Source organism: Cupressus sempervirens, chromosome 9 (genome assembly GCF_028749045.1).
Source record: "Cupressus sempervirens isolate cs-2001-9-10 chromosome 9, ASM2874904v1, whole genome shotgun sequence".
Lineage (NCBI taxonomy): Eukaryota > Viridiplantae > Streptophyta > Pinopsida > Cupressales > Cupressaceae > Cupressus > Cupressus sempervirens.
In genome coordinates, this window is record NC_143126.1 from 695748361 (window position 1) to 695818934 (window position 70574).

The following is a 70574-nucleotide window of genomic DNA, read 5'->3' on the forward strand; positions in this document are numbered from 1 at the left end:
TAAATGTAGAACAAATTGTCATTTTTTTAAATACTGCATGTTGTCACAAGAACCCGCTAAATTGCAAAAATTCCATCTATGTTTTGAGTCAAAACAAGTTCGAATATATAAAACTTCAAGCTTTGAAAGGACCAATTATCAATTGCATTTTTTCAATAGTTTTCTGACCTTGATGCATCCATGATGTCTTCAGCTCTGTCCAACACTTCAAATTTTTGAAATATGGTTCCCAAGTCTCAAGTTATCAAAGGTTAATGAAGCATCCCAAAAATACGTGTTTCATCTTAAAATCTTAACCTCTCCATCAAAAAGGTTCAGATAAGTTTCCACAATACGTTTTTAAAGATAAATCATTAACCATTAACCTTATCTAAAAGGTTAAGGTTCGAGCTCCAAAACACGTGTTTCATCTTGAAATTTTAACCTCTCCATCAAAAAGGTTAAGATAAGTTTCCAAAACACATATTTCCTTCGGCATCATTAACCTTAAATCATTAACATATTTTGGAGGTCATTATTAACCTCATTGTCCAAAGGTTTAAAATTCCATATGTGATTCAAATGGAGTAATGTTTTTGCAAAGAAAGAGAATCTAGTTTGAAAGGATCACTTCGGCTATCATCTTTCAAAAAATGAAGATAATACCTTTGAATTGAAGAGCATAGCCAAACGTCAAAATTCCATTGAAAAACTTTATCTTCCACCCAGCTTTCACATTTGGAGATCAACGGCATATGAGTGACAACAAGGAGGAAGCATGTGAATTGTTTGACATCGTCCCCATTAGTGAAACCAAAGGCATGATAGGTGGTTTATATTGATTAAGAAATTCAAAAAAATCTCAACCAACAGCATGGGCATAGTGATGGAATAACGTTGTGGAAAGGAAAAGTCATAGATATGATGCTCAAGTATTGGTTTGAAAAGACAATAAAGAAAACCATCTATCACTTCCCACCCACCAATGTGCAAGTTTGGTTGTGGATACATGTTAATGGAGATATGGGAAATGCACGTGAGTTGTTTGAAAAAATGCCCACGCAATGACGATTTTGAGCACTGATAGAGGAAGGACTGCGCCTGCAATTTGTTTGACAGAATGCCTCCTAAAGCTAGCATCAGGGATAGCCCAGAAGCCATCAAATTCATGGCATGTGGGGTACATAAGTTTGTGAAAAATCAATAGTGTGTAATTAATGCTATTATAATTCCACCTTTGCCTATGACATATTCGACAAAATGCCTTGGCGAGATATCTTCTCACGAGAAACCTTGATTGGAGAGTCTGTCAGGAATAAGCTTGGGTTTGATGCTTTGAAAATCTTCAAGAAGATGCCTCATAGAAATATTGTATTTTTCATAATGTGAATGCTAGAAGCATATGGAGGATGTCATCATATGTCAAGTAATCCATTTTCATAGGAGATGTAATGATTGTTGGATATGCACAAAATAGAATGGTTAAATAAGGCATTCAGATCAGCACGTGTTTGACATAATTCTTAAAAAACCTATCATGACATTAAGCTTCTTGAAATTCCTAAGAAACCATAATGAGCCTTGATCTCATCGGTTGGAAGCACTAGAAAATACATGTCCCCAAATGTTCAAGAACTGTGGATGTAAAGGATATGCTTGATAAAATCACTTCCAAATATACACTTGAAGGGAACATGGTGATTGATTGGTTCATAGTCGTCTTTTGACTCATCACCTTTTCAACATAATTCTCCTTAGTATGCCATGTCATTTGAGTCAGTGATCATAATATGAGTATAGAAGAGATATGAGAGAAATCTATATGCCTTCTATCAAATGCATTTAACAAGCCCATGACTTGTGATTCCAAATGCACAACCCCATGAACTATAGAAAAATGTCAACCACCTACTATGAAGCCACCCAAATAGGCAAAGCATGTGGATTTATAATAAAAATAGGTTTGAATAAAAGTGTTACAGCCAAAAGCCACTTTGAGCCTATTATATGAGAGAGAAGTGAGTATGATCCTAAGAAGTGAGGTCGTCGTTGGAATGAGGATGATGGAAATGGGAGATTCACATAGATTCTTGAATTAACTAGAAATTGGTACTAGAATGAAAAGTGATAAGGAAATGACAATGAATCAAAGGGCTCTCATAAAAGAGATGTCATTAATGGATGTTTCCATAAGTGAACTAGGGATTGATAATCTCGAGAGATGGTTTCAAACTCTCTTTAATGCTTATTAAAGTCACATTACTAAAGTTGCCTTTCCAACATGAAATTACTCAAACAATTTGAAGAACGTATCAAGGAAGCCAATGGAAAGCTATCTTAGTGAAGTCAAAAAATTTCATATCTTTTAGGTGGATCTTATAAATCACAACTTTTGTCATTTAAGGTTAATATTGTAGAGGTTAATTAACCTCACCCAGATCATGTATTTGGGAAGTAGTTATTAACCACGAAGGAGTAGTTCTTAACCTCAATGTTTATATAAGGAATCATTTTGGCTTTGTAAAAGGGGGTGGGCAGGGTGGGGTGTGTACTTTGGAATATGAGAACACTAATGTTAGAATCTTGGTGATAAGAGAATATTTGGAAAGTGTATACAAATTTTGTGTTTGTAATAAAAAATTCCTCTTAGGTTCTTGGTGTAAGAAAATAAAGGAACGTGTACTTTGAGGTCTCTTCTTTTAAAATCTAAATTGTTAAAAATGTTGATTCTCTTTGCAATAAGCATTTTCATGATATTATGTAGATGTTTATGAATCTTTGGATCAGTATTGTGCTAGTGGTAATTCTCAAGTGTAGATCTTGATTGTTGTTATTAGCATTTTAAGTTAGTCCAAGAAAGTTGTGAAGTCGTATGGTGCATTTTTAAATTCATTTATATTGAAAAATCAAATACACCCATCATACTAGGGAGTTGCACCTCTCAAACGTAGAGGATTTGGTAATGATCAGTTTCAATATCTCCAAGTGTTGGCACAATTGTCACTGTTTACAAGGCGAACATGGTTAGTTTTAGAAATAACTATCATAGTGAAAAATTTGTTTACCAACACTGTAGAAACACAAACATCCGTCCAGTTGCCTATGGCATTCCATTGGCATACAAAGCATGCTAAAACTCCTTCCGCGAACCCTCTCTAATCACCTTTCATTATAACAACATTCTTCTTTACACCCTTAGTATCACTAATGCAGCCAAACATCATGATCCCTTCATTAAATAAACTATCAGTTGCATTTTTTTGTACATGCAACAATAAGTCGATAAAAATGATATACATGTCGTGCCCTTTGAATTGTTAAATAATAAATAGACTAATATCAACTTATACATAAAATTATATGATTCATTATTAATGACTATTTTCTATTTATAAAAAATAATATTTTATTTTATTTTTTCACATAAATGTTTAACTAAAATAGTAAAAAATTATTAACATTTAAAAAAATAAGATAGACTTCAATATAACTTATATAAATATGTTAGTTGTAAGAAGAAAAACATTCATTTGTTGTATATTACTTATTGTATACATTTTTAAAATATATGTTTTTATTAGAATTAGAGGTTTGGTAAATATATTAGAAATGAAAATAAGATTACAAAACAAGAGTATAATTAGTAAGTATTTTTAATATTGATAAGTAGGAAATAATTTCCATAGTTAGTCAAAGGATTTAACTATGTGATTTTTGAGTCAAACTCATTGACCAATGTTTCATGAGTAGTGATTCAACATGAATCCATCTCTCATGAGAATAAATGGAACACTTAGCACTCATTGGATCTAGGTGATGCTCACAGGGGTGAAGCACCAAGACTTCCCGGGAGGTCACCCATCCTAGTACTACTCCAGCGTGAGCACGCTTAACTATAGAGTTTCCTCCATGGTTAAACCCAAAGCTTGCAACTCCATTTGCAAAACCTTCACCAAGTGTTGTGCCTTATGAACCATTCATTAGAAAGCCCCTTAAGCTCATCAATTGATAAGTAGGAGATAATTTCCACAGTGAGTCAAATTGTGATATTGCTATCAGGATTTAACTATGTGATTCTCGAGTCAAACTCATCGACCCATGTTTCATGAGTAGTGATTCAACATGAATCCATCTCTCATGAGAATAAATGGAACACTTAGCACTCATTGGATCTAGGTGATGCTCACAAGGCTGAAGCACCGGGACTTCCCAGGAGGTCACCCATCCCAGTACTACTCTAGCTAGAGTGCGCTTAACTATGAAGTTTCCTCTATGGTTAAACCCAAAGCTTGCAACCCCATTTGCAAAACCTTCACCAAGTGTTGTGCCTTATGAACCATTCATTAGAAAGGCCCTTAAGCTCATCAATTGATAAGTAGGATATAATTTCCATAGTTAGTCAAATTGTGATATTGCTATCATGAGAGATGGATTTATGTTGAATCACCACTCATGAAACATGGGTCAATGAGTTTGACTCAAAAATCACACAGTTAAATCTTGATAGCAATATCACAATTTGACTAGCTGTGGAAATTATCTCTTACTTATAAATTGATGAGCTTAAGGGGCTTTCTAATTAATGGTTCATAAGGAAAACACTTGGTGAAGGTCTTACAAATGGGGTTGCAAGTTTTAGGTTTAACATTGGAGGAAACTTCGTAGTTAAGTGCGCTCAGGCTGGAGTAGTACTGGGATGGGTGACCTCCTAGGAAGTCTCGGTGCTTCACTGCTATGAGCATCACCTAGATCCAATGAGTGCTAAGTGTTCCATTATTCTCATGAGAGATGGATTCATGTTGAATCACTACTCATGAAACATGGGTCAATGAGTTTGACTCAAAAATCACACAATTAAATCCTAATAGAAATATCACAAATTGACTAATTATAGAAATTATCTCCTACTTATCAATTGATGAGGTTAGGGGCTTTCTAATGAATGGTTCATAAGGCACAACACTTGGTGAAGGTTTTGCAAATGGGGTTGCAAGCTTTGGGTTTAACCATGGAGGAAACTTCGTAGTTAAGCACGCTCAGGCTATAGTAGTATTGGGATGGGTGATCTCCCGGGAAGTCCTAGTGCTTCACCCCTGTGAGCATCACCTAGATCCAGTGAGTGCTAAGTGTTCCATTTATTCTCATGAGAGATGGATTCATGTTGAATCACTACTCATGAAACATGGGTCAATGAGTTTGACTCAAAAATCACACAGTTAAATCCTGATAGCAATATCATGATATTTTTAATATATTTAAATAACTTGTTTATAATTGATTCTTTATCAAATTTTATCTTCTATTAAAAAAATTAACTTGTAAAATCTTTTATATGGAGAGTTCTACTAAAGTTTTGGTAATATATATATATATACATATATATATATATATATATACATATATATATATATATATATATATATATATATATATATATATATATGTATATACATATATATATATATATATGTATATATATATATATATATGTATATATATATATATATATGTATATATATATATATATATGTATATATATATATATATATATAAAGTATAATTTTATTTTAATAAAAAAATTATTTATACTTTTGATTCATGAAAAGCAATATTTCTTATCTCCTCAATTAATTCATTTAGATTGTTCACTTTGAAATTAATTAAAATAATAATGAGAATATATATATATTCCCCTACCAAAATATTTTTATATTTTTCAGTTATCCTAAAATAATTCTCATAAAATGGTTTTTGTGTTTGCAATGTTTATTTTTCTCTTTAATTTTCATGGCAAAAGTTAAATTGAAAAAACATTGTAAAATACTTACAACAAATGGCAAACCTAACTCTTGGTGAAACCACACATTTTTGAAGTTAACGATTTATTTTTTATAAATAAAAGCTAAATAAAATCCATAAAACTAGGAGCAAAAAAGAAATTGGAAACAAAATTAGAAATATAGAGGATAGTGTGACATTTTAAAAGTGGAAAAAAATAGAAAGTTTTATTGTGAGCAAACATATGAGAAAAATATTTAAAATGGAGAAGGGCTGACAATTTTCTGCCAAAATTTTACAAAAACTAGGAGCAAAGCTCCCACATATAAGTCTATCGGCTTAAATATAAATATAGATGAAAGCTTTAACCTTTGAAGTTATAAACTGCATTACCAATGTTAGCTAGGGATAATGTAGTTTTAGCTAGAATATCATTATCTCCATTACCTTCTTGGAAAATATGGGAAACTTAAATATAACTTAAACCTTCTAACATCTCCTTAATAGCATCAATAAGATTTTTTAGACTTCAAGCCTGTTTCTCTCTAGAAATAATTCCATTAGTCACAATTTTTGAATCCCCTTTTAAATGAACTTTTTTCTACTTTTAAAGATTTGCATAGCTTCACTTCCATAAGAGTTGTTTTTGCCTTGACCAAGTTGTGGGTTCTCTCATGTAATTTCATGGTTACTGTAGCTATAGTTTCACCTTCTACATTTGGCACTATAGCACCAGCCCTCGAGGGCCTAGGGTTACCACTGGTTGCCCCATCAAAATTTACTTTGAACCACCCATCCATTGGGGGAACCATTTAAATTTAGACCTATCATGTTTTCCATGTATCTTTGCATCTGTCATCTTGTATCTGAAGATTAATTTTGGCCATTTATGTTGCACTTCCCTGTCCCAAGATGAAAAAGAGGTGGACGGCTTAATAGAAATATTAGCAACATTTGTTGTGTCTCAATGATAGCCCTAATCAATCTCAACATACTCAATTTAAAGATTCGGCCATACCCTAGAAAATCCTCCTATTTCTCTCTTTCCACATTTTTCAGATAACAATTGAAGGCGTTATTATCCATAAGTTTGAAAAGGTGGAATCCTTTTAAAGAATGGGTCATTTTGAGATACTATTCGAAAGGGGATGTATGAGCAAATCCACATTTCACCAAGAAATGATCCCAAATAAATACTATGAATACACTAAAAATAGAACAAATTGTCATTTTTAATATGGGAAACGAGCTAGATTACCCCAAAAAATGATAACACATGTACTAATAGTTGATTCTCTTTTAACTTTCTTAGTTTTTGGTTGGTCTATTTGTGCAAACACTCTTCAAGTTCTGCGGAGAGAATAAATGAGGGAAAGCTAAGGGCCCATTTGGTTGTTAGAATAAGAATAGGAAAATTGGAATAAGAAATGTATTCTCTATTTGGTACCCCAAATCGAAATAGGGAATAGACATACAAATTCCAATTTTGCCCCTAAAATGAGCATATATCCATTCCAAAAAATAGTTATTATTGGAATAGGCCATTCTTATTCCCGATTTGATTTTTTTTTTTAAATAAAATAAAATAATTTTATTTTTAATAATTTTTTATTACATCTATTTGTTTAAAAAAATAAATAAATAATATTTCTCATTAACTTCAATGGATAAAATAAAAATGAAAATAAATTAACCTTTTTACCATTATTGAAAAAATTAACCAAAAAATAATAAATTAAAACATAAAATTTTTAGGGAAATGCTTTTAAAAATACAAAACTTAACTATATTCCTATTTCATTTTTGTACAACCAAACAATGGATCAACATATTTCCAATTGAATTCCAAGTGAACCAAACAGAATTGAAATTGCCCTTTTCTATTCTCAATCCCCATTTCCATTCTCATTCCATTTTTCTATTCTAATTTTCAATTCCTATGCGAGCTAACTTGAGCTTGAACCCTAGTGTATTCTTCTCCAATAATATTTTGAGTGGGAAAAACATTTTTTTTAAAAGTTTGCGAGGATATTACAAATGCCAACAAAATGAAACTAAATCTTTCCTATAATAAGGAAAAGAATACGTCATCGCCAACTGAAAGTGGGCCCCGTAAATTTATTTTCATGTGTCAGCTCAAATATTATTTTATGAAAAGGTATTTATTTGTAGACGACCTTTAGGGGTCGCGCTCTGTTGGGAATATTCTCAGCTATCTCTATTTCTCCTGCAAATCTCTGTGATAATTATCCCCTTCGAATTGTTCTTTTGCTTAAATATAATCTTTTATATACAAATAAATATAAAGCAGAGAATTATTTGTCTTTTGAATTATTTTTAAATATTACTATATTTTATAAATAAAATTTCTGTAGAAGAAGTCAGAAATATATTAATAAATTTTTCTATATAATTTTTTAATAAAAGTTAGAGTACAATTTGGTTCTAGGGCAAGGTTCAATTATGTTCATAGTAAGTGTAACTATTTATTGTTGTTTATTCTAAGAAATAAGATTTAATTTGCTCTAGTGTTATGGTTTGTATTAGGATTTTATTTTCAGTATACATTAATATAGATAACAACTATTGTGATTCTAAAAAATTATCCAACATAAGAATAGATTTTAGAAAGTCAAAAATTGTATATAAGCTTCATGATGATAGATTAGATTCTATCAGTTTAAGTTATGTAATGGGATATATTTATGGTTATGATTTATAATAATACAAATAGTATCAATAAAAACTGATGTATAATAATTGAGATAGAAAAAGTTGAGTAAAATTTGGAATGTTAACTACTCTAAACCTTAGAGTAGATAGGTTAGATGATGAGGGTTTAGGGTTCCCACTTAGATCAAAAGTGAATCCTAAGCAATGACTCAATTTGGTTTTCAATCCAATCTAATTTAGACTAAGGATTGAGTTTAATTTTAGGGTTATATTTCAATTTGATTTACTATCTGCCGTAGAATTTTGACTTAGGCTTTGAATTCAATTTTCTATAAGATTAGTGTTCAATTAAGTGTACCTTCATCCAAGATACATATTAATGTATGACACATAATATTATGGCTAAGGACCTTGCTTAAGATTTATAATTTATACACCTAAGCATTTAGCATATTTTTATTACTACAAACATTTTGCAAATCTAAAATTATTAACAATACATTACATTTGCAAACGTTATCATTGTTCTTGTTTTGAAAAAATATTATCATGACTCATATTTTCAGATTTTCTATAAATGATAAGTTTATTTTAAGAAAAATTATATTTATCAAAGTACCTTGTCATCTATTTCCAAACTTGTACCCATATCCCCATCCCCTGCAACCTAGCTTATGGGCAATGGGCATCTTGTATAATAATGGCCACAATGCTAACTTTTCAAGATGGAGGGTGGGTGTGAAATGGTATAGGCTTCTTGATGACAATCCCGAGTGCACAGCAACAAAAATGATAATCGATCCTTTGCGTGGGACAAAGAATACAAAAAGGGCTCAATGAGTGGCATCATCTAAATCATGACAAGGATGCAGATAGATAGGATTCACAATGTTTGGATGGTTTATGTTCATATACTTATTCCAATGGCCATTCCTTCACAACCTCAAACTAGATCTACATAATAGCACAATTCTCCTATTTTATGATTTAGACCTTTTCGTTGTAAATACACCAATGCAATTGAGGCCTAATCGATCAACTCACACAGTTGCCAAGCAGACACACTACTCCTTGTAAAAATTTTCGCCATTATAATTGATGCAAGAGCATCCTAGGTTGCATTGCTATCCTGCATGTTTGTCTAGTTCCTTAGTTGCTATTGAGTTGCAATGCCTTGCATTGTTGAGTTCTCTTTGGTTGCCAAATTCGCAGTTGTTGCTGAGTTATCTTTGGTTATTGAGTTTGTAGTTGATGCCGAGTTCTCTTTGGTTGCCGAGTTCACAGTTGTTGTCAAGTTCATAGTTGATGTCGAGTTCTCTTTGGTTGTCGAGTTTGTGTATGTGTCGAGCTTGCTAAGTGCCAATATATTTTTGGGTCTTCTTTGACCAAGTTGTCTATGTCTGGTCCAGTTTGGGTCGACCTTGCTTATTTAATTTCGTAATGTATATTTGTTGAGAGCCGACTTGTGGCTTGGTTTGCATTTAATGTAAGGGTTTATTTTAGTTGGTATTTTGTAACAAGTCAACTTGTGGTCGTACAAGTATATAAGGTGTCTTGGGTACAATCTTACGAAATGGTAGATGAGAGTAGATGAGGAAGAGCAAAAGTAAAGTTGGAATGCGAAGTTTATCATTGAAGATTGAATTTTGAATTGTAATGTTAGTCGTAACCCAGAAGGCCTTACGATTGGGCATGTATGTTGAGGTTTTGATGAATCTATAAAGCATTTTGTCTCTTCTATCTCCTTTGGTTGTACTTTGTGTTGTGTTCCGTTGTGTTTACTCTCACAAGCGGCTTTGATAGTTGGGTGTGCCTTTGGCCCTAGTTATCAAATCTCTCCCCGCATCAATAATATATTTAGACGTGGCTCTATAAACATCACATATACTAGCTATAAAAAATAGAAATTGTTTACATCATTGCACAAAGCTCAAAAAGCCTTCCCTATGTCGATGAGGCACATGACTCCAACTTAGATTGGTTGGAGCAACTCGTGATGGTTTAAGCCTACAATTTTGGGAATCCATTGTGGCATTAGATGGTGATCGTATGGTTATTTTGTTCAGAATTACTCTATCAACCAAAACCACTGGCCATATCTTTTTTCCAAATTTTTCACCCCATGGAATCAATTTGTGAACCTATGGATTCACCTAGAATGTATAGTGTTTATTGTCAATATTTTGTTAAATTTTAGCGTTAAAAGCACTTGCATTGTTTCTAAGGTTAATGGATCTAAGTCTACTTTATAGCAAAATCTACCTCCTTGTTGTAAAAAGAATAAACCAATTTCTACTTTTTAAATGAAGCTTCTATATCATCTGTAAAATATGCACATTGTTGAGAGCCAAAATTTGTCGAATGTCTTTTGCTCTAAACTTGTTCAAAGCATAATTCACCCCATTCCTATAATGTGCCTTCCATTCAACAAAACATCTAATGGAGTTGTACAAAACCATTTACTTTAACACCATACCATTAACATATACCATAAATTGTGATAATTAAAAGCTGAAAATAATTAGCTTTAAAATACTCTGTTGGCATTGCATAAAACCCTTTGTTCTACTAATAGTGCATTAAAGCACAAAATTCTCTCAACTGTTCAGATAAAAGAGCAAAGGAGAATCTAGAGCGGCATTTAAGAAGGGAAACAAGCGCCATGACACGCCCAACAATCTTTTCTGATAGCAAGTTTGGATCACATCTACCCAAAAACATGAACACTGGAAAATAGTGCCTTAACACTGAATAGCATGATAATCTACTAACAACGCTTTAAAATACAAAATTCTCTCACTGGTTCATATAAAGAAGCAAAGTAGAATTTAGAGCAGCATTTAGAAAGCTAATCAAATGCCATGGCACTCCCTACTATCTTTTCCAACAACAGGTATTTCATGAGTTGTAGTTTACACAAACCCATCTCTCATGACAATGAATATAACACTCAACACTAATTGGATCTAGGTGATGCTCACAAAGGTGAGGCATAGGGACTTCCCAAGACATCCTAGTATTACTCCAACTCGAGGTCAGGGGGCTTTCTAATGAGTGGTTCATAGGCACAACACTCAGTGAAGGTTTTGCAAATAGGATTGCAAGCATAGTGGGTTCAACCATGGAGGAAACTCCATAGTTAAGCGTGCTCAAGTTGGAGTAGTACTGAGATGGGTGACCTCTTGGGAAGCATTGATGCTTCACCTCTATGAGCATCACCTATATCCAATGAGTGCTAAGTGTTCTATTGATTGTCTTGAGAGATGGGTTTGTGTAAACCACTACTCATGAAATACGGGTCAAAAAGTTTGACTCAAAAACTACACAGTTGAACCCTGATAGCAATAAATAAAGCATAAATATGTGCCCCACAAATAAAAAAGAAGTAAATGTGATAAGTTCTACAAGAGAAATTGGAGTATTGGGATAGGAACGAAGAAAAATGTTTACATAGGGAACAAAAATTTCATGGAGAGAGAAATCTTATCCTAACAAAGAAATAAATGTTTTTATTATGGGTAAGTCATACAACAGAGATCGGGATCTTAGAGTGGGAAGGAAGAAAAAATAATATATCAGCAAGTTTAATCCCTCATGCAATCAACTTCAATAAGAAAGAAAAAAGGGAGCAGTATTTTGCAAAGATAGGGTGTCGGAAAGGCCAAGAGAGCCATGGGAAAAAAGAGTTTATTCATTTTGCAATTTTGGAAACGTGAAAACTAAATAACATTTTACCGTTGAATTTGTTGCTTAAGAACAGCAACAGCAGGGACAAATTTATGAATATTTTAGTGGCTAGCTCCTGGCATATAACTTATACAGCAAGCAGTACACTGAGAAGTTAAGGGCACTCATCAACAACTTGCATTAATAAAGAACTGATTTGCTGTATACAGCAGGCTATCCCATACACTATGTTTAGGCTTTTCACATGTAGACAATTGCAATGCTCAAAATTGAATAGTTAAACAGAAACTATAAAGCTTACTAAAGCAAACATTCCTATCATTCAAATATATTCTAAAATTCTATTCACGTGTTGTTTTTTAGATGCTTTATCAGAACATGGACACAGAAGAACAGCATACAGACCTGTGGGGCTAAGGGATAAAAAATTACTTTGAGGTAGATAGTTCTTTTCCCCTTCATGAGAAAATGGCTAGATCCAAAAGACAACAACGCTTCATGTTTATCCTTGTGGTACAGTGCAGCTTAAAAAAAGGGTACTTAAGCTTTGGATCAATGGAAATGCAACTTCAAAATAATCTACAAATATTCTGGAAATGGAAAATGTGCAAGGTATCTTGACCTAGCTTTGATTGAAAAAGTGTTACATTTGAAGCCGGTACAGGTAAACGAATTATAAAAACATTTCATGATTCTTATTTGTTCATTAACATTCCATCTTGGGATAAGATGAGTACTTGTGTTGAAAGAGTTTAGAATTGTGTAGAAGTTTGCCAGAGGTATAGCATTACTATAATACTATTTCTGTATTGAAAATTGAATGTCAGATAGAAATTCAAATGTTCGCGGCTTCACTACAATCACCAAGTGCTTCACATATTACCATTTATGTGATGTAAAACACAAAGTTTTGATATGGAGTTTCAAAATAAATACGTCGATTTATCAAGAGAGAGAAAACTGAAAAACGTAATATTCACCACAGTTGGCAAATCACGGTTTCCAAGGGTCTATTTTAATATGGATTCGTCATAATAAACAACGAGAAGGAAAAAACGGTAAAGTTGAGATGGATACAAATTTAAATGACATCGCTTCATTACAATTACCAAGAGCTTCTTATATTACCATTTACATGATGTAAAACACAATGTTTTAATATGGAGTTTTCAAAATAAATACGTAGATTTATTAAGAGAAAGAAAAGTAAACACCCTGATGATATTCACCACAGTTGGCAACTCGGATTCCAAACGTCTGTTTTCATATGAATTTGTCCTAATTAACAATGGAAAAATGAAGAAACAGAAACGTGATCAGATATGAAATGAATACAACGTCAGCACATCCTAGTCCATCCTAACCATATTCACCAGTGTTGGCAACTAAGGAGTCTCCCAAGAGCATTTAATATATTATAATATTATATTATATTCGTAGAAATATAAGCTTTAGAATTGCTAATAATTAAGGCTAATTTTATATTCTAAAATAATAATCTCCTGCATTCACTACTCCAGAAATAAAACATGCTCGAGTTTTTCAACTTTTGGCATTACAGATTAAACTATTAACAAATATATACATAAACTAAAGATAATAGATAATGAAATGTAAAAACCACAATATCACAAATTACAAGACAGAACCTACCTTATTGTTCGGATAAGTAGACAATCATAAAAATTGTAAACAATAGCATTTCATTAGGCATTTCTTTTAACAATTAAATATCCATGCAATCTACCTAAAAATATATTCTTTTTCCCTGCAACCGATATGCATTTCAAAGCTCTCTCCAGGATCTATTACTATTGAAGACCAAATCAATTTTATGATATTAGTGTGTAAAGTCAATTCAGAAAGAACTGATGAACTCTGTCCATATACATCCCGCATCATAGGAGGATAACTCAAAAATATACAAATGGCAATTTCCCGCAAACTTTGTAAATAGAGATGAAGCCTTGGATCAAAACCCATTATATTTCCTAATAAAGACAAATGATGTGTGCAATAATATAGGCACCAACAAATATCATCCTATCTTGTTTGCAACAGACTGATATAAAACACGAAGCTGTGTGTTCCATTTGTCTATGGCATTGTATTTCTTTAATCCTTTTGATCTGAAAAAACAAGTTAAAAAAAATGTAGGTAAGTCCTATTCCTGACGACAAGTAGAGACACTGATTTTCCAAATAATGAAAATGTAATTCTCAAAGTACCAACATTACCTATCGCCACCAAGTTCCAAGAGTTGATTAACCTGATCAATATGACCCTGTATACGGTTATCAAGGATTAGAGACACCAGAAGTTGCTCCACGTCTTTTTCTGGAATGTTAAGCTCCTGAAATTTATCATACACAATCAATGATTCTATAATCTAAGAGCTCTATGTATTTCAGGCTCAGAAAGCATCCAAAAAGATCAACTAGTCTATTATAGAAATTTTTAATAGGATAATTTGTGAAAAAATGGAAAATGGGAGCAGGGAAATCGTCTTATAATATCCATTCCTCTTCTTACCGCATGAAATGTAACAAATTATTGCAACTGCTAAGGAAGCGTATGTGGTTTGTACTTTGCCAAAAAAAGAAAAGGGGAGATTTTTTGGATTTGCACACATCCATGTATATGATAGATTGAACCCTAACTTTGGTGTATAACTTCTGCAAATGTGTTAGGACAGAGCCCAGAGACTTGCCTTTGAAACAAAGGGTATCCGAATTCTCGTGTAGGGCTTGATGAGTTTCAGTAGTACTTGTGTCCTGATATTCTTCAGGAGATCTTCAATATAGTTGCGAATGAATGGATCATCCATTATTGTTGTTTGATTATCCTGTACAAAATTTAAGAAAGTTATACACATTTTTTTTTTTGAACTTGTTTCCTCGATGCTGCAAATGAGCTGATACCAAGCAGTGACAAACCTTTAATATTTTTTCAAACTCAAATATTTCATTTCTCTGGTACGCAGCAACAAGATTGGTCATTGCCAAAATCTCTGGATCATTTTTGTATCTGTAAAACGAACAATATTCCTTTCATTGACAACAGACACTGGAAAGAACATAATCTCATTCAATGAACAAGAGTTACGAAACCATAAACTTTTCAACCAATTGCAACTTACGGCTTTGCTTCCTGAGCATCAAACGGATTTACTTGAGATTCCATCAGCATGTTTGCCAAAACTAGATATCTGCAGGGAAACAATACATATTCTTTATCTAAGTAGGACATGGCACTACAAGACAATAGGAAAAATATTAGTTTCATTTCTTGGCTAAAAAACTTTTTTGAGCTTATGGCACTCTACTTGAGACATTGAATTCTCCGGTGATTCCCAGCTTCGTCATAGTTCTTAAAAGCTTCAAAGAAGTCTGTAGCTGCCTCAGCCCAGTGCCGTTCAACCATGTGCATTTTACCCCCACATTCATGAATAATACCCATAATTCGTGGATGAGGTATAGCAGATTTGATAGCAAGTGCTTTGGTGTACAATTGCTGCAATGAAAGAAAAATGTCAACAGGAAAAAGCATGATAGGCTCTCCATGCTACAGTTATAATCAAATAACATTTCAAATGCCCTTCTAGTCTTTACTCAACTTTGGGCTTGTTTATACAATAACCTAAATTTCACATGTAAAAATAAAAACACCAGTAGCAAATTTCAACTATACTATTTTAAATATTAAGTAAGCCTTTATAGGCAATAAACTATATTCACATATTTCAAAGGCCAACAGAAAGTGAACAAGAAGAAATATGAACCCTCATAACAGCTTAAGCCAATCTTATACAAGCACACCTTATGGACTCTTTATTCCCAAACAGCAACGATCAGTCACAAATTTAACAGTGTGAATACATCATCACGACAATAAGGTCATTAAAAATGAATAGCTGAAGAACGTGTTGAAAGAAGATTATAATCAAATTTGTTACAAACATGAAATAGGGGAAACAGTATTGCTGAGACTAAACATTAAAGAGCCAAAATAACAAATTTAAACAAAGTTGTGTCCACAAGCCGATTATAAAATGGATTAAAAAAACCAGGAAATTATCATACAATTCAAAACAACAAAAACAATCAAATGACAAATGATTTGAGACAATCCATAGTTTGTATACAGGATAACAGGGACTATAGATAATCATGGCAACAATAAAAGCAAATGCATCAAGATTTATTTTTACACAAGATTGTCAAGAAAAGAACTCAAACAAAAGAGAGTTACCATAAGTTTCTTGTTGTTCTTAGTTCTAGTGTACATCTGAATCTCAATTGCATAAACCTCCAACAACTGAGTGCCTTTTTTATGGTCATCTGATCCATCTGCTTTCTGACATGATCTATGAAGCTCTTTCAAAACCTACGAAATATTAAAAAACAGCACAGGTTAGCTCATAAGTTACTCTAATTGCTTCCATTATTCATTCCAACTGCTTCCATCATTCACTCAAGCATCACTCATCCATCCAATGATAATTGTATATAGAAAAACTATGAAAAGGTACATCAGGACAAAGAGCATCGACAACAATCAGGTGTTGATGTCGGTACCTTATTCATTCGGCCATATTCTCCCCTGTCAAACCACAGTTTGCAAAGCTTGAGATTTGTTTTGAACCAAAGCCTCTGTAACACACATCAGTAACTTGTTAAGAGGAAATAAATGGATTGCAGAAATAATTTAAATGAAACATAAAAATTACTTTCCATTACCTCATTTTTCGCCTCTTCAAGTGCCTTCAATGTAGTTTGCAAAAAATCTTGAAGGAGGTCCAGATTCTGACTAGTTGATCCAGAAATAAAATCCATTATATTGTTTATACACTTCTCACTGTAGTTTCTTGTTACCGCAGATTTGATATATGTTAACATCTCCCGATAAGCATTCATCATTTCTTTATAATTTCCCAAACGGTAATGAAGCTTAACGGTTTGTTTCAAAGCCTTAAATCCCCTGATTTTTCAAAAAATGAATTATTATTTGATTTTTCTTCATCAACAACAAGGCATTCTATATAGGAGATTAGTCATAATTAGTGTTGAGCATGTAATCCCTATGCTGCTATTGTGTCCATAGCTCAATGCTAATCACTGGGCATAAAAATGAATCGCCCGTTATGATAGAAATGTAAAGCAGAAAAATAAAACTTGCCACTGATCTTTCTGAGGTTCCATTCTGACAACTTCAGCAAAACCAGATAATGCAGCTTGAGGATCAGACTCCACCAAACCTACGAAGCAGAAGATTTACAATTCAGATATCCTGCTCTAAAGATAAGGTAATTTAGAAAAGCATACATGCAATATTAACACTTTTATACATGACTCTCTAATTCATAGAGAAAGAACTCGTACACTAAGCCTCTACATCTACAGATTTCAATCTCAGTGTGAATAAGTTTATCACCTGACTAATTCTTTAGTGTGAACATATTTGGTCCCAAAATATTATTTCTAGAAGCTAGTTATTAACAGGACTATATAGCTCATTTACTTCTTGTGTCCTAGGTGATTTAATAATTATTTTGCATTGGTGTCTCATAACATAGGATTATGACACATAATATTTTGTTAGACTCAATTTAAATTGACACCCATTTTCTTTTTATATAAATAATTTCAAATCATCAACATATTTTGAAAAATAAAAAAATTACAGCCAAAATCAGATATAGCACCCCTCTGTGAACTGCAGTACACCCTGTATACTTTCTAATGTAACCAGTCACATCGGTTTGATGTGTCCTATGGACCATGTGGGTAAAGGTGAACTGGACCTTCTGACCTCGTGCTTTACCAAGGAAATTATCATCAGTCGAGTCTGGCACCCAACGCTTTTATTTTTCGATTTATTCATAATTTATCAATTATTCAAAAGCTATGTTATTTTATTTTTATTAATATTAAAAATCTACACGATATTAAAAAAGCATAAGAATGTAAGGCAAGGAGGATCTGAAAAGCTAGGGCTAGAGGCTTTCCTAGCTATCCAACCACCTCGCTGAGTAAACACAACGAAAGCAAACAACAACGAGAACAACACCAAGGAGGGAGGGAGAGAGAGAGAGAGAGAAGCAGATACTTTATTGATTCATCAAATTATCAACACACATGCCCAGCTGTAAGGCCTCTTGGGTTATGGCCAATACAAAGATTTTATGAAATCCCACACTGAGAACTTTCACAAGCCCTTAACTCAGACTTCTAGCTCTTCTACTTTGCTCTCCCATCTAGACTCCCTAAGTGATGCCTAACCTAAATTTAAACACCCCTTTTTATTCTTGCCAAAATGGCTTACAAAAATTCTAGATCTTTACATAATAGAAGGTCGACCTTAAAAACGGTTTGCACACATCCCAAGACAAAATCCTTACATTAACTTCACGATCAAATTAAATATATAAGTCGGTTCAAACTAAGAACCAATCATAGACAAGCTCGGTCAAAGAAAAAAACCAAACATCAACTGACATCAGTTTCACTCGGCACACGAAGAAATACTTGGCCAAGACTGGACAACTCGACACATATAGGAACTCGGCAATGATTGCAACTCGACAACAACTGGAACTTTGCACTAATAGGCAAAATGAACAAAGATGAGTAAGGCAACCCAAGATGCTCCTGCATCAAACAACCAAGGTTGAAAGAAATGATTCTCCTTAATTATTGAGATGCCACAACCTGAGTTGAATCCAACTCAGATTGAGAAATCCATGTAGCATCTTCAACTGATCTATTCTTCCACTTCACCAAATATTCACAGTAATCTTTCCTCTTGGGCTCTTATCAACTCTCTGATCCAATATTTGTTCAACCTCTTCAATTTGCTTCTTAGGATAATCATCAGGTACAACAATTTCATCATCTGACTCATGACTCATGATACCTACATAAATCAGCAACATTGAATATAGGAGATATATCCATGTCATCAAGTAACTCAACTTCATAGGCATTACCATTGTCAAACTTCCTCAAGATCTTATAAAGTCCGAACTTTTTCATTTTCAGCTTACTGTATGTTCCAACAAGAAATCTTCCTCTCTTCAGATGAACCATCACCTCATCACCAACTTCAAACACATGATGTCTTATAGACTTATCAGCATTCTCCTTATACTTCTGATTACTTTGTTCCAACTTCAACTTCACTTCCTCGTACAAAGACTTCATAAAACCAACAAATTATTCTCTTCTCTTCACTAGCAACATCCCTCAAATCTGATACTCCTCTAAGTTGCATTTCAGTAACAATCTCAAAAGATGTTTTTCCTCTACTCCTATTCACAAAATTATTATAAGCAAACTCAAGTTGTCCCAATACCATATCCCAATTACTCAACTTAGCTCCAACTAAACATCTCAACAAATCACCCAACCTTCTATTCATAACCTTTGTCTGTCCATCTGTCTGTGGATGGAATGTAGAACTAAACTTCAATCTTCCACAAAGTCCTCCAAAAGTAACCAACAAATTTGCTATCTCTGTCAGAAATAATACTTCTTGGTAATCCATGCAATCTAACAATCTCTTTGAAGAAAATCTCAACAATATGCACAGCACCTAATGTCTTCTTACATGGTATGAAATGTGTCATTTTCGAAAATCTATCCAAAACGACAAGTATGGAATCATACCCTCTTGTTCTCTTAGGTAATCTAAGAACAAAATCCATACTGATGTCACTCCAAGGTTTCTCAAGAACAGAAATAGGTGAATACAATTCAGTATTTTGACTTTCTCTTTTTGCAACTTGACAAATTACACAACTCCTTACAAACTTCTGAATATCCTTATACATTTGTGGCCAATAGTACTTATCCTTAAGCAAACTCAATGTTTTATCAATTCCAAAATGTCCAACCAAACCTCCACAAAGCTTTTCCTTCATCAAATTAACTCTCATAGAATTTCTTAGAATACACAAGTGAATTCCTTTGAACAACATATCTTCTTGAATGAAATATTCATCAAACTTACTCAGTTGCTCTGATAGATTTGGTGCTCTGCACTCTTGTAATAACCCTCCTCAAATCTGCCCCCAAAAAAATGCTGATGAAAGCTCAAGGAATTTCATCAGACAATTCACATGCAAGGGACGTATGACTGATATAGTATTTCAGCTAGCGTCAAATGACTTTTTCTTCAATTTGCATCAATGAGAATCTTGTGCTAGAAGACTACAATGGACTACACAATGACCTAACATGAGTGTGCTACTAATTTTTGACAATATTCAATGCATATATATGATCTAAGCATGAGAAATGAACACCTACAGCCAACTGACATTTTTACAAACAATTGGTATGCAAACTAACTAGCTGATAAATAATGACATTAAATTGCTTAAATGACACCAGCAACTATTATCTTCTTAATTGTGCCAATAGTGGCACGTTGTGATGGTTAAGTTGTTGTGTTGTTATCCTTGCCATCAAGGTTCAAATCTAATGGGGATGAGGTCCCCCGTTTGTGGCCTCACTGGTTCATAGCTCCAGGTCAAAGCGTTTACCCCTCTTTAAACTATTATCTTCTTAATTGCAATGAAAAATACAATGCTCATGAAATATGGCCAAGACTTTGGCATTTACATGGATTACAAAATGATAATGCTGGTATAATGCACACTTACAGCTGAAAGCTTATAACACCCTAAAAAGCAATACTAACAAAAGAACCTGGTTGTAGATGGCTGTAATAATTTCCTTCAATGCTACCCCTTCTGCTTTGTTTTTTTCGGCCTGCTTTTTCGGTTCTGTTTTTTCACCCTGCTTTTTCGGTTCCGCTTTTTTCGGACTACTTTTTTGTACCCGCTTTTTCAGCTGCTTTTTCAGTTCCGCTTTTTCGGACTACTACTATGTTGAATCTCAAGACCATATCTTTCAATGGCGTCAAGATTTCCAGCTTGAAGGGATTTCGTCCTCCAAACTATTGAGACATAATCTCCAAAAAAATTTCCAATTTCTTTGATATTTCCAAGCATACTTAAAAGAAGCTCTTCCTTTTCTTTTATAGTGTTCTCACAAGAGCTCAATCTTTCGTTTTCTCAATGTGGGATAAAACATCACTCCCTTTATGTAACTTATGTCTCCAATGTTATAAAATAAAGGGGACTCTTTTAATTTAAATATTTCCCACAAACTATAGTCTATGCATTAATAAAGTTAAATATTTAAATTTAACTTTATAAAATAGCTTTATCAATGCAAAACAAATCTTATCAATGATAAACAAGTCTTCTTGCCGATTTTAAACAATTACCATCGACATACCGCTGCCATTGGGTGTCCGCCCATGCCCAAGATGACTTACTATAAATAGTAAGTATGCCCAAAGTTGCCTCAAAACCCCTTAGAAAGACCTGCAACTGAAACTATTTAGGCCAAATGGCCTCTAAGTCCCTTTAATGTCTTGGTTAGCCTACGGGACCGTGGGGAAATAGACTAACGACAACGTCATGCTATGAATGCTAAAAAAAGGGACATTACAACTCTCTCCACGCCTCAAAAAAATAAGGATCAGTATCATATAACTCTTTCATCTCATCAAAACCAAGAACTTCAACCTTCATCTCGGTTAACAAAGAACATCTTCTACTCAATGCATCATCAACTCGGTTAGTAACTCCACTTTTATGCTTGATCACAAATGTGAAACTCTGCAAGTACTCAACCCACTCCATATTGTCTCTGATTCAACTTATGTTGGCTTCCCAAATATTGTAAAGCTTTATGAATCAGGATACGACACAAACTCCTTAGGAATAAAATAATGTCTCCACTTCTTCAAGGCTTGAACAATAGCATAAAACGCTTGATCATACATAGAATACTTCCTTTTAGCATCATTCAACTTCTCACTAAAGAAAGCAACAAGTTTACCTTCTTGACTCAACAGAGCTCCTATTGTACTGCCACTTGCATCACATTCAACTTGAAATACCTATTGAAATCAGACAAAGCGAGTATAGGTAACTCAACAACCTTTTGTTTCAAAGTCTTAAAACTGTTATCAGTCTCATGTGTCCACATAATTTATTTTTTTATCTCCTCTCATTGTGTCAGTCATAGCATTACAAACAGAATTGAAATTCTTTATAAACTTTCTGTAGAAACTAGCCAAACCATGCCAAACCATAAAATGATCTTACCTCACCCACATTCTCAGGTGTAGGCCATTCCAAAATTGCTTTAACCTTCTCAAGAACCATTCCCAAACCATCAATTGAATTCAAAAATCCCAAATACACAATTTCCTCTTCCATAAAGGAACACCTTTTTTCAAATTAATTAGCAACTTCTCCTCTTTCAATCTCTAAAATACTTGCCTAACATGCTCAAGATGTTCTTCTTTAGTATTACTAAATATCAGAATATCATCCAAGTAAACAATCACAAACTCACCCATAAATCTTTTGAGAACCTCATGAAAGTACTAGGTGCATTAGTCTAACCAAAAGGAATAACCAACCATTCATACAAACCATCTTTTGTCTTGAAAGTAGTCTTCCGTTCATCACCTTCTCTGATTTTGATTTGATGATAACCACTCTTTAAATCAATCTTGGTAAAATACTTTGCTCCACTAAAAAAATCCATTATGTCATCCATCCTCAGCATAGGAAACCGATATTTCACTGTGATCTTGTTAATAGCTTTGGAATCAGTACACATTCTCCATTCTTTTTAGGTGCCAATACAACAGGTACAGCACACAAACTCAAACTTTCTCTGATCAAACCTTTTTGCAACAACACTTGCACTTGTCTATTAAGTTCTTCATTTTCCGTAAGTTTTTGCAACAACACTTGCACTTGTCTATTAAGTTCTTCATTTTCCGTAGGTGTCAATCTATATGGTGCTTTGTTCGGCAAACTAGCGCTAGGAATCAAGTCCATACAATGACTTATACTTCTTACTGGCAGTAAACCATCAGGTATATCTTCAACAACAATCTCCTTGTACTCATTCAACAAGCTTTCAATTTTTGTTGGCACTCGGCCTCTACTGTTTTCTATTGCTCAGCCTCTATCACTCACTCGGTCATTACTATACTCCATCGCTTAGCCATTACTACCACAACTCAGCCCTCTAGAAATTACAACAAAACAAACTTGATTCTTTTTCATTTCTTTTTCAAACCATGCATTCCACTAACCATGCAAATTCTCACAATAGTGCAATTGTTCTCATTAGGAGACTCAAACAAAGGCATCAATGTATCCCTAACTCCATTTGTCCAAATAGTATATTGATTCAATCTTCCATCATACACAACATGTTTATCACATTGCCAAGGTCTACCCAACAAAATATGACAACAATCGATAGGCATAATAGCACACAAAACTTCGTTAGAGTAATATCCAATCTTTAATTTCATAACACATTGCTCGCTTACCAATATCTTATGCTCATCCCTAATCCTTGAAAAATGATAAGGTTTAGGATGCTTCATCCTTTGCAACTGCAACTTTGTAACTAGCTCCTCTGATGACAAATTTGTTTAACTTCCACTGTCAATGATCACTTTGAAGCATTTCCCAACTATCTTACATTTTGTCTTGAAAAGACTTCTATGAATAGGTTCTTTATCCTCAGTTTTTTCACTACACAGAGTTCTTCTCACCATCAAATTTTCTCCAGCCTCTGGATCACTCTGAGGGTGCACAGTTTCACCTTGTATCATAGCATTTTTGCTACCACTTTCATTCTCACTAGAGTATCTACACTCAAAGGATCTATACCCTTCTTTGCCACATCTGAAACAATTACCACGAAAACCACCTCCAAAATAAGAATTTCCTCTTCCTCTGTAAGAACTACCACCTTTCCACTCGGTCTTGCCCTTCTCACCAATTTTCCATTCAGATTTGCCCTTACCTTGCGCAAAATTGTCAGATTTGCCACATTTTCCATAAGATAACCTCTGCCTCTCTGGAATCTACCACCTCTACCTCTCTGTCTTTGTTAATCCTTTTTTTTCAAGATCTCCTCATCTTTCAAGGCATATTGATATGCTTCTTCCACACTTTCCAATTTCACAAAACTTATCTCAATCTTGAATTCCAGGTCTCAATCCATTCAAATACCTTGCAACTTTCTCAACCTCGTCATCCACATGTTCGGATCTGATGTCCAATCTATAGAATTCCTCAGTATTCTCTTTCACAGTCATGTCTTTTTGCCTCAAATTTTGCATCTTTCTTAACAAGCTAACTTGGTAATTGGCAGGAACTTGATAAGTAAGAGATAATTTTCACAGCTAGTCAAATTGTGATATTGCTATCAGGATTTAACTGTGTGATTTTAAGTCAGGTATTGATCTTCTCATTTCCTCTTCTCTGTCTATTAGTTTGCAACTCGGCAATGACTGCAACTCGGTAACCACTAGAACTCAACGCTAATAGGCAAAATGAACAAAGATGAGTAGGATAGAAAGGCAACCCAGGAAGCTCATGCATCAAAATGATATGAATAAAGATACCTTCCAAAAAATGGAAATGTTACTGAAAATATAAAATAATAAATGTCATTCAATGGACAAGGATAACCTTCCTTAAAATAGACTTTATGTACATCCCACTTTGTGTTGCCAAAATGTAGAATGCATCTCAACATAATTACAGTAAGCTTCAAAATTAATATACAAAAAAGAATAATGACAATCAACATTTAGTGGCATTAGGAAACTAACTTTCCCTCAGGTTTGTAGAGAACTAAAGCTTTCGTAAGAAAATTTGTGAAATCTTGAAAAATAAAGAGAGACCAAAAGGCAGCTAAATGTTACTGATGAAGGGGTGCTAAGCAATACAAGCTATGCAATGTTGGCTTAAAGAAAGCTAAAGAAGCAAGTGATATGAAGAAAGAAGACTTCTAGCATTTTAAAATGAAATGGTTAAAATCTTTTGAAATATCCAGTGAAATATAGAAACTCTTCCGTATTCTATGGTCACTCTTCTTCTATGTTTCCATATTCTCCCTTTGTTTAATATAGAAACTTTCTCTCTCTTCAAAAGGTTTCTATTTCTCTCTCATTGTTCGTTATAGAAAAATTCTTGTGTATACTTGTATAAATAGATCATTTATGATCTCTATTTAATAACACAATCATTATTTTAATGTGATATGGTATCAGAACTATTTTTTCTGAAAAATAATTTCATTATTGAAATTTTCTAATTAATTTTTTTAAATAGGTTTTGAATATCTATAATTTCTTCATGAAATTTTTGGACTCAAGCTTGCACATAGATTTTCATGCTCGGTCATTCATTTTAGGATGTGGAAATCCCTCAAAAAAAAGAGCATTCCTCTTTTTCCAAAAAGAATGTCATTAGAAAAACAGACAATGAAATATTGTATATTAATTGTGCATAAATAAGAACTATGATCTTCTATCATTTAGTATACATTCCATATATGCAATATAGGAAATGCAATATGGCATTGTTACACAAGCGAAGGTGAATTGCAAGTATATTATGATTAAGGCAAGATGCTCTAGAGATGATTAGTAGAAACAGTAAAACTAGACAGAGCTCCAATTAAGACCTTTAAAGAGGTCCCAGGTCAACAAAGTAAAATTATGATATTGCTACCAGGATTCAACAGTGTAGTTTTTGAGTCAAACCCATTGACCCATGTTTCATGAGTAGTGATTCATACAGACTCATCTCTCATGAGAATGAATGAAACACTTAGTACTATAGATTTCAAAATCTTTGCCTGGGTGTGTTCATTTTTTTCTTTTACAGGAATTCGTTTTTTTTTCTGGAAATCATTGTTGTGAGCAATTATTTCTGCAAAACGATGGTTGTTGTGCATGATTTCTGCAAAATTGTGCCCATAGTTTTTCAACTATGTCAAAAACAACCTGTGTTTTTTGTGATTTTTGCATACATTTTTGCATTCCGCCCACATTTTCTAAGTTTTTCGACCCAAATAATGGTCGACTTCTACTCCTTTGAGGGTTTTTAATAACCCTCTACCTCTGCTATACAAACAAACCACCTATTCCCACCATTTTTTTCACAGCAATCTGCCAATTTTGAAGGTTTTTTTTACAGACAACTAGGGTTTCTTTCAAATTCTAGGAGTTCATGCCGGGTTCAAAATCTTTTTGCAAATTATTTGTGGGTTTTTGCAAATCACAATTGGGTTGGTCTCCATTATTTTTGGGTGTGCCATTTTCTTTGCCTCCATTTTCGAGCCAATGAAATTTGAACATAATTTCATATTCTTTCTGGGTTTTTTGAGATCTCTTCTAGGTGTCTTTTGATTTTTTTGGAGCTTCCGTCAATCTGCCTCAAAGTTTGTGCTTTGTCTAATATTCACATTTTTCTTGCATCAAAAAACATGTCATGGCATCTCTCACCAATCTTCTCTTGCAAGGAAGTCAGCGATTCAACAGAGGAACTACAACACCTGGAAGCAGAGAATGATGATGATCTTCGAGTACTGTTGCCTTGAGGCACTTGTTTTGAGTACTAAGACTCGTCCTACCATAGTTGATGTTACTCAAGAGAAGTTTGATGAGCATAAATGTGAAGCGTTTATGCTTATTACGCTTTGAGTTACTGATGATCAGCTGCCTCAAGTGTCGTCTAGCAAGACAACTATAGAGATATAGAAAACATTAAAGGATCATTAGACAAAAGACATTAGATAAAAGCAGAACCTTCTTTCTGAAGAATCAACTATTCTCTATTATTATGGATGAGCACATGTCCTTACAGCAACATCTTCTAAAGATCAATGACATCGGAGATCACCTTGAAGCCATTGGCCATACAATAGAGGAAGAGGATATGGTAGTCATTACTCTAAAAAGTCTACCATCATCCTATGAGCATTTTATTGAGATGCTCAACATTACTGCAAGAAATGTTGACCTCAAATTTCCCAATTTGTGCACCAAACTTCTACAGGAGGACCGTTGGAAACAACAGTTTGGCAAAACTGCTCCTTCATCCTCCTCTAAAAAAGAATTTTCAGCCTAGTCCTTTAACAAGGATAAAGGCTCATCTCAATCATCTACTCAATCTCAAAATAGCTCCAAGAAGAAGCAAAACAGGTGCAACTATTGCCAAAAATTTGATCATGTGATCCAAGAATCATGTGGTTAGAAGTAGGGAGGATCTCAGCCACAGGCCCATATTGCAGAACATGCAGAGCTTACTGATCAGCCCAAGTCTGCCTTTTACACCTTTTGAAGATTCTCCTACAATATTTTAGTTTTGAAGTTAGAATGACAATAAAGAGAGGGTATTAGAGTAAAATCTCTCTAATTTTGTCTCTCTTTCATAGATTTACTTCTATTGCTAATGGTCACTCTTCTTCTATGTTTCCATATTCTCTCTCTATTCAATATGGAAACTTTCTCTCTCTCTTGTCAGAATGTTTCTATTTCTCTTTATTTGTTCGTTATAGAAACATATAGAAACATTCTTGTGTATACTTGTATATATAGATCATTTATGATCTATGCTTAATAGCACTCATTATTTTACCATAATACAAGGCTTGGGCACATATATTGGATGTTAGGATTTACATACACATTGACAACCTAGATATGGAGGTATGTCCATTAAGATTTATCACAAAACAATTTTTAATCAAAAAATGAGCATTATGCTTTCAGCTTTGAAGTTGTATCCAATTCAAATTAATAGGTTATCTTAATTTCAGATTTTTGTCTAATTTACTTGTTGCTCTGATGGTCGAGCAATAGTTTTAAGTACTCAAAATTATCACATGTCAAAGGTTACAAAACAAAGTTTGCTTTGGTCTAAGCATTTATAGTCTACCTCATGTGACCATCAACCTGATTGTTCTAGAGAATATTGGAACAAATGTGATGAGACTATGGGCTTGACTGTTATCCATGTCTCTAACAACTTTTTCTTTCACATGGAGTGTAACTCCAAATCAGGTATGAGATAAGTACAAGGATTTCAAGGATTTCTTTGGTTCACTTAGTGAGGCAAGTACCTTCTAACTAGAAGCAGAACTGACATCACTTTCCACTGTGGTTTTCCTACCTCTAAAAACTGCTTTGTAAAAATATTTTGATTTAAATTAGCCAACTGTAAAAAGGATTAAATTGATATGTAATGCATATTATTAATTTTGTCTAGGTTGAAAGATCTATTTGTATACCTCTCCACTTCATTCTATTCTACAACAAATGGATTACATGATTCATTTGCTATGCCTTCTTTTGGGACAATTTTTTGATAGAATTGCTAGAGCACAAGCTTAGCTTTGTATCTTGATGCACTTCCTAAGACAAAGGAATTAATTGCACAATTACCTAGGCCTAAGGTATTAATTGTACAATCACTTAAGGATAAAGGAAAGAAGAAAAATAAACCTAAGACAAGATCTAATGGTTCTCCCACATCTTCTAAAGAGGACAAACCTAAGGAGAAACCCAAGGCATGGGGGACGTAACTGCTATAAGAAACAATTAAAAGAGATGAAGCAACTCCTAAAGGACCATTAGTTTTCCTATTATGTCTTCTAGTTATCCTTTTTCTTCACATCCATAATCATCCATCCATTCAAGATCGACCGGTCTTGCTAATGGAGAAAATAAGATGAAAGGTCATGCTCTTGTTGTGTAACTAATGCTGATCAATCTATTAGATCGATACTCAATTCTTGTGTTTCACAACATATGACAAGATCACTAAACTAGTAAACAACTAAGTTCCTGATAGCTAATAGCGGTTATCTTGATATTTTTGCTAGGGGGATATTGATATAGGTAACAAAGTCTCAATGGTATTATTCTCATTCCTAATATTTCCCATAATATTCTTTCACTTTATCACACAAATCAAAGTGATAACTCTATCAAGTTCACGCTAGATTCAATGTCCATATATAATTTGTATAGTAGACAACTCATTGTGACGGGTAGATATACTCATGATAATCAAATCTACATATTTTCCCATTTTTCTTTTCATGTTGTATGCTCTAAGGTGGATTTCTCCTAGATTCAATATGGTAGCAATTCAAAGGGCCATGTTGGTCATTTAAAACTCATTGTTCATCAACCAGTAATGTCATAAATTTGAACCCCAACATTATTTACCATTACACTACACCTCTACCTTAGCTTTACAAATGAAAAATCCACATAACCCCTTTGTGTCCATTTATTAAACCTTGTCTTCACCGACTTGGCAACACTACTTGGAAAGCCCAAGATGTATGTGCATTGTGAAGACATCTACACAACATGCACTTGTCTACAACCTTGCAGTGTAACACTCATTTCCATCACACATTGATGCAAGATTGAACTTCCAACAATTACAATCTCATTTTGAACCCCACCTTGGGTCTTCCTAGTCTTCCTCACAATTAGGATTGACTTCTTGATCACTATTATCAACTTGTTCATTGCATTTTTTAGCTCCACCATATTAAATAGCTTCGCCAAGATCTCATAGTCATATTCCCCTTCACTTCTTTGAGCCTTGGCTTCCTTGTAGTGGAGGGAAGTATGCTGTTTGATTTCACCTATGTTTCAATAACACATCATTGTTGTGATTATATATCATAAGTCCACAACAAAGGTAGCAAAGTTCATTGTGCTTTGTTTTATGTCCAATGTTCCTTCTATTTCTTGTCAAGTATAGCTTCTAATGTGTAGGCTCAACTCCTCTTTCCACATCCCATTTTTCTCCACTTGAAGCACATCTTTCTTTCCTTTCAATTATATAGGTGTCTTGACTTCCATGTCTTTTTACACCTAGCACATTGACTTTTTTTCTTGGCCACACTTGTCTGTCTTTATTTCCATTTCCTTTTGCGATCAAAGCATAATCCATTCCTCCTAAGTTCCTCTAGGTCACTTTAGGTGCAATAAAACACCTTTATGTTCATCCTCCTAAATGGTTAGGTTTATCTTCTTTTATGGAGATGCTTGGAGTGTCTTTGATGTAAGATTTTGGATGAGTGTACCTTTTATGGTATCCTCCTATGAATAGGCAAGTAAATCTTTCTTGAGAGACCTTTGGTACCATGATTGTCAATCTTTTAAATTCAATGGCAAATTCTTTCACTAAACCTTGATGTTTAAGTTGGGTTAATCATTTGAAGTACCATTTTCGGTGAGAACAATCAAATCTCTTTATGAATTTTTGTGTGGAATCATCAAAAGTATTTATTTATTGGTAAACTTGAGTGATAAAGCCATGATGCCACCACTCATGGGTTGCCCCTGTTAAATGAAACACACCAAATCTAATGGTATTTTTTCCCTCATGGGGCTTAATAAGAGACAAGTTTCTTACTTTGGTACCCATGAACACGTTGTGACTTTGCCTAATTCTTCAAATTTAGAAAGGGCTATCTTATTCACTCTTTCTTTAGGTCTTTAGCTTATAGTGCCTTTTTTTATTATTGGAGGCTTTCATCTTAGCATCACAATAATCCTCAACAGAGATATCCTTTCTAAGTTTGGATCCTCCTATGAATAGGCAAGTGAACCTTTCTTAAGAGACCTTTGGTACCATGATTGTCAAACTGTAAAATTTAATGGCAAATTCTTTCACTCCCTTGTCGCTTAAGTTGGTTAAATCATTTGAAGTACCATTTTCAGTGATAACGATCAAATCTCTTTACGATTTTTTGTGTGGAATCATCAAAATAATTTATTAGTTGGTGAACTTGAGTGATAAAGCCATGAAGCCACTACTCATAGACTGCCCTTGTTAAATGAAACACCCCAAATCTAATGGTATTTTTTCCCTCATGGGGCTTAATGAGAGGCAAGTTTCTTACTTTGGCACCCATGAACGCATTGTGACTCTCCCTAATCCTTCAAATATCTTATTCACTCTTTCTTTAGGTCTTTATCTTGTAGTGCCTTTTTTTATTATTGGAGGCTTTCATCTTAGCATCACAATAATCCTCAACAGAGATATCCTTTCTAAGTTTGGATCCTCCTATGAATAAGCAAGTGAACCTTTTAGAGACCTTTGGTACCATTATTGTCGAACTATAAAATTTAATGGCAAATTCTTTCACTACTGCTTGTTGCTTAAGTTGGGTTAATCATTTAAAGTACCATTTTCGATGAGAACAATCAAATCTCTTTACAATTTTTTGTGTGGAATCATCAAAAGAATTTATTTGTTGGTGAACTTGAGTGATAAAGCCATGATCCCACCACACATGGGCTGCCCTTGTTAAATGGAATACCCCAAATCTAATGGTATTTTTTTCCTCATGGGGCTTAATGAGAGGCAAGTTTCTTACTTTGAAACCCATGAACACATTGTGACTCTCCCTAATCTTTCAAATTTACAAAGGGCTATCTTATTCACTCTTTCTTTAGATCTTTATCTTGTGTTGCCTTTTTTTATTATTAGAGGCTTTCATCTTAGCATCACAATAATCCTTAACAAAGATATCATTTCTAAGTTTGAATCCTCCTATGAATAGGCAAGTGAACCTTTCTTGAGAGACCTTTGGTACCATGGTTGTCAATCTTTCAAATTCAATGGCAAATTATTTCACTAACCCTTGTTGCTTAAGTAAGGTTATCATTTGAAGTACCATTTTCAGTGAGAACAATCAAATCTCTTTACGATTTTTTGTGTGAAATCATCAAAAGTATTTATTTGATGGTGAACTTGAGTGATAAAGCCATAATGCCACCACTCATGGGCTGCCCATGTTAAATGAAACACCCCAAATCTAATGGTATTTTTTCCCTCATAGGGCTTAATGAGAGACAAGTTTCTTACTTTGGCACCCATGAACACATTGTGACTCTCCCTAATCCTTCAAATTTAGAAAGTGCTATCTTACTCACTCTTTCTTTAGGTCTTTATCTTGTGGTGCCTTTTTTTAATATTGGAGGAGGCATTCATCTTAGCATCACAATAAACCTAGTGTAACACGAGGACACATCCCCCCCCAAAAAACTAGGCTGTCTTGAAGTTGGGGACGTCCTCGGGACGAGGGGATGGCATCTCGGGTGGTGCTGCTTAGAGCGCCGCCTCCGCCGAAGACAGCAAGACATCTCCTATGTGTGGGTGCAGGGGGACGCAATGAAGTCTCCTTTATTGCAGGGGAATGCGACGAAGTCTCCTTGATTGTGGGAGGACGCGATGGAGTCTCCTTTATTGTGGGTGTGGGGAGACTTGTAGTTTTTGTTTGCATTATAATATTATATACTTATTTTGATATCATGATTCATGTCACATGATACTTATTGTAATCATCTTTTTCTCATGACTCATATAATCACTGATTACTTTTAGATAGTAGAATCTAGATACTCATACTATTGATCTAAAGATTGATATATAGACTAATATTTGCTGATGTTCAATGTCAATGTTCATTGTTTGTTTGTTATTTGATCATGAATCATGATGTTCCGGTTCAAAACTTCAATGCAATGTTCAATTTTAATTTTTTATTGTTTAAGTTTACTATTTTGTACATTTTTATGTTTATATCAAGTTATATTGTATAATTGTAGTACATATTTTCATAGCTAGCATTTTAAGTACCATATGTATAGTATATACACCCCTGCTCGCCCCGCCACCCCCCCATCCCCCTCCGCCATCCCCCCATTGTCCCCAAATCAAGGCCGCTCTATCCCCCCGTCTCGGAAACTTGTCCCTGCTTCCCACCGTCCCCCCGTCTCCCAGGGCGGCGTAACTATGAGTAATCCTTAACAGAGATATCCTTTCTAAGTTTGGGGTCAATTCTAGAGTATGCCTCTACAATTGCACCAAATATTATTCAATGGAGGGGGTGTTTGTTTCTTCTTCCTCCTCAAGTTGTGACCTAGGTAGGAAGGGAGGGCTTTATTGGTGTAGCATTTGATATTCTAAAAGAACCATTATGATTCATACAATTGTTTGAGTTGGTAAGCCCCCCATTATAACTTATACTTTGAATGGTTTGAAGGAGAAATTGGTAATGCTATGAATGTTTGTGAAAGAGTCATATCAATTATTATATTGTCATTGATGTTAGAGGCTTACTTGACTAGACATTATGCTAACTCAGTAGAGTGCCATATCATTTAATTGATAAAGAGAATTTGATTGATGAAGAGGATTTGAAAGAAGCATGATGGAGATAGTATTGATAAGTATAGTATTCAATGGGTACTTGAATGAGTTGGACAGTGATAATGTAATGTTGGTATGATTGTTTTACAATTGTTGCAATGAATTGAAGAACACAAGCTTAACCGAGTAACAAAGTTAATGAAGGTTGTATTCACTGAGTGACTACAATGTTGACCAAGCATTTGGCAAAGTAAATGGGACAATTCACTCTAGTATTGATCGAGTGCTATGTTACCCGAGTAACAACTGGAAGAACAAGTTTGGAAAATAGGAATCTAAGGCCGACTTGTGACGGAAATTTGGAAAGTTTGAGATGGTCCAAGGCACGAGTCAATGTTTATTGCAAGATCAATGATTGGGAAAATTCAATGAGGATTTGATGATGGAGATTGAAAAAAGATAAGGATGAGCATAAAGTTCTATTTTCTACGTGTTTAAGTACATTGTATCTAAGATTGAAAACTATGATTAAGCCACAATAGATGGAAGAATCTGGAAGCTTGGAGATGACTATTTAAGAAGGAGATCAAGACATTTTTTATGCTAATCATGTTGTTGAGTATGTTGCTTATGTTATGATATTGATGTGAATGTGAAGTATGGAGAAGAAGAATAGAGCAAGGTGAATAGAGCATAGTAGAGGGAAGACAGAAGCAAAGTTGGTAAAAGTGAAGGTGTGAATCAGCCGAGCGAGATTAGAGAGAGACAAGAACAGAACATAGATCTAAACAAGCAAAGGTAGTTGCTATACTTAACCAATCATTTCTACTATTACTTTCAAACCATTGTAGCTGAAAATCTCGAAAAACTGAGTGGACCTAACAAGTCTATAAAATCCTACATGGTAACATCGATTAGTGGTGTTTGTAAATCCTTTAGAGTAGGCCACTCTTTCGACAAGATCAAGGAGTGATAAGATCTAGATGATCTTTTGGTAAAATCCTCTAACAAGGTCACATTAACAATGTGTATGCAACCTTTAACAAGGTTGGCTCCTTGCATAGCTCACTTTAGAAGAGTCCATATTTTTTGGGTTGCCTGCCCCAAGTGGTATTTCCCTTCACAGGGTTTCCACGTTAAAATCATGGTGTCAAATGTGTGAATGTTATTTCTGTTACAAGTTGTCTTACAAGTTTTACTTTTTACTGCAACTTGATGATAACTAGGTATCTACAAGGTTATAACTAAGTTATTTTACTGACACTCGGTAATGCAAAGAACAGTGAGTTAACAATTTGAAGTAAATTGGTTGAAAGAGTTAAATGATAAGTTGACTCTTTACATTGAGTGATTGCTGATAAAATTTGTTAAGTTTTATTGGTACTGAAATTGTTTGAAAGGACTGAATAATAACTGAACATAACTGATTCACCCTGCCTCTCAGTTATCGAACACTTAATTCATTGCTCATTTGATCACTCATAGTGGTGACAAGTTTCTCTCTCCATCTTTCCAATGCTCTTTGAGCCCTTTGGCTAGTTCACATCAACTACCTCTTAAGAGGATGGAATCAAAGATACTCTAATACCACTTGCAAAGATACTCTATTTTTTAGTTATAGCAGTTGTGAAATTTGCATAGTGTCTTATACAAGTCATTACACCAATAATGTATTTATCACAAAATATTTATAAATTTCACATTATATAAATGCATATAGAAGCACCTACATATATAATCACTCATTATAATTTACATCTTTATAATTGATCATGTGATAATTCTTTCAATTACTGAGCTTCCAACTCATTGTCATCTCTTGCATATAGATGACCACCTAATGGAATCACCATTGTGTTTGTTTCTTTCCTGAAAACTGTATATCTACAGTTTTCTATTGATTACCACTAATGGTAGCTCCTTAATATAACAGTAGTTATCAGATCATAACATATAGATTCTTAACTTGTACTCACATCCAAGACTTTACTAATGGCTTTTAAAGACTGGTTGTAACCTTCAGCAATTACAACTGATCGCATATCCGTACAGCATATCGGAAGGTATATATATCCCTTAGACTTAATAGTTACCATCGACTTCCTACTGTCTGAAAGGTAATTATATCAGTTTAACTATTTCCTTCATACCATGACGTGAATTAAGTTCATCCGGAGGACAATATTGCCCCCGTATACTGATAATAATGGCTATCTAATATATACCTTTGGTGCAATCATCATATCCTCAATATTTCATAATTATATATTAATTGCAGAATGAATTGGTAATCAGTATCATATTTGCAAGGTACTGATAATAATGGCTATCTAATATATACCTTTGGTGCAATCATCATATCCTCAATATTTCATAATTATATATTAATTGCAGAATGAATTGGTAATCAGTATCATATTTGCAAGGTCCTCCTACATAATCAATTAATTTGACTATCAATTCATTGTCTTTGTAATTAGATTATACTACAATTTACTATTATCCATTTATTTTTATTTTTTATTTTTTATTTTTTTTAATTTATTGTTCATAATCATTTGCTCCTTAGGTTTGATATTTGCAGAAAATCTTCAAATCTTATGCACAATATGATTTTTTGATGCTCATATATGTATTTCAAGTTGAGGACGTAACATATTTCCCACATTCCTCACCTAAATTGAAAGAACGCAGCAGCCCAAATCTCTTGTATCACTTTATCACTTGATGTAGTAGGGCATACATTTAGTTCACCAAACTAACAAAAAATATGGACTAGAACATACACTAGAATCCATGACCCCTAATGACATCCTTCAGTATTGGCACTTACCTATATATACAACTCTTCTTACAAAGTGCAGAGCACACACTAGTCACAAGTAATACAAGGATCTCATGAATCGAGGCATGTCCAGTATCCACAAAGACATTTGCAAATAGGGACAGACGCTACTATTTGCAAGACATCTGTGATCAGAGACATGATCAAAATATCACAGCTACAACACTTTTGATGAATAGAACACAATTATTCAACATTTCATATGTGGGAGAACTTCCCTCATCAAACTGAACAATACACTAGCAGTGACAGACCACTTGATTTGTATGGTCCCCATTATCTTCAACGTCTGTTCCTAATGTTATATGGGGAACAAGCTCCACAACTGAAATATTCCAAAATCCATTCAAGACCAAAAAGTAAATTCAGAGGTCGTATCTCTTGAAAGAGCGTGCAAAGAACATAAGAGAAACTGTTCTTTGTGGTTTCAAACGTGGGATTATTTTACAGAGCAAACATATATACAGATCACCAGCTTTACAATGCTCCATAGAAATACGATGTTCTTTAACTTCAAATGTACAACTTTACTATGTAAATCACAATATGACTCCCTTAGCAAATTGATTTTGAAAAGAAAAATAATCCCACGTACAACTTGCTCCCTCGATATAAAAATGTCATGCATACCATCATTGCTGGGCACAAATTGCCCTTGCTGAACATTCAAGCTGATCAATACTTAATATTTCCATATGTCTTAGAATGCAGATAAGATGATCTTGAGCAACATTCAAAGTTATTCAACAAAACCAAACTGATTGTATTGCCGCTTGCCATTGGTAACTCAATGGCCTTCAATAATTAACAGTGTATAAATAACATAAGTTTGTGGTACCCAGCTATTGGATCAGCATGAAGTTTTGACCTGTGTACTTCTAGATGTGGGCATCCTATCTGTGGCAAACAACACCACTTCTCCACTTTGAAAAGTGCTAAGCAATTTCTTATAAACTCCAGCATCAATTTGCATGTTTAATCCACAGTTGATTCCTTTACAATACAAAAATGATCAAATGCGACCCTTCTACAAGCTGCAGCTATGAAAATGGATCTTCTAGGGCAATAAATTTCTGAGTAAGGTATATAAATCAGCTCCAAACTGAGAGATGGCTTGCAAGCTGGCTTTAGTTTTATGGCTGCAAACTTCTCCTTCCAATCTGCTACTCACTCTTCGTCAAGCACATTCTTCAATGGCCGAGACTTACTTTCACTTGCAACTACTCAAACAAGAGAAGAATTACCTTCTCATTCACTAAATTAGCTTACCTGCTCTGATACATGTTAAAAATGATAAAGCTTCATTGTTCTACTGATCAAACAAAACGGCGAATATAATCCACATGATGCAACCTACTCCATTTAACTCCCTACAGGATATTCTATTATTACCAGCAACTAAACTAAAATATCAGCTATGATTTGTAAATTTCGAACAATCAGTTCATTAAGTTCCATCAGCAATAGAGATGATAAAACCATTTTAATGTCTTTCTTTCATGTTGACAATGTTTAATCTTGCATATTCTTTTCTATGGACTAACTCCAAACAGGTCTTCTAGGTAGCAGACAAAAGCATTGTGGTACCACCCTTTTAAACATATCAATGTCAATAGACAATCTTATTACACAATACTGGGGCCCTTTGGTAAGTTTTTTTTTATCAATCTTCTGGTAAATGTCAAGATAAAATATTTCTTTTGAAGTGATAAACAAGAGGTTAGTGCATAGAGTTCATTGCATTATTAAATTACCCAATCACCTATCAGCCATAACTATTTATGGACCAGATGTGCATGTAGATGTCAACAAGTATGAAGAAAAACTTATAATAGTAAAATTTATAGGAAGGAGCAAAAAATATAGGAAAGCATTGCAAGACTTACAAAAGATGCCAAAAAGATAAGCCATGGTGCTATAATATGACAGAAACGTCCTCTAGAGAGAGAATTTTAAGGCTAAATTCGTTTCTCAAGGCTAAATTCGTTTCTCAAATCTAATCTAAAAGAGAGGTAATATGAGATATCGCTTCATAGAGTATTTTGTAATCAAGTCATTCATGGAATGACCTACTTTTTCTTTTTAGAAAGCTGAGTCACAAAACTTCATCTCTCGTGTTTGAATGGTGCATTTGCTTTTCGACACTGATATGCAGCCATTTTGATTAGTTCATAATGACTCGGATTTTTTAGACAGTATTCTTGGGTGTAGAATTTCAGAAGTAAACTCAAATAGATCAAACATACTGGGTTAATAAGATGGGTACACTGATGATCCGGATTCAAATTTAAGTGTGAAAGGGGAGTTGGCTTTCAACAAATACTGATGTGAGGAACATGTAACAAGATAACAGAATACTCCTGTCTGACTGAACAAGATAAGTTAGCTAGAAAGTTAATTCCGGTGATGGGATCGCACAATGGATTCCAGTCATCGCAAAAAGGATTACAGTCAGTCACAAGTTGTTACAACAAATTGTACCCTAATACACCGTATCGATAAGTTTAAAGCCCCCTCTCATAAGAATCTACACATCACAATGCATCTTTATAGTCTCTCCATACCAATTGCACTCTCAACAGTAATGAAGTGAGTGGAGCCTTCTAGAGACAATGAAGCAAGACTCACTCATTGTCATCAACATAACAGCCATTAACTGAAACATTCCCAAAATTTGAAAAATTCAACATCGATAACAGATGATCTGGCATTACAGGAACAACATAATGCTTGACGAACAATTGTAAACGTCGCCCTGACTTTTAGGGCATGTGATTACTTCTACAAATACCCAATTTTTATTCAGAAATAAATAAAAAATCATTGCCATTTAAAAAAATAAAAAATAGAAAAGATTCAATTTATTTGGCACCTTTAGAGTTGTAATACTGGTTTTCAATGGCGACATCTTCTTCATCCGGATCCTCATCAGAATACTCGAATCCATAATCCATTTCGTCCATGTCTGAAACGATCCCCGTCAAAAAAAGACACTTATTGAATTAGGGCTTTATTCATTAAAAATCAATTGAAGAATTTTTGCACAGAGGGTTTCAACAACTTTCTCATTCGCACTAGCCACAACAATTGAATTATAAGACGGAAAGAACAGAAAAACGTAGGGATTTTCAACAGTACCTGACATTCTAAACAGTCGAGCAACAAAAGAACCGAACAACAGAGAATAAACAAATAGAGGATATTTCGATAAGAAATCGTTCTCTGTTACGGTTACTGCTGATGCTGCTTAGAAAACCTGCAATTTATAACGGTGAACGAAACCTCAAGAGCCGAGACATCAGTGAGCCCAAGCTACTTTATAAACATCACATAACAAAATTAATTTATTTCACTTGGATATCCAAAAGGAGGAATGGGGAGCGTCGGTAGAAAACTTGGTGAGCTTTAAATTTTATTGTTTATTTATTTATTTATATTTTTGGTTTATTTATATTTTTGGTTGGGGTTAGCATTATTTTTCTAAGTAATATAAATTTTAATTGGGTTAAGTTTTTGATTGATTATATTTATTTTCATCAAATTGTCAAATAAGAGACATGTGTTCATTGGAATAAATTGATGTTTAGAATATAAAATCATGAATGTTTAATTAGTTTTAAAAATATCTTATGATAAATTAGTATTAAAGTTATCATCAATACAATACAAAAAACAAGTCATTGAGATTGTTTTGTCTAGTGGCATTAATAAAATGGTCAACACAATATGTAGATCAAATTATGTAAGCTTTGAAACAATTATGCTCTATGAAAATAAGGAAATGCGACTGCTTTAATATCCTTTATTATCGAACAAGTTGTAAAACACGAAGGAATGTATAGTTATTGTAAAAGAGATAAGAAAGTAAGAAGAGTTCATCCCAAGTTGTAACTAGCAATATCATACACTTCAACTATATTATGGTCAAACAATTCATGGGAATCTACATAGGAGTCAGATGGAGTTTTATATGTTAATTATTATTTCCTTCGCCAATTGCTTTTTGTTCTCATCATCACTCACGAACTTGTCATGTATAATGAAGAAATTCAATTTCTCAAATTGCTACCTCTCATCTTGAATAATACAAGTATGTTTTTGTCAAACCAAACTCTACCAAATCCTTCCTCGTCGCAATGCACCTCCATCCACATTCCTTCCATGAGTTCAACTGTTTTATCGAAAAGGTTAAAGACATTGTTTCCATGGTAGTTTGACTAAATTTTTTTTTTTTTTTCATCTTGTTAACTAAGGTCAATTGTGGAGCATTACCCCTATGTTATTCCTTTATTTATCCATGGTTAGTGTGGGTCAAATTTCTAAAATTTCATCATTTTTTAGCCAAAAATGAGCTAAAACATACCAAACTTCAATCTTTAAAATGATCAAGAATTTATCAAATTTTTGATAGTTTTATGATTCCAAAGTCCCCACATGTCTCCTAGCTCAATCTAAAATTTTGAAATTTTGAATTTTGATTCCCAAGTCAAAATTTATTCAAGGTTAATTGTACCCTCCAAAATACATATTTGAATTGATTCATTAACCCCAAAATTGAAATAGGGTAATGATGTTACAAGTGTAGTTGTCATGGCACCAAAGATCAACCTGTCAATGTCTAATGCAACCACTAGACTTAGAGAATCCATAGGAGGTGGTTAAATCGTGTCACAAATCTTGAGGGGAGCACTAGCCATTTTGTCAACAATATCTCCCTCAGTGTTACCTAAGGATATTTTAACTTGTGACTAAACTTTGATACCACTTGCTACAAGTGTAGTTTCATTGCACCACAAGATTGACATGGTAATGCCCAATATAACCACTAGACTTAAAGAATTCATATGAAGTGGTTAAACCATGTCATGAATCTCCAGGGGAGCGCTGGTCATTTTGCCAACAAATGAATCATCCAAAAATGTGTATTTCCAATTGATTTATTAACCTAATTTTTAATTCTTAATTACAATCATAACTAATGGGGTTAATATATTGTTATGGAATTCGTAAAAAGTTATGATTGATTAACCTCTCAGTTAAGCAAGCTTTCAAGAAAATATATTTTGAGAGGATTCATTAACCTCTATTAGTGTAAATAATTAATTATTAGTACACTTTACTTAAGTTTACTTGGGTAAATGCATTATTATATTAGTTGTCATGTAGACATCTAGGAGTATGCATAGTCATATGAGTTGTCTTGTTGACAACATAGGAGTTTACATATTCATCTAAGTTGTCATGTTAAGAAAGTTGTTTGCACTCCAATTGAGCACATGGTGTCTACAACATCTCTTTACGAGATACACCTCGGTATCCTTATCATCTCATCATCACACAAACTCTTGTGCTCAATGGAGGATAATCCACTCTTGGTGGACATGTGCTTAGTTGTGAGGCTTATCACTTTGCTAACTCCTAGTCATTCTAGATGCCTTTATATGCAAGCACTTCTAGTGTGTATTAATATCATTATCATTCTTGTTATTATGATCATCCATTATTGGTCCAAATTGTGCCAGTGCTTGAGCTTCTTGATCTTGGTGTCATTTTTTGTGCATTGATGTTGCACTAGGTGTTTTGAGATTTCAATGGCACTTTGATTATCACAATGTATGACTATGGGTCGAGGTATGTCAAAACCAAACTCCTTCAAAATATATTGTAACCAAATAGTTTTTGTAGCCGCAGTGACAGCTCCTTGATACTTAGCCTCAGTAGATGAAAGAGCAGGTCATTGCATTGCAGTATTGTCCTACAAAATAGCAGATTGTAGATATCTTCAACAAGGCCTTCACTAAGGTCAAGTATCTTCATTTGCAAGATCTCTCGAGGGTGCAAAATTTTTCACTAGGGGGGGGGGGGGGGGGGGGGGGGATCACATGACTCTTCTCTTCTTTATTGTACTTATCTCTCTTTTGGGGGGAGGGTTTTTCCCATGCGGTTTTCCCTCTTTCTCTATTTTTTGAGAGATTGCATTGCATTGCATCACATTGTACGTAGAGCATTGCATTTGTACATGGGTACCTAACATGGCCTAGTAGCCAAGACCCATCATGCATTTTCATCATAGCTTTTGTGAGCTTAAGTGCATTCACCTATGTTGCACCTAGGGGGGGTGTTAGTGTAAATAAATTATTATTATTATTGCACTTTAAGCAATGATTATTCAGATATGTTGATTCACTCAAGGAAGTTGTACATGTCAAAAATCTTAGGATCAGAGTTCAAGAATTGAGCCTACAATTGAATTCATAGGTACTCGAGGGTTGCCACCTATTAGCTCACCATGGTATTTATTTTCCTCAACCAATAAATTTTTTTTAGTTTTTAGATTTTCTCCTTTATGTACTTTCAGGTTAGAAATATATAGAATTAAATATACCCCAATTATTAAGTGTAGATATTGATGTTGATTGGGAAAGTAATGTGGATGACAAGAAGAACACAAGTGGTTGTGCATTATTTTTAGGAGAAAGACTTGTTTCATGGACAAGCAAGAAACATAATTGGGTATCTTAGTCTACAGTTGGAGCAAAGTATGTTGATGTTGCAATAAATTGCATACAACTCATATGGATCAAGCAAATTATAGAAGGGATATAAGAGAACATTGATGAACCAACAGTTATCTAATGTGATAACATAAATACAATAAACATTTTAAAAAACCAAATGATGCACTCTAAGACCAACACATAACTATCAAGTATCATTATCTTAGAGAACATGTTCAAGAAAAGGAAGTAATGTTGGAGTTTGGTCCAACAAAGGAATAAGTGGCATATATATTCATAGAGTTGTTACCCAAGGATATGTTTGAGTGTGTAAGGGGTAGGTTAGGGGTGACTCCCACACCTTAGTTGAACTAGAAAAAGATGCATATTGTATCAATTAGAGTGTAGTAATTGAATATCTTGTGATTTGAATTGGTGTTTGGATGTTACTCCTTAAGGGGTCAATTGCAAAAGAGGTGTATATTATGTAAGCAGAGGTTGCAAAACAAATAATAGGTATATACTAACACCTTTGGCATTATCATTTGAAGGGGCGGAAATGTGAAAATGACTTCAACAAAAGTAAGAAAAGAGTAAAGCGAATGAGAAGGTAAAAGAATAAAGATGAATACACCGGAGAGATTGAGAAGAGAAAAGTGCAAACAAAGGAGATTACCTACATGAATGGAGTTATATGGGGAAGTGAAGTGAAACAGGGAGAATTTGTAGAAGGTTGAATAGGTTAAGGTAAAGACATAAGTAGTGATTGTTGCTAACTGGATGAAGTCAAGCCAAGTATAGTACGCATTTACATCAATGCCAAAGGGGGAGATTGTTGGCATAACTAATGATATTGTTAGTGTAAGTGATGATGTGATTATAACAAGAAGAGTAATTATTTTATTGCATGACAATTACTTATTGTGTTGTCATTGATGTCAATTATTGACCTAGTATTCTTAGTATGTTTCCAAGTATACTTGAGTGTTGGGTGTATATGAAAAGAAGAATAAAATAGTTTGTGAGGTAACAATGCAACTACCATGAGTAGTTAGTGACAAATGATAGGTGATTTGATTGGTTAATCAAATCCATGTTGAATAAAGAGGAACAATCATAGTGTGATGTTTACAAGGTAGTGAATTTAATATAGTTATGACATCAACTCATTATCATGATAGGTAAAGCATTTCCAAAATGGAAAGATGATAGTTGAGACAAATTTAGGTTAAATAGATGACTAGTGAAGCTATAATAGATAGGTTAAAGAAGAGACACACAAGTCAATGAAGGATGAGTTCTTGAGTGATGCTTGGTTAACTAGAAATATCAACAAATGACAAGGTTGAACTAACTTAGGGTGAGTTAATTGTAATGTAGAACATGGATATACATGTGGAGGTGATGATCTATCATTACAATGATCAAAATTGAGTTTGTGAAGAATGTTCTAAATTAAGTTCATGAAAGGTCAAAAAGTGTTTGACTTTTGGCACATAATAATATGAATTAGTTGATATGGTCATGTAAAGTGACTTATAAAATAAGATAACATCTTATGGTGGTTGAATCTGAGTAGGATATTTGAATTTCCTCATAGTAATACTTTTAGGCTTTGGTTAAGTCAGTGGAAGCGACAAAGACTAGTATAACATGTGAAATAAGGACATGTTTGATGTTGTTGATCATAGTCTAGTTGGTGTGTGAAGAAGTGGAAGGTGTGACCCATCCAGAGAAAAAAGAAGTGAGTTGAGAAGAGTTAGAGAGTTTAAGTAGATCTAAACAGGCAAATGTGGTGTTATTTCATATACCAACCTTTTTGTTGTCCCCTGACAATTACAATAGGTGAAATCCCTTAACTAGGTGGATCCTAACATGTCGTTTTATAAATGCTTTAACAAGGTGGAACTTTAGCTAGTGTTCAAAGTCCTCTAACAAGGCTAAACCTAATAGGGTAAAGCTCTTAATAGGGAAAGAGGTAAATTCCCTAATAGGGTGACACTTAACTATGTATTTGTAAATTGCTAACAGGGTTAAGCTCCTAACAAGGTGTACTTTAGAAGAGTACAAATAATTTGTGGGTACTATTCCCCACCACAACTTTGATCCAAGTTAGTTTTCTACATAACCAAAATATCTATGTCAAATATGTGAATGATCTCATGTGTTGGATGTTTCATTTGATATTTTAAGTTGTTTATTGGTTAGTAGGTTTAAAAGTTGAAATTTTCATTTAAATTTGTTATTATTGTTTCACTCTACCTCTTAGTAATCTAATCACTTAGGACCAACAATAAATTTATGAATGTTATTTTATTAAAGAATTTTAGCAAAGTCAAAGTGATTGGTTGGCAAACAATATGATTTTTTTGATTAAAAAACTCACACGAAATATAATTTGATTTTTTTTTTGTGAATGCACCATCTATAGAAAATATATTTATGAGAAAAAATGTGATGTAGCCCAAACCCTTTTCAAAACAATACTCAGAAAATAATAACACAACATAGATTTTCAAAACACCAAATTCTTCATTCAACTTCTCCAAGTCTATCCTTCCTTACAATTACAGAAAATCCTTACTTATTACAATTCTAAAAATTACCATATTTGGCAAAATTTTAGAAAAAATAGAATTATCTATTTTTTGTAATTTCTAAAATCCATCCTACGAATCTCGATGTTTCCCAAGACAAGCCCCCAACTAAGGCAAAATGAATTGCCAACTAATCTACAAAATCAAGAGTATGATTTTGGATTTATTAAAAAAACAACTTTATAAAAAACTAGAAAAAAACAAAAAAACTCAATTTTAAAGGTCAAGATGAAATTTCAGGCTTCCAGAAAAATGTCAAAAGGGCCACCTACTGAGCTAAGCTCAATCGACAATCCAAACTCCTCCTCACGTGACTGCCTATAAAATTTCAGCCAAAACCCATATCCAAGTCAAAAGCTATGACTCCCAAAAGTTGATACATTATTCTCCCATTCTTGAAAGAAACACAGCTCTTGCAAGTGACTATCTATGAAATGCCGCAATTTTACTGGATCCAACTGCATTACTACCCACTCAAATAACCATGTACTCTTTATTTTAGGTAACTTGTCACACTGTATGAGTTATCTGTTATGATGACCATGCCTTGTGGAGGTAGTCTGCTTGTCAAGAATTTTGGCAATCTTTTCCTTCTTCTTATTGGGGAGGTGATGTTGCCAATCCACTCCCTAGCCCTCATCTGTATTGGGAACATCTCCATGGAATGTGTATAAACCATAAACATTAAAAATAGGGGAAATGTCAAGATTTGTTGGTAAGCTAACCTCATAAGCATTATCATTTATCTTTTTGATGATTTTGCAAGGTCCAGTATTTTATACTTCAATTTATGATAGGTGCCTATAGGAAACCATTCATGCCTCAAGTAAACCATCACCAAGTCACCAACATCAAATATTTGTTGTCTCCGAGTAGCATTTGTAGCAATATTTTAATTCACATTAATATCATGTAACTTTTGTTTGACATCTTGTTGGAGCTGGTGAAGGTGTTCAGCAAAAGCAACTCCATCATCACTAATTCTATCTCCCAAGGGAAGTGACACAAGATCCAAAATAGCTTGAGGGATTCGACCATAGATGATTTGAAATGGAGATTTTCTGATGGATCTATTAATAGAACTATTATAGGCAAATTCTACCCAGGGTAATGCCAAGTCCCAATGTTTAGGCTTCTTCCCACAATGCAGCGTAACAGATTTCCCAAACTCCAATTGGCTACCTCTATTTGTCCATCCATTTGAGGATGATAAGCACTACTAAACTATAATTGTGTTCCTAATTTCTTCTAGAAAGTCCTCCAAAAATGGCTTAAGAACTTAGTGTCTCTGTCAGAGGTAATGGTCTTTGGAAGGTCATGTAAATAAATAACTTCTGAGAAGAAAAGTTCTGCTACTCTAGTTGCATCATTGGTCTTTTTACAACCAATAAAGTGGACCATTTTTAAAGTCGATCAACAACCACAAAATAAGAATCATTGCCTCGTTAAGTGTGTGGGAGACCCAATACAAAATCCATACTCATGTCAGTCCATGGTTCGGTGGGTACTACTAAAGGCATGTGTAATCTTGTATTTTGTGAATGTCCTTTAGCCACTTGATAGATTCTACACCTTACCATGTATTTAGTGATGTCCCTCTTTATCTTGGGCCAATAATACTTATCTTCAACCAAGTGTATTGTTTTGTCCTTTCCAAAGTGTCCAGCTAGTCCACCACTATGAAATTCCTTGATAATGTTTTCCCGCATGGATCCGCCTAGTATACATAGTTGTTTACCCTTAAAGAGGTACCCATCCTACATAAAATACTCACCTTTCACATGATCCAACTTACCAAAGGATGAAGCCTTTAGCTATTCTACAATTTCACATAAATCATCATCAATTTCATACAAGGTCTTAATAGCATCAAAACTAGTGACCTCAATTTCCATTGTGATTAATAGTGTAGCATGCCTGCTCAAGGCATCAACAACCTGATTTTGTTTTTCAGATTTATGCTTCAAGATAAAAGTGTATCCCTATAAGAAAGATACCCACTTGGCATGTCAACTATTCAACTTCTTTTGTATGTTGAGATATTTCAGAGCAGTATGATCAATAAAAAAACAAACTCATTTGGGACCAGATAGTGCCTCCAATGTCTTAATGCTTGAACAATTGCATAAAACTCCAGATCATAGGTAGAATAATTCTTTCTTACTTCATTCAATTTCTCGCTAAAGAAGGCCATAAGCTTACCTGCTTGGTTAAGAATAGCACCTATCCCAACATGTGAAGCATCACACTCTACTTTGAAAACTTTGTCAAAAATTGGAAATGTCAATATAGGAGCTTCAATTACCTTTTTTTTTTTCAAGAATTTAAAACCATATTTAGCATATGGTATCCATGTGAACTCCCTTCCTCTAGTACAGTCTATTATGGGTGCTACAATACTGCTAAAATTTTGGATAAACTTTTAGTAGAAAGTTGCCAATTCATGAAAACTTCATGCTCCTGTTATACTGGAAGGACTGAGCCATTCTAGGATTGCTCTTACCTTTTTTGGATCCATTTGAACACTAGCTTGAGAAATGACAAAACCCATAAAGGTCAAACTAGTTTGCATGAGCCTACACTTCGTCAAGTTCGCAAAGAGCTTCTCCTTCCTTAAGACATTCAACATGATCCTCAGATGTTGCAAATGTTCTGCCTTGCTTCTACTATAGATAAGAATATCATCAAAGTAAACTACAACAAACTTACCAATGTAAGGTCACAACATTGTATTCATCAACTGCATGAATGTGCTAGGTGTGTTCAAAAGCCCAAAAGGCATAACCATCCATTCCTACAAACCATCTCTTGTCTTAAATGTTGTCTTCCATTTGTCTCCCTCTCAAATGCGAATCTGGTGGTAGCCACTTTGAAGATCAATCTTGCTAATGTACTTAGCCCCCACTAATTCATCCATCATGTCCTCTATCTGAGGAATAGGAAACTGGTACTTAATGGTAATCTTATTGATTGCTTTGCTATTAGCGCACATCCTCCATGTGCCATCCTTCTCTGGAGTCAATAATGTGGGTACTGCACATGAACTCATGCTTTCCCTGACTAGACCCTTTTGCATCAGTTATGTCACTTGTTTATTCAACTTTGCATGTTGTGTTGGATTCAATCGATAGGCTACTTGATTAGGTAAATTTTCTCCAAGAATAAGATCAAGATGATGTTGAATAGCTATTTTGGGTGGGAGACCATCAGGTAGTTCCTTAGGAGCAACATCAAAAAACTCCTCCAACACCTTCATTGCCTTGGGTGGCACCATGTTTTCTTGTTCTTCTCCTCTTTTTAGTACTAGTGCATAACAACAACCTATTACTTTCATTTATTTGACAATTTCTCTTGTAGACAACGTGGTTTCATTCTTCTTTTCATCCTTAAGAGGCAACAAAACCACTTTAGAGCCATACTTCCAAAATGTGTAAGTATTTTTCTCCCCATCATGCATGACCTTCCTATCATACTGCCATGATCTTCCCAACAACATATGGCAAGCATCCATAGGGATAACATCACACCATATCTCATCCTTATAAAAATTTCCTATGGTAAATCTAACTAAACATCTTTTATCAATTATTATTTCATTTCCTTTCTTAAACCGTGCAATACAATAAGGGAAAGGGTGCTTCTCACATTGTAAATTTAATTTCTCTACCATTTTTCTAGATACCATATTCTCACAACTACCCCTATCAACAATAACTTGACATACCTTTCCACCAGAAGTGCATTTAGTTCTGAAAATGTTGCTCCGGAGCCACGAATCATCAGAATTCTTTGCAGGAACTTCATCTTTTTTTGGGATGATCATTGATCTCCCCATCATGAGGGTTTCTCCCACATCTGGTGAGACTTCTTGCTCCTCCTCTTCTAGTTGAGCCAGGTTCACTCTAGGTTGTCTTCCTTGATTGGTTTTTGGCATGTTATAATTTGAGCATTCAAGGGCTCTATGTCTTTCTCCACATCTGAAATAGATAAAGGGCCTATGTTGGGTTTCCCATCCTCTTTCACTACCATAACCTCATCCTTGTTGAAATCCCCTTCCTCTTTCTTATTTTGTGGGATCTTTTTTGGAGTCTATATTTCTTTTGAAGCCTCGGGAGGATACTCCTAGTTAGAACCTCCCCAAAATGGTGTTGAGGGACCCCTTCTTCCTCCTCTATTCCTTTGATTGTACTGTCAGTTCTACTTTTCTTCATCCTTTAGAGCTAATTGGTAGGCTTCCTCCATATTGTTAACACGATGCATGCTCAGTTCATCTTGGATAGAGAATTTAAGGCCATTCATATATCCGGCAACCGCCTGCTCATCATCTTCTTGATGCTCTATTCTCATGGATAACTTATAGAATTCATTTGTGTACTCTTGTACATAAGACAAATTTTGCTTCAAATTTTGGAACTTACGAAATAGGGTTTATGAGTAGTCTAACGGTAAGAACTTTTCCCAAAGCTTTTTCTCCATCTTGCTCCATGTTTTGATCCTTTCCTTTTGTTTTTTGGTTTATTCCTTCTAAAGGTGATCCCACCATATCATTGCATGTCCCTTTAATTTTGTATAGGAAAATTCATCGTCTTTTTCTTTGTCATAGGCTTCCATTCAAAAAATTTACCCATCTCGTTTAGCTAGTCTATCAACTCTTTTGGCTTAAGACTACCAGCATAGTCTGAGACTTTGATCTTGATCCCTTCATTTTTTCCTTCTAAAGCCCAAAGCACCCTATCTTCATAGCTCAACTCTTCCAAGGGTTCTTCTTCATTTTGATTAACACCTCTTTGATTTCCCTCTTCATTTGATTTGTCCTCTTTTCGTGCTACTGGTATTCCTTGATTATCCATTCTCTCATTCAGCCATTCAATCTGCCTCTACATATCCAACATAAATATTTGCATTGGAGTGACACCTCCTCTTCCTCTTCCTCTTCCTTTCCCAACCATCTTCCTGCTCTGATACCAAATGATGTAGCCCAAACCCCTTTCAAAACAATGCTCATAAAATAATAACACAACATAGATTTTCAAAACACTAGATTCTTCATTCAACTTCTCCAACCTATCCTCCCTTTCAATGAAAGAAAACACCTACTTATTACAATTAACCATATTTGGTAGATTTTTAGAAAAAATAGAATTTTCCATTTTTGGTAATTTTTAAATTCCATCTTACGAATCTTGATTTTTCCCAAAAAAAGCCCCCAACTAAGGCAAGATGAATTGCCAACTAATCTAAGTAATCAAGAGTATGATTTCAAATTTATTAAAAAACAACTTTCTAAAAAATTGGAAAAAAACACAAAAACTCAATTTCGAAGGTCAAGATGACATTTTAGGCTCTCAAAAAAATGTCAAAATGGCCACCTATCAGTTGGGCTCATTCGATAATCCAAATAACTCCTCTTCATGTTACTACCTGAAAAATTTCATCAAAAACCCATATCCAAGTCAAAAGTTATGACTCCCGGAAGTTGATACATCAAAATGTTACAAACTTTCAATCAAACCAATTAATAGATGTTGAGATGATTCCACGGTCGGAGAGGTTTGAAAAATTGTATGGGAATCCATATAAGACATGTTTTTCTACTATTTGACAATATATATCAAAAATTTGTGACACCATAGCCAACAAAGGGCACTTAAACTATTCAATATCTAGATGCAAGAAACAAATTTTGAGCCAATGTGGTAAGATGTTGTCAGATATCATGCATAAGATCATGGATATCAAGCCTAATTTTATTTTTGATATTGATGAAATTATGTCATTATATAAAATTCATGGTTGTAGAGTGTGTGCCAAATTAACTTTGTGAACTTTTCTAAATGAATTCCAAATAAATTCTTTGCATCAAAAGAAACTCCAATACAAGATAGAGAAATACAAAGGATGCACCACACTCTATAATAGATGCCTAGAAGGGCATCATAAGATGGTTGTGGTAAACTTATGTGTCAAACATGGAGTAGTAGCCACATGCGTGAAATAATTCAAAAAATTGTCTCTTAGAAATGTGATTTTGGAGTAGGATGATGATAGGAAACATGACTGTGGAATGTAGAAAGTTTTAATGTTTTACCTAATTCAATGCTTAAAATAAATGTCAAAGAATGTAAGGAAATGACTACACAATATGTAATTGCAAAGGAATTAATAATGGATATAGAACAACTATGCAATGAAAGCGTCCAAATTTTCTAAATTCGTACAATGCCAAAATAGTTCTATAAAAGTGCACAGAAGGAAATTTGGCTAAAGATTTTAAAAGCATTACCAGAGATAGTTTGAACATGAGACAAATATGAAGACATAATTCCAATCAAATGAAAAATTTACTGACCGAACATGATGGGGATTCATTTAATTAAAGACTAAGTTATTCACTACTACAAGCCATTTTGAGAAGACCAATATCTTGTCCTTCATATGATGTAATAGATTTAATTTTCTATCTTTGTAAATAGTGACTTTTTTCACTTTTGGTTAATGTTGTAAAGGTTATTTAACCAATTATTTGTGCACAAAACCTTGAGGTTGGTTAACCTCTTCAAAACACATAAAAAGAAGTTAGTTATTAACCTTGAGAAGAATTTAGCTATGTAAAGAAGCCTATAAAGTACAAGGTTATTTGTAATGTAAAGGGGGGAACTCTTATGAAAGGTAAATGTTGGAGGATTAGTGTAAAGAAGTAAAGGGTTTCTCCTATGTAGTAAAGAGATTTTGAAATTGTATATTTTTAGAGTATAATGAATAACACATTCATTTGTATGTTTCAAATGTGTCTATGAATTATTATTACTAGCTTCTCATATATTTAGTTAGTAATATATTTATGTTATGGTGAAATCTAGTTATTCCAAATCCATGTGATTAATGTAACAAAATGCACTCATTTCTTGGCATCTTGATCTGAAAGCATTAGAATAGTATATTCTTTCGTATGACAAAGTCTTCTATCCTTCTTTGCTCATCATTTGATTTTTCACTTGAATCCCTTTTGTAACTAGTTATCTGCTAGTTGACATGTGTATGTTTATCAATGGGATTTCTACTATTAATATTGTTTAGTTTTTATATTTTCTCCTTTATGTATTTTCAAATTAAAAGTGCATATATATACAAATACTCCAATCATACGAGGGAGATTTCCCTCTAAAGCATAGGGGAATATTGTAATAAGGCAATTACTGATTGTAGTCTATCCAACTATTGGCACAATTGTCATTGCCTATAGGGGAAATAGGATAATTTTAAAAGAAGTGCTTACAATGAAAAATCTGTTTACAAATATATTTTTGGTGATTCTAGTGGGCATCGAAAGACCAATTCACATTATCCCTTAGAGATGTCAAGTTATGTTCCCTAGAATGAAGGATGACTATTTTATTTGAATGTTACTTATTGGTGACTCTATTTGAAGGTTCAAATTCAAAATAATTTGTTGGTAGAAAAAAAAGTGGAAAGTGGTAGTAACTATGATAGTGATTATAAAGCTTTTTCATATCAAAAGAATCAGGCTCCTAATGAACCATTTTAATTGGTTCATTAAAGAGTTTTTATGGTGGCCTACAACTTGATCCAAAAAATATTCATCCATCTTTACTTCATAGTTTGCAAAAGATTGATGAAGAGGATGGAAAAGGTAATCAATTTCTTTCTCACAAACAAGAACATTTATTAGAAAGAAGTTCCACATGTGCGAAGATAAACTAGAAGAATTTGTTTATAGGCATGATTTGTGTGGATCAAAGTTTGATAATGGTGATCAAGAAAGTAGCCTAGCACCCAGGCTCAGTTCTCAACAAAATCATGCTCCTAGTAAATAACTTCTATGGTTAAGCACATCTTGATCCTAACGTAATGCATCCTAATTTGCTTTGAACATTGTAAGAAATTGAGAAAGAAGACCAATGCAAGAATTGTTCTCTTGCCAACATAACATCAAATAGTTAAAATATTAGAAGGGATCCATGAGAACTTGCACAAGTGAAGGAAGATAAGGTTGTGATATCTAGCCAAGAAGGTCATCAAGAAATAGTTAATAAAGAATGTCACATTGACATATCAGGAAATTAGTGTGGAGAGTTTGATAATCAGGGGGAAATATTTGATCAACTTGGTACTAGTGAATTTGAAGAGGAAACATCAAATATTTGTGAGATAACCATGCTTACTAATCTTAAAGATGTAGATAATATTCATTAAGATGACTTTAGAGTAGCTTTTATCCCCACTTGGTGGCTTGAGGCTTTTGATCATAAATTCCTTTATGGAGAAAATATTCCTATTTATTCATCATTTTGTGTTGAGGATAAAATCCCTATTAGTGAAATTTAACGTATTAACCCATTCATTTCTTATTCCAATCAATTACTAAGAAATAAAACTCTTGAGTCTATTAAGATGGAAGAAAATCAATTCTCACCTCTAAAAGATAATCTTATAAATGTTGAAGTAAATAATTGTGAGTTAATCTCCTATTCCTAATCAGTAGAAAGATCTTCATTAGAGAAGGTACAAATTAAAAGTAATTGCATTAAAGACCACTAGATGCATAAACATGATGGTAATACACATGAAATAGAAATGGTTTGTAGAGATCATATAATAGAAGTTACAAACCTTTCATGTACAAATGGGACTATTGAAGACCAACTCAAAAGATTGGATCAACAAAATTTAAATATTGGTAAACATCAAGAAATTAAAAATAATGTTCAACTCTATCAAGGATCCACTTTGGACTGTTGCTCCAATACTTTGTAATGTGCCTCTTTATATAGTACAATGCCTTCTCAATTTGTTATCCATCATTATGACTCGCCACTGGGAGAGATTAATGCATTCAAAGAGATAAACATTCTTGAGGCATTCAAACTAATGAAAGGAAAATATCATGCATTACATCATTCACATGAATCAAATAAAAGCATAAATGAAATACCTTGTTGTATAAATAAATGGGTGTTGTTGAAATGTGTTTCAGTCAAGAAGTTGAAATAGGTCCAATAGAAAATATGTATGTGGAAGAAAAAGATTATCATGTCTTAGAGAAGAATCAAGGAATCAATGGAAATTTAGAAAGAAGGTATTCATTATGATATTTCTTCTTGTATACATAAAGTATTGGATAAAGATTCTCCTTATTTTGTTTATCTCTTTTGTCCCAATCCAATGATTGAAAGGTTATCTTCAAGTCAGCATGTTCAAGACCCTGATCCTCAAAGTTGCATTCAAACGTCTAAGAACCCAATACTTCAACTTATTCAAAAAGCAGTTATCAATGACCTATAACTAAATAATGACTTGATTCTAGATTTTGATATTTTTAATGGGAAATAGATGTTTGGATCTATTGACTCATTCAAGGAAGTTGCACTTGCTAGAAATCTCACGATCAAAGTTTGAGGAGCGAGCCTATAATTAAGATAACATGAACTCGAGGGTCACCACCTATTAGCTAACCATTGTATTTATTTTCCTTAACTAGTAAATGGATTCACATGATAATCCTTTGAGTCGCTAGAGTTAGGAACACCTATGCTGTACATATTAAAAGTAAGATTTGTTGTTGTGTGTATCATTTTTGGCTTTCCCTTAGTTTTTGTAGCTAGTTCCCTTTGTTGTTTTCTATTTGGGTGACTCTTTAGTCCATCAAATAACACACTAGTTTTTCAAAGTTTATGTGTTCCTTCTACATCCTATTTCAATTCTTGTTCCTAGTTAGAGCCAGTTCTTTCCCTGGTATATAGCTTGACCAAAATTTCCAAAATTTTCATCTTGTCAAGTATTTTCAATTATGGATTATTTTATTTATTTTTGGTTGGTAATAAGTTTATTTTATTAAAACTTGAAAGAAATTACATTATAAAGGTTCATATAAACTAGATTGAAGAGGTTCACTAGCCTCTTTTTTTAACTAGCCTAATAGCCTAAACAAAAACATAAAAACTACCCAAATAACCATAACACCCCATATTGTTGACCTGCAGACAAACCCCATTTGCAAAAATGACACTCAATTTTGTCACATTTCCAATCTGCAAACAAAAAGGGGTTTTGTCTATGAAACGCCCACCCCCTTGCTCTGACATCCGCATCAAAGGCACCCCTCGTTCCAGAAGATAATGGGGTCAGGAGAGAACTGCATTCCCTCTTCCGTGTGAAAGCTACCAACAAAAAACCATCCAACACTTTCACCCTTTCTGCAAAATGGGTTCACAAGCATTTCCTCTTCCATGTACAAGCTACCAAAAAGAGCCTTTCACACGCTCCAATTAGATGCGACTCTATTTTTTTTTAATGTGCCAGTGATCTTTACTAGAATCACCTCTATTGCTACACGCTTTGCACTTCCAACATGAACCGAAAGGATTGTGCCCACCTATAAAAGTTTCCTTCATCTCCCACTTCTAACTATTCTATCTTTGGGAGTCAATTTCATTAGATGTTTCCTACAGTGAATAATCATTGAATTAGGTGATTCAATTCCTCCCCAAATTCAAAATACTCTATCCTCACTAATTCATCATTTAAAGAGGTTGCCCATTTTGATAGAGTGTCCGCCTCTATGTTTCCATCATGCCTAATATGAGTAATCATATAATCCTCGAAAGTGCTCAGTTCTTGCAATATTAAATCAATTATCATTTGGAGATGCCATGCATTAATTTACAACTTTGATATTTCCTACACCACTATGAGGGAATCACCTTCTAAATGTAACTTTTTTATCCCCTCCTTTATGGCTAACCTTACTACTAACAGAGCTGCTTGACACTCTGTCGTGTTATTGGTGCCTATGGGTAGCTTTTTTGCTCCCTTCAAAAGTATGTGGTCTGCATTGTCTCGTAAAACAACCTCAGCACCTGAAGCCCCTGGATTACCACTCGCAGCTCCATCAAAAATTTCTTTAACCCATCCTTCCATTGAGGCTCTCCATTCTATCCTTTCAGAATTCAACTTTTTCTTATGAGTCACTAGTGCACTCGAGGGAGATTTAAACTTTATCCCTAGCCATGAGGTTTGTAGCACACTATCCTCCTTTGTATATGGGATCTGCATCGCTTGCCTTTTTGTGGCTAAGGCACTAACTATCTCCTCTATAGCATTGATGATTCTACTTAAGCATCTTCTTAGAGTCTCTTTCTCACCTTGAGAAATTCTTCTATTGCATTCCTTCCATAATTCCCATATAATCAGTGATGGGGAAAGTGACCATATGCTTGAGAGAGTTGTTTTGCTTTCCTCCCTTGGCCATCCATCAAACACCTCCTTAACATTTTGGGCTCTCAGCCCCTGCCATCCCAATTTAAATTGGACAAAGTCCCAACATTTCCTTGCATACTTACATCGAACCAAAAGGTGATCAAGTGTTTCCTCATTCTTCTCACACAATGGGCATCTTGATAGTCCTATTATACCAAATTTTCTTAGCCTTTTAGCAGTTAAAATTCTACCATTGTATGCCAACCATGCAAAGGCTCCTACCTTGGGTAGAATATCCTTGTTCTAGCAAAGATCTTTTGAAATAAAAGCTTCACCGTTTATTTCAGCTAGAATATTATAACTGAGTTTGACTGAATAATTACTTGAAAGGGACCCACACCAAATGATTTTATCCTTCTTTGTGCTCGAGAGCAATCTTCTTTCATCTAAGATGCTTTGCATTTGTTGTTTTTGCTGTGCTATCAACTCCTCCCTTGAAAAATCCTTCTAGAACCATTCCATCCCCTCCAACCCTTCCTTCTCTACCACATAATTGGAAGCAAGTTCCCTCCATCTTTCTTTGAAGTAGGCTTTTAGCTCATTAAAGTTTTCATCATACCCCAAAACTTTATGGCCATTCCAAGAATCGTCCCATAATTTTGCTTGTTTCCCATCACCAATATGCCAAGTGATGTGCTTCACAATAATTTGCCTGCAAGAGAGCATAAAATTCCATATTGATGACCCTCTCGGTGGGTCCCAGACTATAAAAATCCTATGGTTATCATCTGAATCTAAATATTTTCCTTTTAGAATTCTCACCTAGTAGAGTTGTGGGTTTTCATACATCACCCATATTAGTTTAGCTCCCAGGGCTTTATTCATAAGTTGCTAGTTCCTAATCCCCGCCCCACCCTTTTCCTTAGGTCTGCATATCTTTTCCCATGCAAGTAAAGGTGTTTTATATCCTTCATTAGACCCATCCCAAAATAACTTTCTCATTTTTTGCTCCAAAATTTGAACTACTTTCTTGGGGATATCTAAGCACATCATTGCGAACATTGGCATGACATAGATTACTATTTGGAGCATTAAGATTTTGCCTGCTGATAACATCCATTGATGAACTGCCTTGATATTCTACCATAAAGTTCTAAAGTTTTCTTCATCACTTTAGCTTTTGATTCATGTGTTGTTCCTGCTAAAAAGGTGTCATCTATAAATTGTAAATGAGTTAAGGCTTCCACTACCTTTGTAATTTTGATCCCATTCTACGTCCCCTATTCACATTGCCTATTAATTAACCTTCCCAATACATTTTCCATAATAATAAAGAGAAAAGGTGATGGGGATCCCCTTGTCGAATGCCTTTCTCTTGTTCAAAAAAACCTTAAGGGCTACCATTTATCAAAACTGAGAAATGAGGGGTGAATATGCAGCTTTCCACCCATTGTACCCATGCTTGTCCAAACCCAAACCTCCTCAACACACTAAGCAAGAAGCATCTATCTGCTTCATCATAGGCATGTTTTGTGTTTAGTTTAACCATCATATTTGGTGTTTTTGAGGCTCGAATTATGTGGACTACTTCATATGTGACAACAACTCCCTCAAATATGGATCTTCTTGGCGAAAAACCACTTTGTTTTGCCGAAATGATGGAACCTAAAACCTATTTTAGTCTATTAGCCATCACCTTAGGGATAATCTTATATATTGTGTTACATAAAGCTATTGGTCTGAAATCTTCAAAGGTGGTTTGTGTGGCTTTTTTTGGCACTAGAGCTATGAAAGTGTTGTTGAAGTCTCTAAGAATGAAGCCCCCCTGCCTTGATTCCTCTACCACTTCCCACAATTCTTTTTGGAAAATAAACCCCAATTTCCATAAAAACATTATCGGGAACCCATCCAGGCCTAGTGCTTTATCCCCTCCTAAACCCTTCAAAGCTTCAAATACTTCACACTTCGTAACTAGGGCCATTAGTTTTTTATTTTGAATCTCAGTGATCATAGCTAGAGTGATACCCAAGACCTCTTCCACCTCGTTAGGGTTCTATTCTACCTATTGTTTCTTTTGTGAGAAAAAAATCATTGCCTCTAAATTGATCCCCTCACTATCTTGGATGAGAACCCCATCTAGATTTTGAATCTCAAAAATTTTATTTGCTTCCCTTTTAGTTTTCACCGAAGTGTGAAAAAAATGTGTATTCCTATCACCCTCCTTTAACCATACTTCCCTTGATTTCTGTTGCCAAAAAATTTCTTCTTTGGCTAGACACTCATCTAATTCCCTTTTTAGGACTTTCTCTTCCTTATAATCCTCTTCAAACATGCCATATTTAATTACCCGAAGACTTAAAGTTTTTAATTTCTCCTCGATATCTATTTTCTTATCAAAAATATTACCAAAGTGCTCTCTATGCCAAATCTTTAACTAATCCTTAAGAAATTGTAGCTTTTTGAAAAAAATGAAAGCTTTATTACCTTTTCTTTCTAGAGCTTTGTTCCACCATTCAGTGCTCAAATTTGCAAAGCCTTTTGTTTTCAACCACGTAGCTTCAAATTTGAAAGGGCATTTGTCTAGAGTATTCTCATCTTGAATTCTCATAAAAATAGGGAAACAATCTGATCCATGAAAAGGAAGAATCTTTGTAGAACATGACGCATTTCCCTCCGCCCAATTTCCTGCCACAAAGAATCTATCTAGCTTTTTTGATATATTCAAAAAACCTTCTCTTCTACTTGTCCATGTGAATTCACCTTTCTTGAAATGAATTTCCACCTGGCTACTATCATAAACAAAGTTGTTGAAATCTCGTTGGCTTTTCGAGCTCCACCTTTTTCCACCTCTTTTGTCTTTAGGGTTCAATATTGCATTGAAGTCACCTCCTAGAATTGCCACCTCATTATCTATGCCTTGCAATTCACCTACTATAGTTTGCATATGGTCCTTTTCTGAGCACTATTATTTGGACCATAAATGTTTACCACTAAAAAGGAGTAGTGGAGCTATTTGACATAGACTTTTACCCATTTCCAGTTTGTGTCAAGATGGATAATAATTACCTCTAAAAGATCTGAGCACCATAAAATAGCCATACCACCCGATGCTCCCTGAGCCCCTATTAGCAAGAAATCCCATCTTCTAAATTTACTCTTAAACATTGCAAAATCCTCCTCCTTAATCTTTGTTTCTTGTAATAGCACCAAATCTAGTTTTTCTCAATTATATCTTGTTAGAGGTATTGTAGCTCCTAACATTCCATGATATGGTTTTCATGGCTCCTGGGAAAGGGCTAAACCTTTTCCTAGTCTTAAATCTTTTGATTGACTTGTTGCATTGCCTGCCAATTCTAGCTTTGTCTTAATAAATTTAGGCACTCTCTTCTTTTTGTTCCCCACATTTGGTTTCAGCCTGATAGAGCTTGTTTGTTCAATAGATATTTCTTCCAAAATTTGTGGATGCTCTAAGAAACCTAAGTCATTTAGGCTATCCTCCCCTTCTATCTCCTCCTAGGTTGATTCCCTTGCATCCCTCATGCTGCTACTTTCCAAATCTTCCCCAAAAGAGTCATAGAGGTTTCGAATTAGGGAGACCTCTATATCCTTATAGATATTATTACTATATTCTTGCATTACCTTCTCCCCTTGTGCTTGCATCATCAAGGGGGCCTCTATGAACTTTCCTGAAATTTCCCTAGAGTATGCTTCTAGATTTATTGGTGGACTCTTATCTTTAGGAATTCCATTGACAAGGATTTTTGAAGGAGTTTTGCATACCTTTTTTGACATAAATGTATTCTTCCTAGGATCCATGACTTCCTTTTATGGATCAACTCCCTCTTGTCCTTGTCATTGTTCTATAGGAGTTTCTTTGACCACTTGAGTAGAAACCTCGTTATCACCATGCTCTCTCTCCTCAATCACCATAATATCACTATCCATAAATGTTGTTGCCTTATTTGGGTTTAAGCCCTCCTATATCTTGTTGGGCTCCTTTGAGGAGTTTTGTTCCTTTAGACTTTTCTCCATGTCTCTCTGACATTCCCACAATTCAAGCTCATCCAATAGTTTGTCAGCTTCAAGTCCCTTCCCTTTTAAGAGCCTACTATTTTGTATCACTTCCTCAGGAATCAGGCTTTCCACCCCTTCCCATACTTCAATAGGTTGTTTCCATACTCCTTTATCCATGCACAAGGTGACAAGGTCTGGGACAGGGTTTCCTTCCTCCATGTTTAAAAGAACCCTTGGGTGAGAGGATGAGTCTTTAAGTTTAAAACTTCCTCTCCTCTGATAAAAGTTCCTATCATATTTTAGATCTATGCTAAAACCTCCTCCCCCCAATATTCAGCAAGCATATTATAAAGATTTATCCATATAGGGAAAACCTTCAGCTTTTCTTTACCTAGATCAAAATTTGGCTCCCAGTCTTTCAGATATATTCCTTGACCTTCTAAAAGGTAAGGGCCATTATTTAGGATGTCTTTTTTTATCCTCTTTACTAGGAGCAATCCCCATATAAAAACCATTTTTTAGGGTTTTTAGCCGACATTCCATTCCCCAAATTGCTTTACACCCCATTCTTATCATAGCTACAAAGGGCCATGAACCAAACCATTTAAAAAGAATGCTTTCTCCTATAGCTCTACAATTTCTTCTTGCCATTTTGCATTACTAATCTGAATGGAAGACGCTACCTCATAGGTGATGTGATCATCTAGTGTTCCTTCATTTATCCATGGTATGTGTGGGTCTAATTTCCAAGCTTCCATTAGTTTTGGTAAAAAAAATCCAAAACATGCCAAACTTCATACTTTAAAATGGTCAAGAATTTGTCGTTTTTAGATAGTTTTATGATTCCAAAGTTTGTGGTTTTTTTCCAGCTCCATCTAGCACTTTGGATTTTATAAATATGATATTCAAGTCAACACTTATTCAAGTTTAATCATACCCTCCAAATTACATATTTTTAATTGATTCATTAGCCCCAAAAGTTAAAAAGGGTAATGAATCATCAAAAAATGCATATTTCTCATTGATTCATTAACCTCGGTTTTAATTTATAATTACAATTATAACTAACAAGGTTAATATGTTATTATCAAATATGTATAAAGAAATGATTGGTTAACCTCTTGATTAGCAATCTTCCATGAAAGCAAATTTTGTTAGAATTCATTAACCTTAGATTTATAACTACTTTTTGAGATGAAAATTGAAAACATTAAAAAACAGCTTCAGGAGCTCCTTTGCTTTCAAGAGATAATGAGTTTTTTGTCTTCTAGAAAGGAAAATATTTTCTTCCTTCTATTAATGTCATATTAAAAGAAAAGAAACCTTGGGAAAGGTGGTCTTGGAAAATTCTATTATCACCAAGTCCAACCATTGAAAGAGTTTTAGAAGTTGTTTAGAGAACATGATTTGTAATAAGAAATTCAATCCATCCAACATTTTCTTGCATAAGTTTTGGAACAATGTACGGATACTATTTGAACAATTGAAATAGATGAATTTGATCAAATATGATAACTACAAATGTCACTGGAAACAACCATTGAAAATGATGAATACACATAGAAGAATTGTGAGCTATTTGGTAAAATGGCTCAAATAAATTTCCTCTCATGAAATTCCAAGCCCATGGATGGTGAATAAAGGCCTGTATAAAGCTAGACATTGTGATATTTCTAGAATACCCTCATGCCCATGTTGAAATTTGACAACCTCTATAAAAACTTTTGTAGTTTGAATGCATGTTGGAAAAGAAAATAAATTTGGGACAATTAGCACAGAATACACAATTTAATTGTTTTGCAAAATGCCACAAAGATAAGTAGTAGCTCTAACTCTATAGGCTCATCCAAGTGCCAATTTGAGAAAATAAGGTTGGTTGAGTAGTCATCAAAGATAAATATATTTGAAAGACATAAATAAAGTGTGAATTGAAAACCTAATAATAAATGAGATGAAGATTTGATATTAAAAAAAAATGCAGGGCCTATATAGGTATCAATATTTCATTATTTTAATGCATTGAAATAAATACTTTATAGTGACAATTTGTCTTGAACAATAATAAAATCTTAAGATTTAGAGTCAAAACTAAAAGCTAATATGTTAATAAATATTATAATAAACATTGAAATGATATAGGGTTGTCATAATGTCTAGGAACTAGAATTTGTTAAGTATTATGTCAAAATAAATTATTTTTTTATTAGACATGATCTATTAGACATGTGTCGTACTTTAAATTTTGTAAAATAAATAATATTTATTTTGTGAAAATTTGTACGTTACATGTATGAGTCAACTCTTAGGATGTGCATGTTGATTTGACAATGTTGGTCCCAACCGGTACTAATCTAGGGGGAGAGGTGAATTAGTATTGACACCAAAATTGGTTAATCTCTTAACTATGTTAAATACATTAAATAAAAACCACTTAAATAATAACACAACTATGAATGCAGTAAAGTAGAAGTATATAAGCTCTCACACAAAAGCATTTATCAATGGAAACACATATTTGTACATGGAAACCCTCAATGAGAGGTTGAAAACAATGATGGGGATAATATACCCACTAGCCTTTTATCGTAGGTAAAAGTTTGCCCAGTTAAGAGCTACAACTTGTTCCTTCTGTGGACACATCTAGTTAAAAATGTCTACAACTTGTTAGAATTACAATCAGTCTACTAAGGGTACTAGGTTATAGGATTTTAGCAATCCTTCTAAGAGGCACATTGTTAGAAAATTTATCATATGCTTGCTATTGAAGCATGCTCGGTTAGGATCTTAAAAAATGATTACAATGATTAGAAATCAATCAAATGTGATCTAGACTATATGACACACCTTTCCCGATAGATTTGTAGTCTATGTCTAGAAGATACCTCGATCTTCTCTTGTCACTTTGGCGGTCCTTGTGATAGCTTCTATGTCAGTTCTCTCTTTCTTTGCTTGCTCCTATTCATATTGCACAATGTTGCATTAGGTAGATAATGCTCTTTGATCTTTCTCTCTATTTAATAATACTTTCTCTATTCCATATACTTATCTCTTCTTCCTTCTATCTCTCTTAATGCATCCATGCTTACTCTATTTTTTTTTTTATGTTACCATTTTATCTCTAGGTTTTGAAACCCTAAAAAAAATCTCTCTCAAACTAATAAATTTAAATTTTGAATTGCAATCATGAGAAGTTCATGAACAACTCGTGACACCTATATCATAGGGGCTAGATTGGTAGGTCTTTTAGGCTAGGTCTAGCCTCAACTTCTTTATTTGTCTTTCTATCATTTCGTTAGAGTCCTAATCCTATTGCAATAGTTTTTGTGTTTGATTCTACCTTATCATAGTGTTGACTCATCATGCTGACAGTGAAAAACTTCATCCTATCTTTGTCTCTTATGTCGACTGGTGTGGATATCCACTCATAATTGTGAGATGGATACTACACTTGCCTGGTTGTTAATCAATCATAACACTTTGGTGTGTAGAGTATTTACAACACCATTTGCTCTTCGTAATTCCAACGAGACTTGTAGGGTCAACAATCTCCCCTTGTGGCATTGATAGAAAAGTTTATGACCCTTTTTATTCAATTACCTTTGTGTTTCAACTTGTTGGTATTGATACCAGTAGAGTCTTCATTGGTAAGTGGACTTAGCCAAAAAATTATTTGTTTTTCTTCACCATTTTTCTTTGTGACTCTTTACCATATTCTTGATATGTCATATCTCCTTCTACCATTTAGGTCTCCCCCTTTGCATATTCATCTCTCTATAGTTTTCACAGTCCTAATCTCTTATGTATCCTTCTTTCTTTAATTATATCTCACCTACTCTTCTTCTTATATTTCCCCATTTTCATCATCAATGATGAAGGTTGTTGGATGTTCAAGTACCTTCTCTTTGTAGCATCTAAGTGTGTCTTCCATGACTAGGGGAGGTTCTTGAGTGCTAGTGTAAGGCTTGTGACTTCTGGTAGCTGACTCTCCATGTCTTTGATAGTATCCATGGAGCCCGTGGATAGCATTTTCTTTGCCTCTTGTACATGCTCTTGGATAATTCCTATCATCGAGGATAGAAATAATTGTAGCTCAAAGAGTGTAGAAATTCTCTTGGGTTACTCTGCTATGATTCAGGTGATCAAATGTAGCTTCTCTTTGATCTAGCCTGTATAATTGATCACCAATCTTATTGTGATGTCAAATGAGGTTTGGATGGCCTGTAATGCTTCATGAGCTCTTTTTAGAGTATCATCCAAATTTTTTGGGTAGTTTTGTGAATCTATCATCTTTTGTAGAATGGGTGACATATTCTTTAGCAAGTCTACCACTATATCTTTTTCTCATGCAAATTCCTTTGTATAGTGCTTAATGAGTTGTATGAACTTCTCCTTTTGTTCCCTTTTTCCAATTTCACTAGTTGATTCATTTATATCTATGGTCTTGAGTAGTTGCTTGAGTTGATCTATGAGATTTGCATCAGTATCATACTCGTCATTAATGACTAGTCCTTTGATCCCTTTTTGTGCTTTGATCAACGTCTATGCTCATTCCTATTTCAGATGAGAATGTATTATTATTTTGAGATTTTAGACCAAGTGATGATGGTAATATAGCTCTTTATTTCTCATGTCCTTTATTCTTCATGTATTCATGTCAATATCTCCCTTAATTTGGATAGGATCTTTTGCTTCTTGAGCATCTTTTTAAATTATTGTTCCTTCATCTTTAGAGCTTGAAGATGATGGTGGTGGGGATGGTATTCTCTGTCAATGCTTCCTTTTCTCTTTCCTTTATTTTGGCTTTTCCTTTTCCATATGAAGTTTCCTTTTGCTAGTTTGGGCTTAACTAAGCTATGAGACCTTTGAGTGATGCCAACAATCATTCTAGGCTTGTCTAGAGTGGCTTGTTTGACTAGTGGGTCAACGTCATGTTGTGTGACTCCTTGAACAAGTTTATGTTTGATAGCTTTAGTCATGTCCCTTTCTAGACTCTACTTATCTTTGACCACATTGTCTCCTTGTGATGTTAACACCTATATTTTATCTTTGTCCATTTCTACCATAGTTTTTATTGATGAGGCCATTGTTTCTTGCTGATTTTTTGGTTGTACAATTGATTGAGTATCTCTTGTATCATTTCCTTCCTCCTGTTATTTTATGCATCATTTATCTAGATCAGCTACCTATGGTAGCTCAGTTTTCTCAGGGATCATAGTTTTTTCCAAATTTCATAAGTAGTTTGTGGAGTAATCATCTCTAGTAGTTTCTCACTTTTTTGAATGATTCCACTGTGAGTGGATGTGTATATGGCTCTTCCTTGTGTGATAAGAGCGTTGAAATCAACGTGTAATTCTAGAAGTTCTTCAATGTATCCCTCTTCTTCAAATTCTCTATTAGTGTCAACAAACTTGATTTTCTTCTTCTTTCACTTCTCTTTTGGATTTGTCTAGGTTAGAGCTTTTGTTTGTTCAATTCTCTTTTGTGCACATATTATCTTCATTTGCTTTGCTATATTCTTCCAACACTTGATTGCATATTCAAATACTTCCTTTTCTCTACTTGTAGTGATTAATATAACATTTTCTTGAGTGCCAAACTCTTCAATGAAGGCTTCTGCATAAATTTTCCTTTTTTATGGTGCATATTTTGGCCTGACCTTAGTTAGTGTATCATCTAGAACTACCTTGAGTTGGGTAACTATAGTTTTCCACTTTTTCCAAATAATAGGCACTAGTTCTTTTGGAAGCTCACTCTTTACCATTGTTGGTGTCCTATTGTAAGTCCTCATAATAACTAGAACAACACTTATAACACTATGATGGTCTTTCTCACTCGTAAGTGGATATGTATACTTTATTATGTTTCAGTTTCTATTATTAATTATGTCATTTATTATATCATCAATTGAAAGTGGAGGGGTTGGATTGCTACCTCTTTTTCTTGCTCTTATCTTCTCCAATCACCTCATGTTTAGGTGTGGATGACTCTCTTCGTGAGTCAATATTCAGCTTCCTCTATCCTTGGACTTGGTGTCTCTTCACTGATGATTGTCATCTTCTTGCTAGAATTATTTTGAGATTTGGTTCCATCCCCCCCTTTTTTTTTTCTAGATTTCCATGTTTCCCTTTTGGCTTTGTCCTTTTCTTTTTCAAGTCTGATGGCTACAATTCTCCTCGTTGTGCTTGTGTTGCACATTCACAACTTGGGGTCAACAGACATTGGCAAGAGTAAATTGATAAAGTGTCTAACATTTTTCTCTGTTAGTTCATATTAGAATGTTGTAAGCTAGTGTGCTCTAGTCTTCACAACTTGTATCATGCATGTGTTTGTCCAAGCTAGAAAACACAACTCATTCTTGTATTCTTCTACTAGAGTAAAGGGTATCCTTTCCCTTCTTTGCATAACCTTCTTAAATCTATTAAAATATCTTTTGAACAAATCATCTCTATTATCAATTAACATCAGATACATTTTACAAATTTGTTGAGAGATGGGCATGTCTCTTAATTGGTTGATTGTTCCTTATCCATGATATTCTCACTTTAAATAGAAGAATATGCATACCAAAATGGCTCCATATTTGAATAGGTTTAACTTATAGTTCTCTTTGATATTTATCATATTGATCATCAGTTGTTCATACAACCATCTGCTCAGGTCACACGGGGCATTATTATGTATAATAGATAGTATGTTGCTATGCTAGGCACACTATTATGCTTGTTGAATTAATAGATTTTATATGGTATTACCATGGCAAAAAACCTCATTTCTGGGTCTGGTATATCATCAATGACAATTGATCATCCTTCCTTACTTTGGTTACTCTTACCACTTCATCAAGTGAGACCTTTCCTACAACAAGTTCTAGTTTGGTGTCGTTGAAAAATGTTACCCTCTAGATGGCATGCTTTGTGATTCTATAAGGCCTGTCCAACCACATGTATTCATTGTGTACTTTTCTTAGTACAAGTCTTACCCAGTTGTCCTGAAAGAAGTCAAGAATATCTATTGCATGATGTAATGTGGTGCTCACTAGGTGTTTTAATTCCTTCTCTAGTCTTCCATTCTCAATGAATGTAAAAAAATACTTCATAGATTTTGTTTGCTCTTGGTTCCACAATTTTTGTCTTTAAATATATACTCACATCTTCATTGAGTTGCATGTCTTCTGGCAGTGATGACATGTTGTTGTTATGCTTTCTATATCTCCCCTTTGAGAGGTAACTGTATATTTAGGTTCATTGAATTCCTTGTTGCTAACCTACTCAATCTTATGAATACGCTTATGCCATATTTTATTTTTCCTTTTCTCAGTTTTGACTTTGCACCTTTAGGTTGGAAATATCTTCACAGGTAGGATGATGTGCAATTGCTCAAATAGGTTTTTGTAATCTTTGTACAGCTCAACAATTTGGGTTTGTAGAATAGGTAATGACACCTTGTCAACCTATTTATAACCTTTAATATGCAATCATTAGGTTAATGTTAATATGAAATGGTAAATGAAACACTTAATTGCAATAGATTTCCACAATCCATGATATTCTGTATTCGAGCTTCTGGGTAAGATTGTGTAAGATTTTTTAGCATCAACATTTCAGATCATACTCTATGATCCATCATTAGGATGTTAAAGCGAGAGCTAAGAAAGTAGAAATTTAAGCTCGAATACAGAATGAAACACTTACCTACTGATCATTTTGCAATTAATGCTAATTACCTATGGAACAACTATTAGATAACTAAGAAGCGGGGGGGGGGGATTGAAGCAATTATGTTGAGTTATTTCACAGTACCTTTAAACAATTTTAGTACAATTTTTTTTTCATAAACACCATAACCAATCACTCAATTTACACATTTAACTTAATCAATCACTTTACTCCAAATTCATATCTCATTGTTATGTTATAATTGATTGATAGTAATAAAAATTGTTACTACCAACCATTAACTTACTTGTTACCAAGTTATATTAAAATTGAAATAATATATAAAGCAACTTGTGACATAAAAACATTTGACACCAAGATTTTTAACATGGAAACCCTGTAAAGGGAAAACCCACCTGGGACCGACAACCCAAAATTATCACTCTTCTGAAGTGAACTATGTTAGGAGCCAACCTTGTCAAAGTTTTACATACACATTTTTAATATGACCTTGTTAGAGGATTTACACCAAAAGATCATCTAGACCTTATCATTCCTTGATCTTGTTTAAACAGTGACCTGCTCTAAAAGACTTACAAACACCACTAATTGATGTTACCATACACAATTTCATAGATTTGTTAGGTCCACTTGGTTTATAATTTTTTTTGATACAATGATTAGAAAGTAACATTATAAATGATCTATTTAGGTATAACACTACCTTGTTAGATCATTGGTTGGTTTAGCTTACACTTTCACCAGCTTTGCTTTTATCTTTCCTATACTTTTCTCAATTCACCTTGTTCTTCTCTTCTTCTCAAACTCTTTTTATAATTCACATTCACAACAACTTCATTAGCATTCAACTAGCAACCAAAAACTATCTTGAAGATCTTCTTAAATAGTAGTCTTTGTGCTTCCATATTCTTCCAACTATTATCACTTAATTATAATCGTCAATCTTAGATTCATTGTATTTAGCCACATAGAAAAAATAACTTTCATAGAAATTTGTGCTCATCCTTATCCTTCTTCAATCTCCATCATTAGATCTTCATTGAATTTTCATAGTCGTCAATCTTGTAAAAAACTTTAACTCATGCCTTTGACTATCTCAAGCATTCCATAATTTCATCAAAATTTGGCCTTAGATTCCATCTTTTCAATCTTGTTCTTCTTGTTTTTATTTGGTGAACATAACATTTCACTTGGGTAATATAGCACTCGGTTAATACTAGACTTGCTCGGGTAATATTGAATTTTCCTCTTAGTTTTGCCAACTGTTCGATGAACACTATAGTCACTTGGCAAATATTGTCTTCCTTCTTTAACCTTGTCACTCAATTTAGCTTATGTATCTCAATACAATACAATATTACATGATTTAAAAATAATCAAACCAACATTACATTATCATTGTCCTATTGAATACCATACTTATCAACTATGTCTTCAACACACTTTCTTCAAATCCTCTTCATCAATCAAATGATATGGCACTCTCTTGAATTAGCATAATGTCTAGCCAACTAGGACTTCACATCAATGACAACATAAAATTGATATGACTCTTTTACATACATTCATAGCATCATCAATTATGTAATGGTCATTATCTTTTCACACTCCTATCTTTTCTTAGGTTCTTCGAGCTTTTCCAGTCTATCAAATGTGCAAACAATGCATCCTTTTATTGATTTTGAAAAGGGGAGTTCTATATGATTATTTTCTTTTGCATACAACCCCTTCTAAGCTTAGATTGGCTTAGTTTTCCATAAAATTCTCACACTTAACCAACGAGCTTCCAACTTCTTTGAACTTGGCCATTTCACCTTCATTGGCCTTCTTCGTCCATACTTTGGTAAAGTCTCTTCCGACTTCCTCTTTTTCCATGATCTCACTCTTTCCTTTGTTATCTAGGTTTTTCACTTGGACTCCTCTTCTTGCTTGACAATCTCTAGAAAGGTGACCTATCTTGCCACAATCATAATATGTCATGCCTATTCCTCTCCATTGTCCTGAATAGTTTCTTTGATTGGTTCTCAGTATGTAGTATTTTTTCATATGACCTATGTTCTCAAAAGTTTAACATACTAGTGCAATGAACTTGTTCTTCCACTCAAACCTATAAGTTCTCTAAGACTATCGGATTAACCTTTCTCTCAATGCTTTGACCTTGGTCTTGTGTTTGTACTTGTTACAAAAGTAATAGTACCCACCAAATCTTTTCTCATTTGAATGGGATCTACACTCTTGAGAAGAATGACCATACTAGTAGCATGCGTTTCAATACTTGTAGAAGGTATTATGTATTGTGGGTACAACCTTTCTATGCTAATATACATTTGAAGTGTGACCTATTTTAGCACAACAATGAGAGGTTGGTTTCTTAGGCTTCTTATCTTTACATGATGTTTTCCCTCGTCCTTACTGGGTTTGTTCCTTGCTTCCAGATGGCTCACCTCTTTTAGTATTTCTATCACCTTCATAGCCAAGATTGGTTGTTATCTTTGTCTTCCTTTGAGCCTTGAGTTGCAC

General features: G+C 34.2%; 1 protein-coding gene across 1 annotated transcript; it reads right to left on the reverse strand.

The window, feature by feature from the left end:
- Positions 1-13797: 13797 nt before the first annotated feature.
- FUS12 (proteasome family protein) lies at positions 13798-39388 on the reverse strand. Its single transcript, XM_089801720.1, has 12 exons — positions 39192-39388; positions 38926-39018; positions 17296-17374; positions 16857-17097; positions 16695-16769; positions 16369-16503; positions 15443-15630; positions 15257-15325; positions 15054-15144; positions 14828-14962; positions 14355-14470; positions 13798-14246 (listed from the first exon to the last, which is right to left on the reverse strand). Exons 1-12 carry the CDS (start codon positions 39196-39198, stop codon positions 14156-14158), a joined length of 1320 nt encoding a protein of 439 aa, XP_089657846.1. The 5' UTR covers positions 39199-39388; the 3' UTR covers positions 13798-14155.
- Between the last annotated feature and the right edge of the window lie 31186 nt (positions 39389-70574).

What these genes read in the sequence shown, in the direction of transcription:
- FUS12 (XM_089801720.1), bottom strand. An exon ending in TTGAAGAGGCGAAAAATGAG is followed by an intron (nt 16,770 to 16,856) that starts GTAATGGAAAGT and finishes TGTGTGTTACAG; the next exon opens with AGGCTTTGGTTCAAAACAAA. An exon ending in AATATGGCCGAATGAATAAG is followed by an intron (nt 16,504 to 16,694) that starts GTACCGACATCA and finishes AATATTTCGTAG; the next exon opens with GTTTTGAAAGAGCTTCATAG.